The sequence below is a fragment of the Ixodes scapularis genome, unplaced genomic scaffold, assembly GCF_016920785.2.
Source record: "Ixodes scapularis isolate PalLabHiFi unplaced genomic scaffold, ASM1692078v2 PGA_scaffold13__105_contigs__length_92229423, whole genome shotgun sequence".
Taxonomy (NCBI): Eukaryota; Metazoa; Arthropoda; class Arachnida; order Ixodida; family Ixodidae; genus Ixodes; species Ixodes scapularis.
Window position 1 is genome coordinate 51,459,313 of NW_024609839.1, and position 72,089 is coordinate 51,531,401.

Below are 72,089 nucleotides of genomic sequence, written 5' to 3' on the forward strand. Positions count from 1 at the left end.
CACATGTGAAACTTTTGTTTAGCGCTGACAAGGTATCTGTAGTCACACGGGCATGGGCTCTTAGTACTCGAGCCAGTATATAAATTTGAACTCGAAGGCTTTTAATATCAATGAGTTTCGACGCGTATACTTTGTTTGAACCCAGCGTAGCTTTCGCAGCTTGGCTAAAAGCTTTCGAGCGAAAAAACCGTAGCAAAGCTCGTAAAAAATACTTTACAGTCTTACGAAGGAAAGTAGAAGGAGAGATGACAAATTACTTTGAGAAAGTAACTAAATTACATTACTAATTCTTTTTTTTTTTGAAAACTGCGAAACTGTAATTAAAGTACATTACAAATTACCACACTCTACATGTAATGACAGTACATTACGATTACTTTTCAAACGTTACGAAATTACTTTGACATTACTTTTCAATACCTCGAGTCAGTAGTTGCTACTCATTTTATTTACAGTACGTATACCAGAACTCAGATGTTCCCGTTTACGCCGCAACGGCAGCTCAGCGTCTCAAAGTGAACCACACTCAAAAGTGGTTTGGCTCGCGCACACGAAATAAGTGTAACGTGTTAATTAAGACGAATAGCTTCTTCGTTAGATGTAACTCGACAGTCGATTCACCGGCCTCGCTGTTAATTCAGCGGTGGAGGTCATTAATTAAAGGGTGATATAATTCCGTCCTCCTGATCTCGAAAAAAAAAAAAGTATAGTCCCATTAGTAAGTTATGCAGGGCCATGGAAACTCGTTCTTACAAAAAGTCATCTTGTGAAATGTTTTCCTTCCGACTCGGACGCAGGCTAATAATTTTCGCTCAAGCTCACCAGTCGCCGCATTTCTCGGCACTCCTCTCGAGGAGTATTGTTCCAAAACACCCGAAGATCCCTAGTTATGGCGCATTGTCAGCAAGGGGGCTGAATGTTTGCTGGCGTTGCCGGTCGGGGAAAGGGACGGCGCGTGCTTCTTAAAGCGTCTACTTCCCAACAAACGGGTAGTGATATCTACCCGTTTGCTTATTCCCGAATAATCTCTCTAAGAAAGGGCAGAGATGCAGGCCGCGAGCGGCACCTACTGTTCTCGCTTCCCGTCTTTTTCGACTACAAGAAGCACCTTTCATTACCGAGGCCGCGAGGCTACGCACGAAACGCTTTTTGGTCCTTGAAAAAAGCATTTGGGATTCACTATTTAGACCAGTCGCTTATTGTTCACGACGGTCGAAGCTTCCGGTTTTACCCTGCACACTTAAAATTTTTACACCCTTATTCGTGTAAATGGCTCGTCCTCTGGCTAACGCCTTTATTCGTGTAAGGGTGTTAGCCGCCGGAGGTGGTGAAAATCGTGTTAACCGCTAACACCCTAAAAACAATATGGCGGCCAGTATGCGACAGGCGATACGAGCCTGGCGAGCCGTACGCGGCTTCTCGCCGGAGCAAGAGCATACGGCTCGCACGCTCGTTTGGTGTCATCTGTAGGCGCAAAACACTTTCCAAACATCTCTATGTCCAAGCGCCAACACCGCAAATAATACGAGTAAGGCCGAAACCGCTGGAGACTGAACAGCCGAGACTGTCGCCGAAGTCTCGCTCGGCCTGCTCAATGCCGGTCGCATTTTCATCGCATCAGAAGCGCTTATAAAGAAGGGATAGCTTTACAAAACACTGACAGGCTGGCTTTATTGAACAAAACGCCCACTTGCCGTGGACAAGTTGACAACGAATCGCTCCGACACCCTCTGTCGACAGCGGCTAGGAGGTATCGCACTCGCGCTCCGTGCGGCTCTCGATTAACTATTGCCTGTGCTCACCTCTGTTACGTGCGTTATCCACTCATGAACGTTTGTGCGTGAACAGCGGCATTCAGCACCTAGAACACGCGCTGGGGAAGCCGCCTAACCTCCTTTTGTTGCAATCAGGCAGCATAACACGGCGACACAGCTGCCAGCGGAACCGAACAACTCGGAGCGATCAACACGACGGATGGACTAATGGCATCCAGCCCTCTAATAGTTATAGATCACCAACCGCCACACTTTTCAAATTGGGCGGCGACAACCCCCATCTAGCGACGAAAAACAAAAGTGATAAACATTTGAAAAAAGAAAACAGCAGTTTTTCTGCTGCCCACCGCGCGGTTACATTCGCTCACGACAACGACATACACACAACACTGTACATACACACGAGCATACAAGCACTGATCAATTGCACAACACACAACAAATAGTACATACAACCTACTAATACAAACCAACAACTGCCCCGAGCGGTATATATGCCCTCCTATTTCGCGCATCGGTTAGACCAGTGACCACGCTAGTCTTAATCAAGATATGAAAAGATTACGCCAATTTTATTTTTCAATAATATTTTTTCTACATTTGTCTTAGGTAGGTACACATATCCCTTAATAACTTCTTACAGCATAATGTATTATAATGATACGCGCCTAACTTCTAGTAACTCAACGTGAGTGACGAGAAAAAAAAAATCGTGTGAATCCTGTCTGGCAACCACACTCGCGGCGTGGTTGCTATGGCGACGCTGTCGGTACGCGTGGTACGCGCGCCGGCAGCCGTCCAGCTGGTTCGGCCGTTCGGCTGGTTCGGCTACGGCCGAGTGCGCGAGTCCACGGTGAACGCCGCGAACGCAATCGAGAAAACAAAGCGTCGACTACTGAAGCTGTACGTAATCGAGTTTCCGCCCGTTCGCTGCCGAATTCTTCGTAGTCTTCTTCCGCCCGTTCGAAAGGGAACAGCCTAGCAGTACGATTACCGCCGTGGCTTCAGTGGCTTCATCTTCGGAGGGAACTGTCAACTGAATTAGTTCCAAAACGCGGGCGCATCAGGCAGCGCAACGTGGCGCGGTCCACGCACAAAGTCGGTAAGTAAACAAAACACTCAATGCCGTTCCATTCTTTTTTTTTTTTTTTTTTTTTTTTTTTTTTTACGGGGGCGCGCGGTGTTTCTGGGTGGCTCAAGGTATGGGAAAGCAACCGGAAAAATCGGCGCCTGATCGACCATGGGGTGAAAATTTCAAGGCGTATCGTACGCAAACGACAGCGTTTGCCAGCGGAAGACTCGGTCGTCCGTGGCGAACGCATTTTTAGTATTTTTAAGGATGTTCTAGCTGCAAAAGAAAGGAGCGCCTTAAAATTTCACAAGGTAAAATACACTGCTGAGGAAACGACGCCCCTTTGCGTGCGGGCGCCGATTTTTCCGGCAGAGTTTAGCGCGCTGTGAAATGCAGTGTGCATTTAGGGAGAGTTTTGGCATAATATAATGTTGCTTATTGGAAATAAAAAAAAGAAATGCTGGCATCATATGTTTATGGAGAATGGTGTCGGGCGGGAGCGGAGTGGATGGCCACCAGCGGTCCGGCGCAGACCGAGGAGGACCACGCGACAAACTGTCGCAGTGAACGTAGTCATTTTTGGAATCTTAAGTACCCTTTTTGTGGCAGGTATTGGACGCCAGCTCATTTTACGTAGGAACGAAGAGTGGAGTCCGGCCAATTCCCTTCCACATTAACATCAAATGAGTGCTGTGAAAGCAAAGAAGAAAGTGAGGGTGAAACAGTTCCTGCAGTAGTAAGTGCCAGAAACAAGAAAAGTGCCCCGAAGTGGAAAATATACTCCCTTGAAAAGGATCCAAAAGAAATAGAGGTTATCAGGTATACCGCCGAGCGTCACAGACCTGGACACTCCATTTCAGTTTTTTAAATGCCCATGCCCTGATGAGCTGTTGACAGCGATATTTGAGGGGACCATCCTGTATTGAACTCAATGCCACCATGAACACCATTTTCGGGTTCTGGTCACACCTCCACGCAGGATGTCCTGCTTCAGATCAAGGAGGATATCCTTGACAGAATCTCCTGTACGACAATGCGGGCGGTCCTGGCCCTGGATATAAAGGGCGCCTTTGACAACGTCAGTCACACGCTGGTGTTCGAGAACTTGGCCTCAACTGGGTGCGGGCCCCGGATGTATGATTATGTGCGGGACTTCCTGAGCAACTGGATGGCCACCATCGGAATCGAGTCCATCCGCACGAGCACCATCCCGATACCGAGCAAGGGCAACCGGCAAGGCTCGGTCCTGTCACCCACCTTGTTACCTGGCGATGTGCAAGCCGCCTCCTCTACTGGAACGGATTCCCCGGATGAAGCATACACTCTATGCCACTCTATGTGGACGACCTGACGATTTGGGCTACGTCGGGATCGGACAGCGGGAGGCAAGACTTCCTCGAAGAAGTCATTGAGACGGTGCAGAACTACCTCGAGGCCGGCAACCTCCAGCGCGCCCCCGATAAGTCTCAGCTGTTGCTCCTCCGCGCGGGCAAGCCAATTCCCGAAGAAGAAGGCGGACATCCGCCTCACGTTAAAGGATGGTACCCCCGTGCCGGTGGTGAAGCGGGTTCGGATTCTGGGGCCTTCACCTCCAGCGGGACGGCGGAGCCAAGTACACGGTCGACCGACTCGTCAAGACAACCACGCAAGTCATGCGCATGGTGAGAAGGATAACGAGTCACAGACACGGGCTCGAGGAGTCGGACCTGATCCGGCTGACCCAACCACTCGTCGTGAGCCACATCGCCTGCGCGAATCCGTATCTCAACCTGACCTGCTGTCGAGAGGTAAGGGCAAGATGGACGTGATTATTCGCAAGGGGTACTAGCTGGCACTGGGGGTGCCGCCGTACGCGTCGAACGCCAAGCTCCGGTTGCTAAGTGTAAACAACACCTTCCAGGAACTCATCAACATGCACCTAGCCAGTCAGTGGGAGCACCTGGCCCTCACACTGAGTGGGCGGCATGCCCCGAGCTCGCTCGGCATCCCCATCCCCGCATCGCAATGCGAGGCTATCCAGCTGCTGCTGGCCCTTTGGGACAAGATCCAGGTGGCACCAATCCCGTGAAAGCTGAACCCATCTTTGCATCCAGGTCGCTGGATGGCTCCCGGTCCCTTGATTCCGCTTGGTCCCGTCGTGTAGCATAGGGCCCCTGGTAGCAATCGGTTGCTAGCCCAGCATATAAGCATACTCCAGCCTTTTTGTATGTAAAGCAAAACAATTACTGCAACTGAATGCTTCTTACCTGACAATAATCGTAGTTTGCACTGCTCAATGCCCTTCTGTTTTATCTAAAATACCGCAACTAAGTGCTCCGAGTACTGGTCGGAGCACTGCGGTGCAGGTGAAGTTTCTACTTCACCTGTTGCCCTTCTGTTTTATCTAAAGTACCGCAACTAAGTACTCCGAGTACCGGTCGGAGCTCTGCGGTGCCAGGTGAAGTTTCTGCTTATAAAAAAGTGTCTGCCCAAAAGCTTGCTTCGGTACCACGAGCTGCAACAGGAAGCCTGATGCAGAGGCTTTAAGAGCAAGCTCCATGCTTTGAATGTTGCTAAGCATGCGCGCTTGTGCAGTGCAACTGTCGTTCAGGACAACGTGCTCATTCTTGGCATTTCAGTTTCACTTGCACTTAAAGGGATGTTGAACCGAAATCTGGATTCCATAAAACACGGCGGCAAAAGCGTGTAACAAGATGCTACAAACACCAAAACATCACTCATACAGCGATATTTCGAATGGATGACCTTATTTTTAAAAATAGGAGGCGCATTTGACAGATTTGTTTGTCTTGTTTCTCCAAGAAGGAAAGGGAACGACCTCGCGTCTTCTCCACCTCGCCGCCTTGAGGGGGGGAAGCAGAGAGAGGAGAAAACGAGATATCTTGACGTCACGCGCCTCATCGGCCTCGTTCAATCTCAACCTCTTTCTCCAAAAATACGGCCGTCCATTCGAGATATCGCCTTGTGACTACGAGTAGTGTTTTAGGGATTGTAGCGTCCCGCCTACGGCTTCTGCATCGTTTTCTGAAATCCAAATTTCGGTTCACCAGCCCTTTAAAGGGAAACGGAGTGTGGCAGCGATTGGATGATTTCTTGTGTCAGCCGGAGTTGCCTACCATTACCACTGTAGGGCAGCAAAGGCTACAGGCATGCAAGAGCGGCTTTGAGAAGCGCTTTCGCAGAACAAGAGCTTGTGATAGAGCGTGTACTAGCTCGCACTTGTCGCCTTCGACCGCGCTGTCACCCTGGCAAGCCTTCGGCAACACCTTCAGAATGCCCGCATTCTTCAAGAAAGCCACAATGTTATGAATATACCACAACAATGCCTGGCTTTTATTTTTTTCTAAAAAAGAGCATTTATGAAACTTTGAAAATGCAGCAGTGCACGCTCATTACCTTCGGTACTGCTTAGTACGTGCTCACTGACGCTCACCTTATCTAGGCTGAAAAGCTTGTGCTCGGACGGGGCGTATTGAACACTGGTGGTGTCTTTTGACTGAAGTAATATACAAAGTATGAACAGGAGTGATAAAGAAACACAACATTTAATGCCGGTCATCTCCACTTTTAAAAAGTATCTCAACGTGAGATTAATTTGACATTTCGTAGTAAGGGTGATGAATTCCAGACAGGGTGACACAAACCGTTTTGATAAAAACGTAAAAACAAAATGTAACTACTCCATACAGGTGCCTAATAGTTTGATGACTAGGAAACAACACGGAGGACTAGAGAAATGTGATGAATATAAATGAATAAAGCTGGTCATGAATTGAAGCATACTTAGGTGTGTGAGCCACACAACTTGCAGCTGCCATCTCAAGAAAAACAAACAAAGCCTTTAATGATTTCGAAAATCGGAACAATCCTGGCAGGAGTTTCACAGACTTTGGCGATTGCACTATGTGATCAGCAATCAGGCTACAGGTGTTTTCTTGATTGTATTAATCACCTTGATTGCAACTGGCCATAGCTGTGAGTAGATTAGAATAAGACAAAGCCTCTCAAGAAGGCAGCTCGTATTGTACGTCTTCTGGCCATGGGCGAAGCCGAAAAGCCAGTAGGCCGCCATGACCACAGTAAAGCCTTCGAAAAGCCAAATGGTTCCCTCCTGCATATAAAAGCAGAATTGATTCAGTCAGAGGATAATAAAGGCCGCACTGATGAGTATGATTTTAAGCATGAAATGCTTTTAGCTCCCGGCCACCAAACTGATGACATATCTTTTCGGGAACTAATGCCAAAAATCACTTCAAAACATCCCAGGTTTCGAAGTTGACTTTTGCGTTGGTTTTCTTATTTGAAACCGGCTTTGAAACCTACTGGGTCTCGAAGTCAGTTTTGGATCAGAAACGTGTGCACTAGCAGGGTTCAAAATTTGCTGTCAAAATTTTGTTTCCTTGAGACAAGGAAACAAAAAGGAACATACACACCACCGTCTCAAAACCAGCACAGCATACAGCTGTCATTTATTTCCACAAGTCATCTTCCTTGTCATCCCACACGCTACACATGCTATGGAACCTATTCCTATACACACTATGAAACCTATTAATTCCGAACTACAGCTTTAAAAAAATTATCCAACATTCAAATTACTTTTTTGTATGACATCTCACTACCGAATTCTAAACCAAGAGCGCATCATTCGTTTAAACCGTTTGAAGCAATCGCCTGACGAGGAGCCCGTTGTCGTCACGCTTTGACGGCGCACTTTAGTTCACCTTTCTGCCGCCGTCTTGGGGGGGGGTCTCAGGCATTGTCCCCGCGCAAATATTACCACAACTGTTTAATTGATTGGTGCGGCACACAAACTTCTGTTCGGGCTGGAACTAGGTCAACAGTGTCTGAGATGAGCCCGACGCCCATTTCAGACATCAAATAAAATTTCGAAATTGCTTTTATAATCTCTTTAAGAGTTTGAATGCAGGAGTCTATAATTCGCAAAATTTAGTGGCCGCGATTATGTCCTCTGTGACCGATTTGCAAAAATAAATGGTTTTACAGTAATGATCCAGATTGTGATTTATTGGGAATTAACCAGTGCTGTTAATAACATGCTCTGTATTGTCCGCTCTGCTGGTGTTTTTTCTGCCGTCATTGCATCCACGCAGCTTGAAAGTGCACTGCTTTATGCGACAGGTGGCACGCACACACCGTGGCACTCCACTTCATAGCGTGGCATGTGGTGGCAGCAAAAGGCTCTGCCAAAAACATGCTAAGCACAGCATTTGTGGCGGCAGAAAAGATACAAGGCTATTATCTTGTTCCCGAGAGTATAGTATGTTGCAGGTTAAGACGGTACGGTGAGGGGAAGAAGCTCCGTCTACACTCTTTCCACTTTAGCAGAAAGGATGCTATAGAGAAAAGAAGGAAACCGCCAATCGTGGCAAGCAAACCCTTTTTGGACTGGCAGAAGTGATGGAAGACGCCAGGCAGTGTAAAAAAAGGGGAAGGGGTGGACTGCAAACGTGTTTACCAGGAATAAAAAGGGGGAAGAGTGAAAGGAGGTATTCTTCTGTAGATTCCTCTTTCTCCCGGAGCTGTGAATGTGCCATGGCCAGACTGGGCTCAACTCAATGCCCCAAATCATATTTAAAAAAAAAATTATTCCCGGCAGAGTTTTGCGGACTCCTAAAATGCCTTTACGGAGAGGTTCCACAAACCCTCTTTCCAGAACCGTTGGCTTAGATTGCGGGCATGGGCATCTGCAGTACGTTTTGCAGGAAAAGGAGGGGGAGGGGGGCAAACCTTGTTTTCTTTCAAAGTTATAGGTTTGAAAGCTACACCCCTTCAGAATAATCCCCCCCCCCCCCCCCCCTTTTCCGCCACTTTGCTGACGCCCATGATTGTGGGCACCTCATCACTTACAAAATGTTTCCTAGGACCCATGTGTAGAAAGTAGGAGCCACCATTCAAGCCCCTGTCATGACTACAGTGCAGACATATCACAATAGCAGGGAAGAACAATAAATAATAATGGACAGTCTGACCGGAAACAATATTGGTACAGTTTCAGACTCGCCACTCAGCTTGCCAGCTGAGCCAGGCTAGAAAAACGAAATTGGCAAAGTGAATGAGTTGCGAGTATAAAGATGCAACAACAAAACCCTACTGGAGTTCTTAGAAAATGTTGGGGCCTTCTTGTCAATGGAAAAGGCACTCTGTAATTAAATCCAATACTCTTTCGGATAGTGAGATTGATATCGTGGTAAGGTGGGTGCTTGTCCCAAGCTCTTGTTTTAGCACCAGTAGGTGTCAAGTTACACACAGCCAGAAAACAAATCAGCATAGCCAAACGAAGCACAGGACAATTGCATCCGTAAAATAGCCGATGTTCCATATTTCAATTAGTTTTTGGTCTCACTCTGCGCAGCACACAATTCATAGCAGACGATTGTCCCTTTTTGGCTCTGTTCGCAGAGCCAAAAAGGGACAATCGACGAACAAGTCTGTTCGTCGTTTTGTTTCTGTCAGAGAATGATACCTACCTAGTAGCAAACAAACTCATTATTATTCCCTCATGTTAACAGACGATGCGTCTGGTAGCGGTATTTTATAGCGAGTTCGCTTCACACGCACTAGCACCGTTCGAGTTCTCTCCCAGAATGCATCGCACTCGCGGAGTGTTGCACTGAGAACTGGACTCAAACGAATTCGCCAAATGCACCAAGTGCGGAAGACTGATGCTGCCGCCATCTATGTTGTAGAAAGAATACCGACCTCAAACCGAAACTGGCGCCTTTCTGTTCGGAGTGATGGGTGGGAATGCGAGAGTACAGTCGCTACCAACGTTTATCTACAAACGTTGGTCGCTGCAGCCTGTAATTTATAGTTGCGATGACTTCAAGCAACTCGGCTGTCATAGGGATAGTTACAGACGGCGTAAATTTCCGCAACCAGCTGTCTACAAAGCAGCTGGTTGCGATCTTTCAATTCTCATAACCGTTTACACTGAAGAAAATGGATGATGCTGTCCGAGCAGAAGCTTGATCCATTTCAGCATGGCATTATGCGTGGACCACTGAAAGGGTACGCCTTAAAACTAGTCTGCTGGAATACCCAGCAAAACTTTTCGATTTCAATCGTCATTACAGGTGGATCAGATATTAGCTTTGGTGAGGGCGTCGAGAACGAGAGCTTTCTCGAACAAAATATGACGGGGCAAGTTAGCTGAAGTAGGTAAATGTTAAACATGATGATGTTGCCCAAGCCTCGGGTAAAATCACTAAATTTAGCTTTCTCTGATGCTTATTGGGCAGTCAAAGTTTCTGCTGGGGCAGTTTTGTCGACAAATGTTCAATTTTTCACCCGCACAAGTTGGTGATAAACATCTCGGGGGCCGCTGATGCATTTGTTCTGAGCATTTCTTTACACACTGGTATATTTCAGTGTTTTTATGGCAACAGAGCGACTTAAAACCTCCAAATAAAGCACGGTTTGTCAACTGCTTCCTTCATGAAATAGGAGACGCTCACAGTTCAAGCTCGCGTTTGATTCCGTTGCCCGCGGGACGCAATTTCTATCAGAAAATCTACTTTTTTTCCTTTCAGTTCTGCGACACATCGTAGCAGACAAACTTTCGTCATCTGCTCCAGCACCTTGCCGGCCTAGCCGGAGCGAGGCACGATGGGATTGCATTTTGGCGCAATCTCGATTTTTCTCGGTGCAGCGAGTGCATGCACGCATGGGGTGTCAGCAATGAAACGAACTCGGAGAGTGCAACCACTTGTGGAGTGCCGGCTGAAACGAACCCGCTCCACGCTGCGGGTGCCGTGAAACGAACTCGCTAATACTTCTTCAGTGCAAGCCGGTTGAGACCTCAATGACCAAAATCGGGCTCTCGGTGAGATGGAATGGCAAACTGAGAATGATTTCATGACCAGGGGCCAAACAAATAACAGGTGCATTGTATGGTGAGAGTATTAGCACCGAGAAGTTTGGGAGGCGACCTTTTACAGCGAGCCGGGGTGACGTCCTGCTGAGGACAAAATTTACCCCCTCACTCGCCCTACAAAGGCCGAGACGGCGTTAGCTGTCAACATATTACTTTCGTTTTTTTTTTTTTTTGTGCGCATTTTACGTAGGAAATGCGAATTATTATATGCGGTCTTATTGAGGTATGGTCTGTAGCTGCAGGCGAAACTTCAACCAACATTCCGAGCATGGTTTCCAGGGCAGACAGTGCATGAATCACAGATGGTATATGAAAAGGAAGAAATGCCACCACACTTGCAGGAGCATTGCAGTATATTTACATCTCGCACAATCAACGCTGCTGATGATTTGAATAAATTAAGAGGTTTTTTTCAACTTTGTTTCTAAACAAAAACGTCTCAGCGAAAAAGCTGCACTCTGCTCGAGCAACATGTTAAATATATTCTGGGCCATGGGGAGAAAATTACAAGTGAGACCGCCCAAAGGCCTTTGACTTAAATGCCATTTGTATGTCCGCAAAGCGGCAAAGCGGGGTCTGATGTTCTCCTAAAGCGCGAGACAAATGGACGGCAGAATCGTCCGATCCGACAGTCCGAACGCCGCTCCGAATTGAGACACATGCACACGCTTCCGACCTTGCAAGCGACACAACAATCTGTTCGGCTCCGCCCAGGAGATCCAACTTCCAAGCACTCCAGCGGAGGTCCGCGTTCATAGATCTCTGGTCCCAGATTGATGGTTTAGCTCGCACGAGCGAAGCTAGGAGCTCGTTCTTGTTAGCGCGTGCATTCTTTGCCGGGGCCATCTTTCTCGAATGGATCAGCGGGATCTACACGTCCGGCTTCCCGTCGCCCGTCCCGTTTTCTTATTCGTCCCGACAGACCAAGTATGTCATCATGACGTTCGCGCTAGCTGTGCTGTCATTGGCTGGACGCATCCGACAATCCGTCCGCCGTGCGAAACTATCTGGCGCGTTTGACGCATGTCGGATCGCCGATCTGACACCTGAAGCGACCAAATTTTTCGGATCAGGCAGTCGTACTGTCGGATCGGACGTCGGATCGGATGGATTTTTCGCGCATGTGTCTCGTGCTTAACTCATGAATCTGCAAAGAACAGAATTTCAGTGTCTGAAACACTTACACCGCCGCTTCCACAACCCCTCGCACAACCGCCTTATATCGTGTGGAGGGGGCGGGGGGGTTCATCGACGGAGTTGCCTCCACCGATAGCTTTCCATACTTATAACCCAATTATAAGGGTAAACGTGACAAACACGGTTGGAAAAGCTATGAAAATTCTGCCGGCATAAGTCTCACCCAGCGCCTTGTACACTGGGTAAACGAAGCCCCGCTTCTCAACGTGCTTACAGCTCACAACGGCCGATGTTGACGGTGCCTTTCCCATCCTTAGTCTGACTGTCCATGCTCTTTTTAATCTCGAAGTTTTCGGGTGGTAGAATATGATACCAGCTTCTTTTTGGAAATTGCATTGCAGCGCTGAACAGTAGGTCAGCATGATCACAAACCTCCGATCGTGAGGAAACGGGCGCAGGGAAGCCAGCTAGATGCCAGAACGCGAAGCGGAGTCCATCACCAGACGTCACGGTACACCTCACCCAATCAAGACGTGGCGACCGCAGCGACACTTGTGTTTGCTCTGAAGACTAATAGTACGCCGTGCAAGCAATACCATTGATCTCCACGACAATTTGCTGGATCGCGTGTCTCCGCTTGGTCGTTGCAGCTCAGGTGCAACCACCGGATGGCCACCTTGGGACAAAGATTATCAGTCAACCTTTTGGAGCGTCGCGGAGGCTGGGCGGCAGTAAGCTGAAGACATGTTTTCTGCTCGTTCGTTGTCCTTTACCGAAGAAGTTTGTTAAAACCCCGAACGGTGAAAATTTCGTTTGAGAACACGTGGAAATTTTTACGAAAGCTCAGCACCGCAAGAAAAAGGGGCAACTCGTCTAACGCAAGTCTTACCGTTCTGGCGGCATGATCAAAGCTTCCTTGGCATGCCAAAGTGCTGCATCCTTGTCTTCGCACGCTTGAATACCGATCAAGAATTAACGCCGTGTGGATTTGTTTCGTGAGTGCAAAGAGCATGAAGATGCATGTGCCTCTGGAGCAGCATTTTACTTCACTCTTACGACTGTATTTGTAACTTGCGGCACTTGCAGTCCAGAAGCGGGCATGATCCAGTGGCGAAAAAGGAGGGGTAGGAGGCTATGGCGACGGCGACAGATTGCACACAACTATATGGACGGGCCACGTTTGAAAAACTTCAGATATCGCCGCTTCATACTTTTGCCTTCGAAAACCTACCTTCTTCCACAGCATTGCTCTATTTGTGCTGTCATGTGATCCATTTGAGTAGATTTGGAACATAGGCATGGTTAATCCATAATAGCAACCACCGATTTCGTTTCCTATTGATAGCAACTCGCTGGAACAGCTGGGTGATAGAGAAGACGCCTATGTGCGACATACCTTCAAAGCTCTGCCATGGCATTGATTCTTGATAAGTATCCAAGCGTGAAAAGGCACAGAGACGCAGCAGTTTGGCAGGCCAAGGAAGCTTTGATCACGCCGCAAGACCGGCGAGACTCGACGTTCGACAAGTTGTGCCTTTTTCCTGCGGTGCCGCGCTGTTGCAAAAAATTATATGCGTTTTCAAAGGAAATTCTTATTGTTTACGCATTGCGAGCGTTTGGCGCTCCTTTCACTAAACAGAGGGGACCGCCGCCGGAGACTGACACTCGAGCGTGCTCTTCGTGCTCCGAGCATTTCTTGGAGCACAAGTGACTTCTTTGCGCTCCGTGATGTCACGTCCACAAACAAGATGGCTGTGCCATTGTTGAGATTGTTGAAACAAAAGGCGTAGCCGGACAGCTGCTCCTTTTCAGTCCATTAGTGGTTAATCCAGCAGGTAAAAACAATTTGATTTGAAAGCCAAGACAGCAATTAGCATTCCGGAAAAGGTTTGTTCATGTGCCTTGCCTGAGAACAAAGTGATCTATCGAACGAGCGTGCTGATAGCTCGGCGACAGAAAAGTTGCCGAGAAGACAGTGGGACGGCTGCCCTTTTTAAACTGCTTAGTCCAGCTGCAGCGAATAAAGATACTTAGATTGGAAAGCCGAAGCATCAGTTAGCATTGCGGGAAAGGTTTGTTCGTGCATCTCGCCTGAAAACAGCTTGCACGGTCAAATATAAACAGCTTGCACGGTCAATAAATAGATCAGCCAAGGTGCCTTTCCCCGCACGTGCTCGAAGCGAGTCTCCAAACCTCTCAGAAATACTTAAACGTTAGTAGAAACTTCATAACGTCGCCGTCTCTTTTACTTTGTACCCTGCCGCTCTACACTGGCTTTAATTAATTTACCACCGAAATAATTTTGGCTTCTCCCACCCGTATCCACGGGATGCCAGGTTCGTCATAACCGTGCGGTGGGAAGGAGCTTGTGCGGCTCGTCAATAGATTTGGTGTGTACGCCATGCGCCGTTTAGTTGCTGTGCCTGGAGTATGAAACTCGGAGCGTCAGAGTAGGAGTAAAGGAGTGTGGACTTAAAGGGGAGCTGCAATCATACTTAAGCGTCTACCTCTTTTGCGGTTTCCACGTCTCTTTGGGTTCGGGTAAGCCAGCGGGCACGGAGAGAATAACTAAATATCAGTGAGTCATATTTTAACCGGACGACGCGGAAACCTCCTCCACCTACGAGGGCGACCCGCGTTGCCGAAAGCGCGGAATATGTGACGTCTTTGGTCCTGGGCTTACTACTACTGGTCAGAGCCGCTAAAAGCATTTTTTTTAGTCGATACAAAATATAAGTGTCGCGAACCGTTTCAATTTTGTATGAAAGTAGTTTTTGTTCAGTATTTTAGATCAGAAAAGAAACAAATGCAGTTTATAAAGTACGGAAACAAGAAAAGACCCGTAGACAAACCCGCCACCAAGCGGTGAAAAAAACGGCGCATACTAGAAAGGCGTAGTGGGATGAGGCTCCGACGAACAATGGGCTTAGAAAGGTCCCGGATGGACGCGGTGGCGCTGCGGTCGTATACCGGCTCGAGGATCCGACCGGTTCCGAGCGTTCCCAAGGCTTTCGGCGCGGGCTTGGCTGGCGATTTGACCCTTTGGCGGTATGGCAGCGCGAAGTGGCTCCCGTTCTGAACTGATCTTTACCCCGTGTTTGCCGTCGTTTGTGGCCAATGAAGTGTTATGCCGAATTAGTCTTTAATCGCGCGGCAAATGCAATGCGAGCTGCCCTGGCCGCCCGCTTCATACAGCCTAGTCAACACGTGCTTTAGTGGCACCCTCTCGAGCCGTTGACACTGAGTGCGGCAGCCGTGAGCGCTCGATGAGCTCACTACTTCACGGCCACTCAAACCAGGACCTACGACGTCATGAAGGATGTTATTTTTTGCTTGTTTCTGTAAGTCTAATTTGCCTATAACTTTTAAAATAAAGCGAAATTTGAGAAAAGAAAAGTTTCTTTAAATTACTACGTTCAATGCGCTCAGGTTCGGTCCAAATTAAAAACCAGTCAAAAAGTTATTGCAGGGCCACTTTAACGCTCCCAATGACGACAAACGAGCAAAAAACATGTCTTCAGCACGCTGCCGGCCAGCCTCTGCAACGCTCCAAAAGGTTAATTTTCCGTGTCCCAAGATGGTCGTCCGGCAGCCGCAATCACGGAACGGGGAAGCGCAATTTAGCAATTGTCGCAGAGATCAGTAAAAAAATATGGAACGCATACCCTCCTAGCATCCATCAGGTAGGGATAAGCATTCTGTGCAGTCTATATGCCCATCAATGTCAACGCATGTAGCCATTTGCAGGCAGTCGCATCCTTTCGAAGATCAATCTGGCCTTCGTCAGGCACCAGCTTTCGCTCTCAGCACACAGCCACTGTTGGTGGGCTTCGAGGCTGCTCGCATCTTCACCCTCCACAGGCGGGGCAGCCCCGGTCTGTAAATGTAGAATATGAATATGGCAGGTATTATTTGATAACACTTTATGTTTTGGCCGTGTAAAGAAAATCTGCATTCCATTTTCTAACATATCTGTTATGAAATAACAAGGTCAGGTGGAACGGCTCGAGTTTGCTGACTGAAAGACAGAGGGCTTAGCCTGAACCAATATCCTAGCAGCCTTCGATATTGGTGTGGGGGGAGAGAAGGCTGAACCTCTAAAGATGTCTTCAAATGATTCTCTAATTGCTTAACTCCAAAGTTTCAGGCTGCTGCACTTTAATGTTCTGAACTTTTTCCAACATATATTTGCGCTGTCGCTAACCATGTTCCATTTGCCAATTTTTTACACGCCCCTTCTCCTCCAATCAGAACAGCACGAGAGTCCGCCGTGAACAGACTTGGCATCATCGTGTGTCATATATCCCCGATGATTGCCCATTAAAGCCAAGGTTCGAGCACAAGCTCATAGCATCGCTAGATGGTCGCACTGCACGAACCCTCGTGCAGCCTGAGTATCTACTAGTACTGTTAAAAGCGAGCGAGTTGAAAATGAATACTTAAAATCGAAAGAATAAAGCGCGAGGGACAAGCACAGGACAACCACGTAAAGCCTGGTTCAAACAGTTGCGTTTGACCGCGTTGCGGCTGCAAGAAACCAAGACATCCCTGCTGCTTCTATCGCGTGCCAAGATGATTCTTTGAATTGGAATCCACGCTTCATACGAAGCACAGATGTGCCGGTGACTCGTTTTCGGTTCTAAACGCAACGCAAACAAACACACTCAAACGCAAGTGTCGGAACCGACCTTTACGGTACAGGCTCACAGTAAAGCTGTGAGCCCGAACCGTCTCGCACGTCTAGCCTTCGCTTTAGTACATCTCAGGATAAGACGGAATGTATCATAATAGAACCGATGTGGTCTCACCATTCTGAGCAGAAGTGCGTGAGTAACCGATGCTATTTTCGTGGTCGCTTGCACGTAAACAACCAAGGAGCTTGTACACAACGCCGGCATTCATCTGGCTTGAAAACAACTTGAGCGTTGGCTTGGCTTGGATGTCAGCTGCCCATTGTGCTTACTTGAACTTCACGAAATCCTCTAAATTGAGCAGGCTGCTTCTTGACTTCTGCTGTCGGCGCGTATGTCTGCAATTCGGCGGTTTCCGAGTTCGACGATTCGGAAATCATGGGTGTACCACCGCAACACCCTCTTAACACGATTTCGGTAGCCGTAGGGTGTAAAAAGGATGTACGAAGGGTGTAGGCCTTTCCGTACACCCTTGAATATTCAAAAATCACGTAAAAATGGTGTAGGAAGGGTGTGAGCTCGGAAAAACACCCTTTTAACACGAACATGGGTGTTGAAATTTTTAGTGTGTGCTTGACGAAAGAGCAAGAAGGCTGCAGAACCGAGTCTCCAGTCCTCTCGTGTTTTAATGGTGACGTGCCCCTTCACATCGTAGCCTATAAGCCGTTTACCACCAAGCTGACAGTGGGGTGGAAGCTGCTTGCTCCTTGGACCAGTCACAAGTGTATCTTTCGCTGCGTAACCACGCTTTCGTTCATACTCGCGCGCAGAGAAGGGGTCAGGTGATGAAAGGGAGGCGGCTCATTGGTACGGCGGGTATGTAACACCCACCGCAGTATCGGCTGAGGGATGATCGGAGTACATTACCGTCATGGTGACGTGGCTTCGTGACTCTGTCTTGCCTGATGTCTGTGAGCCGTCGTGGCCTTCCAGCGATGTCTTGAAAAGAAAGCTTCTCTCCATCTTCGTCGCATTTCAAGCCCGCCTTTGTGCGTCTGTCGTATTTTTCGCACGAGGCTTTGCGCTAAGATGGCCGTCGTGCGTTTGCTCCGATGTCTCCTTTCAGGACATTTCACCTTGCAACGAACTGTCTAATTTAGGAAAAAAAAGTAATTTCAAATGTAATGAGTAATTTTCTCAAAATTACTGCCCCAAAGTGATTTATTACATTACTTCTTTACCAGCTTAGAAAAGTAATTCGTTACGTTACTCGTTACCACAAGAAGTCATTTGGTTACTATAATTTCATTACAGCAATGTAATTACTGCTATCTCTAAATAATTTCCGCCCGCAAAAACGCAAAAAAAAAAAAAATCGCCGAAGAGGAATAACATTTTTTGGAACACAATAACACACATCGAATTCGATGTTTTCCGTTAATCGTAGAGTCATTTTTCCCTGGCGTGCAAGTGGCATCTCGTGTAAATAAGCTGAAACGGGTTTCCCCAAAACATGAAATAAAACATGATAAAAGAAGGCAGCTTTGTTAGCATTTCAAGGTTGCTCTCGGGTGACATTTCTCACGCAGGACCAAAAGAAGCCTTGTGACTATGTAATTTTCACAGATAACTTTTTTGATTCCTTCACCTTGAATCTAAACCAACAGAACAGACAGACAGACAGACAGACAGACAGACAGACAGACAGACAGACAGACAGACACACACACACACACACACACACACACACACACACACACACAGACACAGACACACACACACACACACACACACACGCGCGCACACACACACACACACACACACACACACACACACACACACACACACACACACACACGCACGCACGCACGCACGCACGCACGCACACTTACAAACCGTAAAATTATTTATTCATTTTTTTTTGCGCTTAGGCGTTAAGGACAGAACCTTTGAGATGATTACAATGGTTTTCCCAGGAAAAGCTATACATTGCTGTCCGCGCGTCAGGGTTAATTCCCTCAAACAAAGGACGGGTTCCCGGGCGGTTTCCCTAAAGTCGCATTATCGCGGCCGCTCTCCCCAAAATCCCATTTGGGGAACGGGCAGAAAACGCTTCCCCAGTGCACTTAATGCGGCGCGGTCCAGTGTCCCAAGCATTTTCCACGCTCAAATGTAATATTGGCGATTAATTGCGACTATAGAATGCTGCTTTAAATAGAAAACTGCCCTAATTAAGTGGTAATAGACGCTGAAACGTCGTAACAAAAGAACCTTTGACTTGTTTGAAGTATAATAAAAGTAAATTATTGTATGCAACGTTGGTGGCGTTATTTGGAAAAGACAAGGTAACTGGATGGAGGGATGATAGATAATTTTATCAGAAATACATTTTTATTATCAGTCAAGAACATTGAAGTACCGAGTAGGCATTTTTCAACTTTTGTAGTAAAGGTTCCTTAGGTTGGTGGGGTCGTTATTTCATTCGATCGAAGATTCGTGGTAACCACGGGTATATCAGCGTACCAACAAAAATTAGGCATACCAGTCGTTTTTCCAAAACTACGTCATAAGATTGCGCACGAGACGTATTTACCTAGCACTCGAGACCATTATTTTTGTCAATGTTGGTTTCATTGGTGTCATTTCTTTTTTTTTTTTTTTTTTTCGTGGTTAGCTGAACAGCATAGACAGAAGCCTAAGGTAAGAAATGGTTGAATGCAGGTGTTTTTGTCTATTTCTAGACCTTCATGTTTTGTCTAAAGTTTTCAGTTGTTCGCATTAACAAAGCATGAACTAACCTGTTCAACATCTCTGTTGGAGCATTTCATCTAGATATGTTACAGTACGAGATAATGTATGCATTCATATAAGGGACGTGTAGTTTTATTACCCTGATACGAAAACATACTGCCAAAACCGCAATAAAGGAAAACGCGAAGATTTGTTTTAAAAATGTCTGCCGATGGGGGCGCGAAACGTTAGCAGCTGCATCTTTTAAGCATTTTTTTTTTGGTTTCCTAAGGTGTAAAATTTGTTCTCCGTTTCCTTGTGAATCTATTTTGCACAACTCCGCGTGTTCACAATTATGCCCGCGTCTTCCGGAATTATAACTTTTCGTGTAACTAAGACAAATTAAAGCGTATGCCGAGCTTCTAAACTATCCCGATTTCATGATTATATTTTTTTCTAGTTTCATTCATAGTTTTATTTTGTGCAATGCAAATCCGATATATATATAAATATATTGAAAAAACGGAGCGCAGAATGACGAAAAGTATATACGGAAGAAAACGCACCTGAGACGGTTGTTGGAGTTTTTTAAAACATTTGTTGGAGTTTTTTAAAAATATTATTGGTAAGGTTGGTCGACGTTTCGGCCTGAGCCAGACCTTTTTCGAGACTTTACTTTACTTTATGAGACTTTACCACAAACCAAGAGTGGCAATAGACAGCTGTTTTTGTAACTATACACAAAGCTAAACTATAAAGTAGGAGGAAGGAGGAAAAAGAAAAGGTTCTTGCCGGTTCCTGTCGTTGTCACTGATTTATTATTTTTTTTTTTTTAATTCGAAATGATCCAGTGAAGCGAAGCTAACGAAGTTTGCTCTTCCTGGTTTGTGTGCTCGGGAGGGCTGTTCGCCGAAACGAATCAGTGTCACGCGACGTTATCAAATTAGAAGATGGAGGAGGCACTGTTATCTTTGTTTATGCATAAAAAGGCGGATATATTCCCAGATATTTTTTTGCCAAACGTAACAGGAAAAAAAAGTAAAGATAAAAACGCCTGCTGCAGCACAATTAGTAAATTCGAAAGACTAAAAACATTTTAAATTTTTGCCGATTTATTTGCGACAGGTTTTCTAGACTGCAATCGCTTCCGTGCGAAAGAAGGCAATTAGGCAATGAACAATAACTTGCTCCAATTGGAAAAAAAAAAACGAAAAAAAAGAGGGGGGGGGGGGGATGGAATGGCATTTGTTGCCTTGTCGCTTTGGAAGTAAAAATGTAAGTATTACGTCAGTTGTAGTACTTATTTCCTTTAAATTTATCAATTTTTTTTTTATATAGACGAGCTGGTGAAGAACCGTAAAATAATATATTTATTAGTACCACTTCAAAGTTAGAATACACTGTAAATCCAAGTTAGGTTAAGTGAAAATATTGCCCATTAATGACATGTAAAAATGTTCTCCCGAATTGTACAACAGAATTTTTCTAATTTTTTTAGTCGCAAAACCACAGCCCTTTACAGCGGTAAATCAGCGGCATGCACCGGAAAAAAAAAAAAAAAAAAAAAAAAAAAAATTGCAAAGTTGCATTAACGAGCAATTCCAAACTTTTTTTTCCCGAAAACGTTTGAACACGCCGGACATTTTGCATGTCAAGCAAGTAAATTAATCAATAATAAAACCTAAAAAACGGTAGTTTTTACCACAATTCATGCCTCGTCACATGTCCTATTTTAAAGAGTAAAGCGCGAAACACATGTACGACGAAACCTTCCCATCCGACGCGCGGACTGCCAGAATGACCTTAGGGGGCGAGGGTTTTCGTAGCATCGGAGAGCGTTGAAATACCTCGCCTCCGACCGTCGTATTGCCTGGTCGGACGTCGGAATAGACGGTTTCGTCGTACGTGTGTTTCGCGCTTAACTCGAAGGCCAATTTAGTCTAAAAAAAATTATTGTGCCTGCCAGGGATCGAACCTGGGACCTTCCGCGTGTTAAGCGGATGTGATAACCACTACATTTTTTTTTTCTTTATTGCCGCATTGAGACACACAACACTGAGAATGCAAACAGCGACAGACATTAAAACACCAGCCCGGCTTCGGCTAGTAGTGCTAGATTAAAACCTTTTCATGCTTAAAAGAGGTTCCACGCGTGGAATCCACTCGGGCACGCTCTTCTGTGCCTTATATACATTTTCTTTAGCGGCGCCGCCATCTTGAGAATTGCGGCGCCGACGACGCCGTCTAGCGGCTTAGAAAAAGAAATACCGACTAGTTCTGGCAGCACAGCTATCTGGGTAGGCAACAGTGTGGGTATGGGGGGAACTTGGCTAGACTTGGCTATGGTGGGCTGCAATAACTTGTCCGGTTGAATCCAGCTGGCTACTCCCAGGCCATCACCTTGCCTCCTCGAGAGAACGAGGACGAAGACGGTGGGGTGCTCTTATTGAGTTTTCACAGCGAAGTATATATGAGCAGTTTAATGTAGTCTATGCAGGTAAGCTCTCGACATTTGATAGCTCCATCTTGAGTGGTGGCATGTAAACTTTTTCATACCTTTCACATACCATGGGGCTTGCAGTGATAACCTAATTGGACCACCTGCACCGGGAATTAAAATCGGTCCTCTTGTCGTGCACGAAGTGGTCGTGAGCTTAAACGTGACGTTGATTCTGATACGAATCTCTCGCGATTGAAGCTCGCAATCGACTGACTTCATAAATAAGGATTCTTGGGGAAAATGCGAAGCTCGATTACATTGCAGCCACACTCGCGCTGCAGCTTCTTGTGCTCATGGCACACTTGCTGCTATTGTTCTTATGCTTTTTTAAATTATTTATCCATCGACCACGCAGTGGTAGCCAGACAACCGTAGATTTTCGGAAATCGCAGCACGGTAAAAAGGAGCACTCGGAACTAACTCATGCACGACGTCCGTTTTTAAGCCTTTTCGTCCATACCCTTGGGGGTTGCATACCCTGTGTCAGCGGGAAATCCAAAAGTGCACCAGGTCGAGGGTACGTCAGTTACTGGCTGGTTTGAGGTTATGCGAAAAAGGTCTATACACCTCGAGCAAAGATGCAATACTCTCCCGGAAATATTTCTGCGCCTCGCGGGCGTCAACATCTGCGTGGCGCATAGCCATCCGAGACCTCCAAATGCTGTGCAGGCCCCTGGCCCAGTAACATCATCGTATCAAACGGCACACCGGCCTCATTTTCGATGGGGAGGTACCTTATCCCGTGCACGTCCAGAGGTAAATCGTTCTTCAGGGCCCGTTGAAGAACGTCCCAGAAAAAGACGCCATCCCAATATTAAAAAAAAAAAAAAAAACGTGTTCGATGGTTTCCGGTTTTTTACACAAAAAAACAATGGTCGCCCCACGGGACGAACAGTCGTTTAGACGCCATCCATGTCTTTACAGATAACGTGCCTGTGTGCAAGTAGAAAAAGAATGTTTTAACCCCGGATGGAACCAGCATTCTCTTAACTCGTTTTAAAACCTCTTGACCCGGGCTTGCAGAGTACTGTGCTCGATACAAATGTATGGGAAAAACAACATCACAGAGATCCTTATACAACTTTTTGCCAGACACTTTGCTTAAATATTCGAACGAAAAACGAGCTGTCAGGAATTGACATGAAACGACGACCTCCTTCATATAGCCGTGAATGCGCCCTGGCACCCATGCCGAAGAAACCACGAACTTGGGCAGAGCGCTACTCAGCCTCACTTGGCATACTGTACGCAAAAAAGGGTCACCTACATCCTGCCAGAAAGATAAAACGTAATAACCACTACACAACAAGTACCGCGGGAATCCGCTAATACAAAGCCTCAACATATGACCCATTGATAGAGTAGCAATTAAAAAAGCACATCGCACATCAATTCAGCTAAAAAACAAACAAAAACAGAAACACTGTGCCTGCCAGGGATCGAACCTGGGACCTTCCGCGTGTTAGGCGGATGTGATAACCACTACACAAGAAGCACCGCTGGAATCTGTTAAAACGAAGCCTCATCATATGACCTATTATGGAGTAGCAATTGAAAAGAACGTCACATACGAATTCTGTTCAAAAAGAAAATCACTGTGCCTGCCAGGGATCGAACCTGGGACCTTCCGCGTGTTAGGCGGATGTGATAACCACTACACAACAAGCACCGCTCGAGTCCGCTAAAACGAAGCCCTATCATACGACCTATTATGGAGTAGCAATTGAAAAGCACGTTACATACGAATTCTGTTCAAAAGAAAATCACTGTGCCTGCCAGGGATCGAACCTGGGACCTTCCGCGTGTTAGGCGGATGTGATAACCACTACACAACAAGCACGCCCTGGAAAGTTGCCCAGTCGGCGTCCGAGCGAAGGGCAATCTGGGGCAGTTTCGCAATCTTCCCGCCGGGCTAGTTGGTCCAGATTAGAATTCAAAGCGCAGCACAAGACGCACACACCTCTCGTCCCGACACGCGTGTCTTGAACAATCAACCCTCGTGTTTCGTTTTACTCCTTGTTTTGTAATGGTTGCATTTTTTTTTTTGGGGGGGGGGGGGGGGGGTTTGGAGGGGGGTGGAGGGGGGGAGGGTGGAAATAGAAGATTGTCAGGTTTTATTAGATAACGCAACGTTTCGATGGCTGCATTCTATTTTTCTTCTTGTAGAATCTTGCTTTGTTAAAGCCATAGCTGAAAATGATTCTCCACAGAAAATAATCAATTTGCTGATCTCAGCCTTAATGTCCAAATAACACCTCAAAACCTCACACACACAAAAAAAAAAGGGGGGGGGGGGGGCGCAACTACGCTGTGGTATTTCAAAGCAAGAGCTGCCTCAAGCCGAAACGCGAAATGAGTTTAACCTGCATCCGTTGGAACAGTATCGTTTTTATTTATTTCCACAGTACCCGATGCAAACAGCTTAACTAGTGTGTATGGGGGCCCTATACTCCTTTACACAAATCACTCAGAAAGCCAGAGTGCCTCAAGGTCGACAACGATGACTCCAACTCAAGTGTTCAAGGAAAACCAAAAAAGTGACTTATTCATTCATTAATTAGTAACTTATTTACAGCAATGACTCATTAGTCACTCATTTTACTTCCTAACTCAGTAAAATCTTTTATTAGCTTATTAATTAGATAGCGACTTACAATAAACTTATTAACTTAGTACTGACTTAGTAGCGAAGTTGTCGAACTGATTACCCATCGACCATCTCAGCTCCCACCATACTTACATAATAAATATAATAATAATAATAATAATTATTGTTACTATTACTCTAATATTGACTAAGTAATAGCTAATTACAAACTTAATAAACTGACTGACTAACACCCAGTTACATGGGCACACTTAACTGCAGTTACACTTTACCACAGTTACCACACTACTATACACCAACATAAGGCCCTGAAGTTACGCAGCGTGCGGTGACGCTGTATGTTGTCTGCGCGGCGCATGGGCAGAAGCTTCACTTCACACGAATTTGGTTTGTGCGCACGCGCATGTGCCCACCACGCATGGGCGTGTGGCCAAACGCCGACTTGGACAACCTGCTCTGGCTACGCAGTCAACGGCGCGTCCGCTTGCTCATCTGGAGCGTCCGTCAAAGTTGTGCACGAACACTCCCTTCGTCACTTCTTCCGAAATAACTGTCCGAGAGTGTATAGTGTGGCCACTGCGGTAAAGCGTAAATGCAGTTAAGGGGGACTTAACTGCGGTTTAGAGATGTGCCGGTGTAACTATAGGGTATTAGCGATGAATATGTTAAACTATTCATTGACGTATTTTGAGCTCGATTAATTTCGAGTGTGGGTTTTCTTGATTTTTGACGCTTTTTCCTATACTTACGAGTGGTTTCTAGTCCTTATAATGTGGAAAAGTGTGTGCAAGTCACTTTTGGGAGGAAACGTAACCCTGTCCCATCATGATATTTCATTGATGATCATAGATTAAGTAATAACACGGATGTTAAATATTTAGGGATTACTTTGTCAAGCACCCTTTCTTTTAATGTTCATGTCACTGAAACTGCGAAGAAAGCCAGCTGCACATTAAATTTTCTTATTCAAGATTTACGCGGTGCTCCACAGATAATAAAAGAGACTGCTTATTGCTGTTTGGTAAGACTTACACTGAAATATGCATGTGTTTTGTGGGATCCGCATCATAAGTACCCTGCAGATAAGTTAGAAAAACTTCAAAACCGTGCGGCGAGATTTGAAACGGGAAATTATAGTAGAAACAAGAGCGTAAGAGAGACTAAAATTGTACTATGTTGGGAAACTTTATTGTCAAGGCACAAAGATTTTCGATTGGGGTTCTTGCTCGCAATTTTTAATGATATGACTGGTATTGATAAAAGCAACTACATAAAATTACCTAACTACATTTCAAATCGTGTGGATCATACCAGAAAAATAAGGGAAATTTCTCTTAGAACAGATTCTAAGAAGTTTTCATATTTTTTTTTACGCACGATCGCTCAGTGGAACCTGTTACCATAGTCTTTTTTTATTTGTGAAGACGTGGCACCATTTATCTCAGGAAATGGTCTCGATTTTTGATGTTGTTTATGTTCAATGTTTATATATTTTCTTTATTGACTTCCCAGGTTGTATATTTAAGTGTTCTGTTTTTATTTTATTGAGCGTATTAATCTATGGGCTGTACCTGGCTATAATGCCGAAGTTTTCGACGCTGCAGGTTTGTTTCTGCAAATAAATCAAAGAAATATAAGTTTTAAAAAAAACGTAATGGCGGCCTGTTTGTTGTAAGTTGGTTCGTGGACTTCATATACCTTTCAAACACGTTTTTTTAGCAACCATTTTTTTTTCAACGTGTTGTCATTTTTTTTTTTTACGACTACCGTTCTTGCATAAACCTCTACCCGAAACAGAAAAAAAAAAAATCTTCTTCCGCCATATCTTTCGACGCACAAAGCGGTGCATACATCACTCCCTTCCGCTGTCACGAGGCCGTCGGCAAAGTTCTCGGGAACAGAGTTGTACCACAGCGTCACAAACACCGAACAAATCGGCACGACTCCTGTTTCTTGGCTGAGAACCCGCCCATGCCTCGCGCTCGGTGTGCTCTTCCTTGCGTTTCTGATTTTGTCTTTCTTTTATGCCGCGTCGTCGCTCAGTCGGATCATTGCCAACGTGGGGTCGGCTTTCGCCACGAGCAGCAACCACGGGAAGTCGAGAGCCCGAACAGAGAACAATGCACACGTACATCTGCAGACAGGCCTTTGGAGCTATGGGGGCCACTCTATCGAGCCGTTTGTCCCAGCGAGATTCTTTCTCGTTCTGCAGGAGACCTCACGAGACCCGTCCTCCAGAACCGTCCCCCCGTCGCAATTTCTCTCTCTCTCTTTTTTATGTTGGCACGGTACCGTTTAACTTGACACGAATAATAATTATTCAGCGTGTTGCCATTTTAACTATCACTAGGATTCCGAGTTTTCGGTATATACCGATAAACACCGAAAAATAACCCCCGAGCCGATTTGATCAAAATTTATGAAAACCGAAGAACCCCCGAATAAGAGCAAATCCAAAATCCACGAGAATAATCCCTTTTCTTTTTTTGTTTACAGCTTTGTTTTGTGTATGTCTGAAACTAATTAAACGCTATGTTGAAGCAGCCCAAGGAGTTGCTTTATTTCTGGGGAACATACAACAGGCTTGTTCGAGACGCACGCGTGCTTCACAAAGCTTGGGGAATCCCGTGCCATGATCCTCGATACCAAACGATTTCTTGACGGACGCCAAAAATCGACACCGAAAAACACCGAATTTGTAATAAAGAAAAGATAAAAAATAACACCGAATTTGAAGAAAATAAACCCCGAAAACACGGAACTGCAAGCAACCACATCCTGAAAGCTAGTCTGGCCACCATCGATGAAAACTACTTTCTTTCGCACCAGTTTGTTCACCTTCGGCAAGCCTTGGTAAGGCTTCACTAGCAGACGATCTACGACACGCCAACACCAAGATGGCGGCTCCCAGAGACCGCACTGGCACACGTCCTATAATCTGACAGTTTAAAGATTTGCATATATAATTGCCCTCCTCTTCTCTCCGACGTTCGTCACCGGTCGATTGAAGCGCCACCGAATTTGCACGCTTCGGTTGCTCTCCGAACTATCGTGGCGGACGTGCGCACCTAAAGTGTGAATGGGGTGGCGCTTTAATCAACCGGTGACGAACAAGGGGTGGTAGTCGGGGAAAGGGGGGGGGGGGGGGGGGGGGGGGAGGTGCCTATATATTGTTGAAAGTTTTCCAATTGCGCTAACTCCGGCGCCTGGTTGAGTTTCCAACTATCTGACGTTTATATATATATATATACTTCTGATATGTCAGGGGTTGAAAGTTATACTAAGCGCATCTCTCTCAAAAACCGTTGTCTCTAAAACAAATCTTGTACATGTGCCTAGCTTGAACTAAAGTAAATCGAGGTGCTGGTTTGGAGGACACGTCGTATCCTAACACGCTCATATTATAATTAGGGCATTTGTTTTAGGGTATTACATATTTTTGTCTAAATTGAGGGGGTAAAAACCTGGCGATATTTTCAAGGCTTGCAATAGGGCAGAAATCGGGATTCTTTTAGAACCTATTACGGAATTCAGGTTTTTCGGGGTTGTATATAAATCAAAAACTCTAATTGCGTTATTCACACATACATGCCATTAATTTTCAGGTAATGGAGTTAAAACGTTGGGATTAAAAGGTAACATAAAAGCTTACTCAATCATTCCAATTATCAACAAGCTTTTGTTGGCTGCTGCGCTGTCCTCGCGCAACGCAGCAGAGGCTGGTTGCACTATTTCTCCACAGGGTGCGGTGCCGTCGGTGCCGAGAAGCGCTCCGATTGTAAACCGGAACTTAAAAGCCCGACGAAATTGTGCGTTTTTTCAGAACGCCGTAAAATACCGCGCGCGCCTTCTATCGCTCTGCAATTTGTTGATTTAGTGTTTTTCGATGATGCTCAGCAAGATTCTAATTGAAACCATGCCCTTAAACTGAATATTTAGAAAATTAATGACACGAAAATAATTAACAACTTAATTATCGAAAACTTTTATAATTTTTTTAAATAGGCCCCTGGCCTAGGACCAAAACGACACAAGCCTTTTTTTTTTGGCGCGATGCGTAGTTTTCGCAATATCGAATATGTCCACCTTTCGTGAAACACCCTATATATATATATATATATATATATATATATATATATATATATATATATATATATATATGATGATGATGATGATGAAGAGCGGTCCCCGCTCAAAACGTCGTAATAAACTTCGAATTAGTAACTCCGAGAGTACGTATCTTCGACTTAACTTTTCCCGGTCCATTGTTTTTATATTTACCTTACTTAGCATATATTGTCACGGGTGGTGACTAATAAACAAGAAATAAACAGGAATAAATAAACGTTTAATGTGGCGAACTTGTGCCAAAAATAAAAGGGTACAAAAGAAAGATAACAACAGAGCGTCGCGGGCGTCGAAGGCGGCGAAGCAGCACGATCAAACGCTGAGGCGAGACTGACTCGACAATGTAGCGAGCGGCGTCTTATCTAGAGTGAGTCACTATCTCGAAGATTCGGCGGAGAAGGTTCGAGCGTAGCGCGCTCGGGGCGAGAATGAACACACACTTTCTAGAACAACATAAGCAGGGATAAACGACAGAAGTTATGTACGGAGCAAGAATAAACAAGAAAGTTCTAGAAGTCCGTGACCCTGCGCGCGGCATTATCCCCCCCTTTAAAAGCGCATCGTCCCGATGCAGCACAAAACAAAACAAAACAAAAAAAAAACCAAAACAAAACGACAGCAGAATCGCGAGCCGCAGTTCACAGTTCACAGTTCAGAGTTCAGAGTTCAGAGTTCAGAGTTCAGAGTTCACAGTTCACTCGTCGACAAGAGTAAAAAGTTCTATCGTTCGTAATACGGCTTCAGCCGGACGACGTGTACCACCTCGGGTCGCGGCTGACGTCTTGCAGATGGGCGCGTTCCGTCGGGTAGAACTTCGTAGTTCAGATCGCCGAGGCGCCGGATGATCTTGTAGGGTCCGAAATAGCGTTTCAGAAGTTTTTCGCTGAGACCGCGACGACGTATTGGTGTCCAGACCCATACCCGGTCTCCGGGTTGAAAGTGGACGTCCCGGCGACGAAGGTTATACCGGCGTGCGTCGACTCGCTGTTGGTCTTGAATCTTGACTCTTGCCAGTTGACGAGCTTCCTCCGCGCGCTGGGAGATGAGTTGAGCGTCGTCGTTGACATCACCGGTTGGCACGTGAGGCAGCATGGCGTCGAGCGTCGTGGTAACCGTTCGGCCGTGTACCAGTTGGAACGGTGTCATTCCCGTGGTTTCTTGAACCGCTGTGTTGTACGCAAACGTGACGTACGGCAGCACCTCGTCCCATGTCTTGTGCTCTACGTCGACGTACATGGAAATCATGTCGGCGATGGTTTTGTTGAGTCTCTCCGTCAGCCCGTTGGTCTGCGGGTGGTACGCCGTGGTGCGACGATGGCTGGTGTGGCTGAGACGAAGGACTTCTTGCGTCAGCTGGGCCATGAAGGATGACCCGCGATCTGTAATCAGTACTTCAGGTGCGCCGTGTCGAAGGAGAATGGACTCGACGAAAAATTTGGCGACTTCCACGGCTGTTCCCGATGGCAGGGCTTTCGTCTCGGCGTATCGTGTAAGATAATCGGTGGCGACGATTATCCAGCGGTTCCCCATCGTCGACGGTGGAAAAGGACCCAGCAAATCCATTCCAATTTGCTGGAAGGGCTTGGTTGGCGGGGTAATCGGCTGGAGGAGACCTGCTGGCTTTGACGGCGGTTTCTTGCGTCGCTGGCACTCATGGCACGATCGTGTGTAGAGATGGACGGTCTTCGGAAGCTTTGGCCAGTAGTACTTGTCACGAATCCGGGCAAGGGTCCTGCTGTAGCCGAGATGTCCGGCTGTTGGGTCGTCGTGGCACGCTTGAAAAATTTCTTCTCGGAGGTTGGCGGGGACAACCAGTAGCCAAGGAGTTTCGCTGGTTCCGAAATTCTTTCTGAAGAGCACGCCTCCCCGTAGGACAAAGCTCGGTAGGTCCCGAGAAAAGACCCGTGGGACAGAGCTTCCTCGACCTTCGAGGTGGTCGATCACGGAGCTAAGTTCTGCGTCGTCGCGTTGCAGTGCCCTCATGTCGGTAGCGTTAACTGCGCCTAGAAAAAAGGAGTCGTCATCGTCGTCGGCGCCGGAGATTGGAGGTTCGACTGGAGCCCTAGACAAACAGTCAGCGTCATTATGCTTGCGGCCGGACTTATGCACAACGGTTACGTCGAATTCCTGCAGTCGAAGGCTCCAGCGGGCGAGGCGTCCGGACGGATCCTTGAGGTTTGCGAGCCAGCAGAGGGCGTGGTGGTCTGTGACCACGCGAAACGGGATCCCATACAAGTACGGGCGGAACTTGGTTATCGCCCAGACAACAGCAAGACATTCTTTGTCGGTCGTTGAATAATTTTGTTCTGCCTTAGACAGCGCCCGGCTTGCGTAAGCGATTACTCTCTCTGCCCCTTCTTGTCGCTGAACGAGTACCGCACCGAGACCGGTATTGCTGGCGTCCGTGTGGATTTCAGTCTCCGCCGACTGGTCAAAATGTCCGAGGATAGGGGGCGACTGGAGCCTTCGCTTGAGTTCGCCGAACGCTTGCTCTTGCTCCTCTCCCCACTGGAACTGCACGTCGTCTTTCGTCAGATGCGTCAGCGGTGCAGAAATTTGTGCAAAGTCACGAACGAAACGTCTGTAATAGGCGCACAGCCCAAGAAATCTTCGAACGGTCTTCTTGTCTGATGGCTTCGGGAACTCGGCGACAGCGGACGTTTTTGCGGGATCAGGGCTTACACCCTGCGCACTCACGACGTGGCCCAAGAATTTCAGCTCACCATAGGCGAACCGACACTTGGAAGGCTTGAGGGTCAGCCCAGCAGCCTTGAAGGCCTGTAGCACGGCTCGCAGTCGTCTCAGATGCTCGTCAAATTCGCTTGCGAACACCACAACATCGTCGAGGTAGACGAGACAGCTTTGCCATTTCAAGCCGGCAAGGACGGTGTCCATAACGCGCTGGAAGGTTGCCGGCGCTGTGCACAGCCCGAACGGCATTACTTTAAACTCATACAGTCCATCCGGCGTGACGAAGGCTGTCTTCTCACGATCTCGTTCGTCGACCTCAATCTGCCAGTACCCGCTCTTTAAGTCCATCGACGAAAAGTATCGGGCGTGGCGCAGCCGGTCCAGGGTGTCGTCGATCCGTGGCAGCGGGTAGACGTCCTTTTTTGTTACGGCGTTCAGTCGGCGATAGTCCACGCAGAACCGAAGAGTCCCGTCTTTCTTTTTCACCAGGACTACCGGTGAAGCCCACGGACTGCTTGAGGGCTGGACAATGTCGTCGTTGAGCATTTCTTGTACCTGCTGCTGGATGGCTTCCCTTTCTTTCACGGAGACCCTGTACGGCGGCCGATGCACAGGGAGTGCGTCGTCATCAGTAATTATCCGATGTTTCGCAACCGTCGTTTGGCGCACCTTCGACGACGCGGAGAAGCACTCACTGAACTCGGCGAGAAGGTCACGAAGTTGTCGTCGTTGTGGGGCTGGGAGGGACGGGTCGATGTCGAGCTCTGAGGACGTGATTGTCTTGTTCTGCGTCGGAGAGGCGTCTCCTGAGATCACGGCGATCGCGGCTGAGTCTTGAATTTCCTCGACGTAGCCCACGGCTGTACCCTTCGTAAGGTGCTGCGACTCTTGCCGGAAGTTGGTGACAAGGGCTACGGTACGCCCGTCCTGGAGCTCTGTTACGCCTCTTGCAATGCCAATCCCTCGTCCGAGGAGAAGTTGGACGCTTCCTTCCAGCAGTGCTACACCGCAGGTGGCTCCTTCGGTCCCGACGGGCACAAAGACACTCGACAGCGGCGGCAGGTTTACGTGGCTGACGAGGACTCGCGCTGCAGCTAACGTAGGTTTGGGATTTTCCACCGATGGCACAGGCTTCCGAAGCGTCAGCTTGTTCTCCGCAAGGTCGATGATGGCGCCGTATTCACACAGGAAGTCCATTCCGAGAATGACGTCCCTCGAGCAGTCTTGCAGAACGACGAACTTCACAGGGCATGTTTCGCCGTGAATCTCGACGCGAGCGGTGCATCTCCCGACTGGTGTAATCAGGTGTCCTCCGGCGGTTCTTATTTGTGGTCCATCCCACGGCGTCATGACTTTTCGAAGGCGGCGGGAGAGCCTCCCACTCAAGACTGAGTAGTCTGCTCCGGTGTCCACGAGTGCCGATTCGTCGAGGCCGTCGATCACAACGTTCAGGTTGTTGGACACCGATGCAGGAGCGTCGTTGTGATGCGTGGCGTCGGGAGAGTGGGAGCGCTCCGTCGTTCTTGGAGGCTCTTTACATCGGTCGTCTTCGGCAACTCCACCTCCAGGGGTTGCCGCGCCTAGTTTCCCCGGCGAGGAGCGAGGGGTGATAGGCTTTCACGTCGGGGTCGGTGCATCGGCGAAGCCGGACGTCGTGGCGATGGCGACCGGAACTCTCGGCGGGAGGCAGGCTCGGGGGACTGAGGTCGTCGAAGGTACTCGTCGATCTCCCGAGGGCGTTCACCGTAACGGGGGCGTGGGTCATTTGGGTGGAACCCCCGCAGTCCGAGTCGCCGGTATGGGCATTGGCGGTAGGTGTGGTTCGCTTCCCCGCAGTGGAAACACAAAGGACGTCGGTCGGGTGTTCGCCACACGTCGGTCTTCCGAGGTGCGCGGGGCTCTTGGCCGGCGTACTGAGCCTGGTCGTCGCGGCGGCGGTCGTGCTGCAGCGCAGGAGAACGACGTCGGGGCGGCGCAACATAGGCTGGAGGAGGAGGCGGTGGCCGTCGGGCCACTGCGGCGTAGGTCAGGGCGGGCTCTTCGGGTGGTGCTACGCTGGCAGGAGCCTCCGGTTGAATTGCCCGCTGGACTTCTTCGCGCACCACTTCGGCTATCGACAGCTCAGCCGGCTGGTTGGCAGCAGGCAGCAGTTTCCGGAGCTCCTCCCGGACGATGTCGCGGACAATTGCACGAATATTGTCAGCACGGGCGCCGCCTTCGTCGAATCGGGAAGGTGTCAGCGTCGACGCAACAGGCGTGCCGGCGAGTCGGTTGTAGTGGCTGGCTCGGATTGACAGGGCACGCTCGATGTTGGTTGCCTCGGTAACGAATTCCCCGACAGTTGTTGGTGGGTTGCGAACAAGGCCGCCGAAGATGTCACTCCTCACTCCTCTCATCAGCACGCGCAGCTTCTTCTCCTCGGTGGACTGAGGGTCGGCGCGGTTGCTCAGGCGGAGGACGTCTTCAACGAAGCTGGTGACCGTTTCGTTGGGCCCTTGGGTTCGTACTTGCAGAAGGTCTTCCGCTCGCTGTCGTCGTGTCTGGTTCGTAAATGTGTCTTTCAGGCCGGCGATGCAGGTGTCCCACGACGTAAGCGACGCCTCGTGGTTCTCGAGCCACTGCCTCGCGGTACCCTCCAAAGAGAAGTAGAGGTTTTGGAGGCGCTGCTCAGTGGTTCATCCATTATGGCGTGCTACACGTTCGTAGTGCTGCAGCCAGTCTTCTACATCCTCATAAATTTCACCGTGGAACGGCGTCGGCACACGGGGAACCACAGGCAGGAAGACGTAGGACGGTGCTGCTTGGGGGATTTCCGTCGGCTGCGCCGTGGAGTCCATTGTCGGCTTGGGTGGCTTCTTGGCGTTGTCCGGCAGTGGACCAAACTCTGGTGGTTGTCCTCGGAGACGCTGGCTTGCCCGGGGCCCTGTCTCTTCTTCAAAAGGTCGTCTTGGAGTGGGGCTTGCCGAACGGGTCCTCGGAGGGGTACGGCGAAGAGGCATAAGGTGTTACCCAGCACCTCCACCAAAAATGTCACGGGTGGTGACTAATAAACAAGAAATAAACAGGAATAAATAAACGTTTAATGTGGCGAACTTGTGCCAAAAATAAAAGGGTACAAAAGAAAGATAACAACAGAGCGTCGCGGGCGTCGAAGGCGGCGAAGCAGCACGATCAAACGCTGAGGCGAGACTGACTCGACAATGTAGCGAGCGGCGTCTTATCTAGAGTGAGTCACTATCTCGAAGATTCGGCGGAGAAGGTTCGAGCGTAGCGCGCTCGGGGCGAGAATGAACACACACTTTCTAGAACAACATAAGCAGGGATAAACGACAGAAGTTATGTACGGAGCAAGAATAAACAAGAAAGTTCTAGAAGTCCGTGACCCTGCGCGCGGCATTATATATATATATATATATAGAGAGAGAGAGAGAGAGAGAAAAAAAAAACGAAGCGCAGGATGACGAAAAGTATATACGGAAAAAAACGCTCCTGAGACGGTTGTTGGAGTTTTTAAAACATATTATTGGTAAAGTTGGTCGACGTTTCGGCCCGAGACAGGCCTTTTTCAAGACGGTCTTGAAAAAGGTCTGTCTCGGGCAGAAACGTCGACCAACTTTACCAATAATATGTTTTAAAAACTCCAACAACCGTCTCAGGTGCGTTTTTTTCCGTGTATATATATATATATATATATATATATATATATATATATATATATATATATATATATATTGGAACTGTGCGCTATTTGCAACGCTACTAGAACCCTCAGTTGGGAAACTCACGATTGAAACTTGGGCCACTGACGTCCACCGAGACCGAGCTAAATACAACAGCGCACTCGTTATCATTTGTCTGTGCTGTGGTCACCTTGAGCTTTTAGAAAGCATGTTTTTGTGTAAAAACCAACACAAAAAACTCGTTTTGTAGTAACTTTTATTGGAGTTTAGTACAAAATGAGGGGCGCCTGATGTTTTCTAAAAACTTTAGTTTGCAAGGTTTTGCGGCACAATTAATATTGTTTTTATACAACGATGCCTCAGCGGTGATTTCAGGTAGCGCATCCCGACCGCGCAGCTTAACTTCGGCCGTAATTAGCGACGCGTCCGCTTGGGAGGCGGCGGTGGCATCCCTGAAACCCGTTGCACCATATCTGTTTCGGGGCCAAAATGGCCGATAAAAACCGAAATAGAAGTCACGTGAAGTTCCTCGTGTGGCCGCTGCGGGAGAAATGGCGGCGTTGTGATCACCATTACCTCGGTTCTTGAGTACTGATCGGTACTACTTTCTCAGGGCGGTCTCTATTATCAGTTCCCCAACGTTGGTTATTTTTCTTCCTCACATAAAATTAGAAGAACGTCCTGGAAGATATCTCTTTCTCGGTGCCTCATCTTTCGCGCTGGCTGTCGCAACTTGGAGAAGGCACTACACGGTATCGAGGGTCAGTTAAGTGACAGTTCGGCCGCGCCTCCAGTCCGATGACGCCATCATTAGCCGTCCACGCTGTCCTGAAAGGCGCTTCGGTCTCGCAACAACGCCGTCGCCGACAAGGGTCTTTTGACGAGAAAACGAAACCCATTCGGAGGCGGTCAGGAATCCCGACTCGAGCTGACACGTGCAAGCACCGGCTTCCATGTGATGACCCGAGGTTGCGACGCCTCAATGCCCGTCCGAAAAGAGCGGGAGAAAAGCGGGCGCATAGAAGAAGGGAGCCGTGCTGCCCCGTAATCAGGATCCGCTTGTACACCGTGTCAGACGGGAGGCTGGAGCAACAGTCTGACAGCTGTTTCTATGCTCCTGTCTGACTTCTTGTTTTCCTTTGCTTCATTTCATTTATTTGTTTAGGGGGGAGGGGGGGGGGGGGCGTGCTTGTCGACGCCGGTTAGTGCTCGTGTGCCGAGGTGAGGAATAGGGAGGTTTCATTATATGGGGTTTCGTTGCAGGAATTTCCTTTTATGTGACGGTTTCGTTGCAGGAGTTTTGTTATATGAGACGGTTTCGTACATAGAGTAGTTTCGTTTTATGGCACCGTTTCGTCGTAGGAGGTACATTATATATGCAACAGCTTAGTTGTAAAAGTTTCGCCATATGTGAGGTTTACGTTATGTCCGAGAGCTTCATTGTATAAGGAGTATTCACTGGGCGCCATATTTGTGGGTGATGTCTAGAGCGCATGCTCTAAACGAGCCCACATTAATAGGCTGCTAAGACTGGCAATCTTGAGGGTGCGGAATGCACGTTACAAAAGAACTGTGGAAGCTCGCCATCAGCACGCGCTCAGCAGTCGTACACACAGCTATGGCCGCCAGTGAATACTTCGTATAGAGATTTTGTTATATCTGACGATTTCGTTGTGGGAGTTTCGTTATATGCGACTGTATAGTTGTGCAGTATTGGGCGATTTTACCTTGGGGAAGGGGCCGGCGAAACACCCGTTTAAGGGTCCTGCGGAAACTTCACTGATCTTTTCTTTCCTGTAGTTGGAAGTAATAAATAACTTTTCACTGCAATTCAGGCTGGTGTGTGTGACCTTAACTTCTACTAATCGCTTGTAAGATGCATACCTAACTTTTTCTTTCTTTTTTTTCTGTCAACTTAGCACACACTTTTGCATCGCATCGCTATGAGTTTAGTTGTATATTTTGGTGTCGGTATTGTTAATGAGATAAGGTAGAAAATTATATTGACTAAAATGCCAAGAAATTGAGGCAGCAGCTAAAGCTTTACTTCTGTTCTATATTTGTTTTTCTTTGTTAACTCCAAAAGAACGTTGTTGAAACTCGCAGCTGTGTAGGAAATCTATATATTCTGATTTTTCAGTTAAAAAACTATACATTAGAGACATAGTCCAATGGATTCATATGGTGGAAAATTGTATCGACACCCATTTACTTTCGTCTTTAAAGCATCGGCTGTATTTATTACCATTACTATTATACTATTTAAGAGTATTTCGAGATTCTAAAGCCGGGGTCACACTGCTCACACACCACACAAAAAGCAGACAGAAAACTTGAGTAACCGTTGGGCCTCCTGCGTTGCCCAGGAGGTGCTGCGAAAAGGGACTTGTTAGGCCTTGTTTTGGGTAGTACAAACTTTAGCGTCTCAAACTTTCATGCATGCAGAAGCGTGCCTGCTCTGGTGCGGTGCGCGAGATCACGATAAAAATACAAAGAAATAAAAAAATTCGAACGCCGTCAAAGCTGAGACGCTAAGAGCGTGAGCCAACTACCGTTTCACGCGTTCCAAAGTAGACACGAGAAAGAAAAAGAAAAATGAAAGCGTCGCGACACAGGTATCTTGACGTCACCAGAAAGAGGTAAAAGACGCGTACCCTAGCGGTGGTGTCATGAATTTGGCACTTCTGATTGTCTTGCGGCGTTGAGTCTGGCCAATGGACCTTTTCCGAGAAGCGTTCTGCGCACGCGCGAGCGCCCGATGCCAAGCGGTGGAAGTCGGCACGAAAAAATCGAGGAAATTCGGAATGAGGCTGTAAATCGACGAGTAGAACACGTAATTGCAGCATATATATAATTGTGTTACACAAAAAAAGAAAGTGGACGGAAAGAAAAACACGACGTTTGGGTGGACGCTACGGATTTCCTTCTTTAAAGTCGCGCTAGGCCAACGTTGCGCTAGGCCTACCTCGTTGCATTGGGCACGCGACGCTGCTCAGAGAGCGAAGCAACTGGTAACGTAGCTCCCATTATTGATTGGTAGCGCAGGTCACTTCCTCGATTTTTTAGTTCGCGCAGCCACCGCCTGGTGCCGTCGGTATATGGAAAAGGTCCATTTGAGGCGTCCGAAGGTGTTTTTTCGTTCTTCAGCACCAGACAGAATTAAAAAAGCTCAACCACCATGCCAGAAGTAGTGCGAGGCTCAATCAAGTGAGCTTGTACTACCCAATATGAGGGCGCTACAGTTTGTTCAAAGCTTCAGCGCAGGAGGCCTATATTCGAATGCCGCGTGCATTCGAAGCTCGGATCTCGCGGTGACTCGCGTTCCAATTTCATAGCTGTGTGCGCGACTAGAGCCACTAAATGAGCTATGCGCGACTGTCGAGGGCGTGCTGACGGCGAGCTTCAACAGTTCTTTTGCAACGTGCCTTCCACACCCTCAAGATTGCCGGTCATAGCAGCCTAATAATGTGAGCTCGTTCCGAGCATGCGCTCTAAACAGCGTCCTCAAATATGGCGTCCATTGAATACCCGTGGTGTGAACCCCGGCTTTAGTAAACGTTTTTCGATGAAAACGTTTAGGTATAGGTATAATAATCTTGTTTAAATGTAGCGGACGGAGTTGATGTAACACTTTGACGTTACGTTACGTGGTAACGTGACACCGTTACGTCGGATGAGGTAGTCACACGAAGTCATGGTGTGACGTGACATTCGATTCTCGCTTATTTTAGCCGAGACACTGCGTCGTCGTCACGGGCCATGGCGTGACGTCACACGACGTCGCGTGTCATTGCGACACCGCACGACGTGATCACGTGGCACCTTTGCGTCACGAGACATCATGACGTCACGTGGCACAAATTCCCGCTAAATTTAGCGGAAAAATTGCGTGACGTCACGCGACGCTGTGACGTCACACGACATGAGGTCACGTGACGCTGTAACGTCGCGAGACATCGTGATGTTACGTGACACTGAACTCGAGTTACAAGGGATAGCCCTTCCCCGACGGACATGGAAACGCACCCTGGGAGCAGCTGCGAAAAAAACCCGTTCGATAACGACCGCCGCCGTAAAGTGGAACTCGACCGACGGCGCAGTGACTGGTTGGCCGCGAGGGAACTTGGATCGCCTCGGGGGCTGCGATCGAATTTATGCGGGGCATGCACCCGAGGATCTCTAATTCGTTTTGTTCGACTTGCGATCAACTGGCTCTCGTCTGGGGGTGTAGCTCAGATGGTAGAGCGCTCGCTTAGCATGCGAGAGGTACGGGGATCGATACCCCGCACCTGCAATGACGTTTTTTTTTTTTTTCTTGTTCTAAATTAATTGCCTCGGTAATCGCTTGACCGATTGCCTCTGGTCCAGACGCAGCCGACGCTACGAGATTATGGGACCAAACGTCAAAAGAGCACCATCACGTGTTAGTCATGCTTCTTTACGTCTTCTATCATCGCTGAACAAGTCATGAACAGAAAAGGCCTAGTGACTTAAACTTTTGACGCTCCTTGATTGTTTGCATTAGCTTGTGGCGTCGGCCGCGTCTGGAAATAAGCTGAAACGAATTTTAGGTGCCCCTGGGTCTTTAAAGGCCAATAACTATCAATAGAGGTTCCTAAAATGACTGTCTTGGTTGTAAATTCTTTTTTCGTTTTTTTACAGCGGAGCTGTTAAGGGCTAGTTTCCCTAGTTTCGTGTCCGTAAACAAATAAATCTCGACAGAATCCTCTGGACAGCTACCGCCATCTATGAGCGACGGCGGCAACCAGACAACCGGCTTAACGGTTGTTTGGTTGCCGCCGTCGGTCATAGATGGCTGCACATAGTACCAGCTCCGCTGCTCCTTCCTTCTTCACGAAAGTAAAATTAGGCTAAAAGTTCTTTTCTTTTTGCTTTCTTTTTTCTTTTGCTGAGCGCAAGTTTGTTTTTTCTTCCAATGATGTCAGAACGCCGAGCTCGTATCGTCTGATTGAAAGAAAAAAAAAAAAAAAAAATAGTGGGTAGACCAGGCCGACTTACGAAACAATTTTCCGCAGGGTAGGAAAGTGCTCCCCAACGACCTTCAATCCCTCCCCTCTCGCACTCCTTCCTCCTCCTCCCCTGAAAAGGGCGGGTCCGGAAGCTAGTCTCCGTGGAAAGGAGAAGGGGTTTCCTTCTTTCTGGGTGGCAAGGAGGAAAACTCTTCTCCCGCGGAAAATGGTTTTGTAGGTCGGCCTTTAAGGCATATCTAGTATTGAGGTCTACCCACTATTTTGTTTCAACCAAAGCCAATCAAAGCCTGGCGTCGTTCTGACGTCACCGCAAATCCTGCGCGCAAGAAGCAGACGACTTGCTCTCCGCGTTGCCTTTTTTAAGGGTGGGGCATGTAACTTATCTATTCTTTAGTCACTGGAAGCGGATAAGTGACAGCTGCTGTTGCTCGAACACTTGTGCAGCGGAAACGTCAAGATCAAAACTACTGGCTCACGCTAGTTTTTTTGTTTTCCCTGCTGACAACGTTACGGTGAGACGGAATCGAGTAACGCGTGAAGGCACAAACAAAAGCTTTATTGTGTTTTTCTTTTGTCTTCCACATTAGTAGGTTGTTTGCGTTCAGCGCTATAGGGTCTATTCACCTGCTGAGTCATCACCCACACACATGGCCGCCGAGCGATAAAGGGGAACTTTTATTCGTGAGCTTGGTGAAAAATAAAAGAAGGCAAAGCAAAGTCGCCTGTCGGCAAACCGCTATGGCCTTCGGCGGCCATGCTTGTGTGTAGTGACTCGACATTAAAAGGCGGTCTGACGTCACGTAAATAGACTCTATATGCACTTGTCTTCGTTATGTGCACACGTTTCTATATTCCTTTTCATCTTAGGTCCGAGCGGGGCAAAAAGCTAGTCGAACCACGCGCACAAATGCAAAACCTGAAAACGCAATGTCCCGACGCCTTCTTCGCGTAGGTCGGACATCTATAAGCTATTTTGGGAGCACTGAAGCTATCTGCCTACATGACCTCGCGTTCGTTGAAGATGACTTTTAAAGATGGTCAACCATATTCCCAAGTTGTGATATTGAAACGAGACGAGTAAGACATTACTATCAGTGTATACTAATATGTTAATGAACAATTTACACTAAACTATCAGTGAAATGTAACGCGTTAACTATATGACCCTTTCGAATGAGTGACGTATGTTCACTATCTATTCAGGCCTGAAACACACTATAATGGTAGGCCGCAATGTTAGGAAAACGTTGCTAGGCAATTGTGTTACCTACGTGAGACATTCTAGCAGTCTGAGTTTCCAGACGCCAGACGCCTACGTTCACTCCGCTCTTCATCGGATAGTTTAACGCGTACCATGTGTACACTCGATAGTAGTTCCTAGAATGGAGCAATCTACACTATATACCTCTAATCGGACTGACAAACCTGGCGATCTTCCAGAGCCTTCCATACTTTCGAGCTTCTCTCCCTCTGTGCGCACAGATGGTCGAACTCCTCCTCGCCTACCCTTCCGGTCACATGACCTCCACGTTAACAAATCAGCGTCCAAGTACCTCACTCCTCCTCTCCCACCCTTCAACCAATCAGTGTCGAGCCTCGCGGCCACGCTTTTATCCAAGCTTCACGTTCAGGCTTCACAAAATGCCGAACACCAATACAAATAACGTTTTTAAAATGTTTTGTTCCTTGGCGTGCACCCTGCTGTGACGGGCAGAGAGGAGCCGAGACGCGGCACACTCTTCTGCACGCAGACTGCACACTCATCCTCCTCACCGCAATCCAAATTTTGACAAATGTTCAAAATAATATTACATTTCTTCGCTAAATTTAGCGGCGATTTTTCTCCGCTAAAGCTAAGGGCGGAACGCGTTGTCACCATGCCACGCGACACTGCGATTTTCCGCTGAATTTAGCGGGTCACACCGACGATACAAACACCGGGATCCGCAGGGAAACCTGGTCACTAGGGAGTTTTAGTAGACCGTTCCGATGCCTCCGATAACGACACCCGATAACGATACGGCGCGTGCGTAAAGGTGTCACCAGAGTCTCGGGTATACCGTTATCGCTGTTGTCGGAACAATCTACTCAAACTCTCTAGTAACGGTTGTCGAGGTAAAATGGGCTGAATGGATAGAGACGTTGTTACGGCTTCCCCTGATGCACACCGAACCCCAGATGCAGGATTTGGACAGCATTCGGCGATGATAATCGCGTCCACTGATTTTTTTTTCTCCTCGTAGAAATGAATGCGAACCGTTATAAAAGAACGAGTAGGGGGTAACGCGCAACGCAGAAGTGGAAACTGTATTTCAAGTGTGCTCTGGCCTTTTTTGAGGCTGGTCTAGTGTTACGCCATACGAATATTCCGGACGAGAAAGCGGAACTGCTACCATTATGTCATCATCGTCTTCGGAGTTCGTCACCGAGAATTCCGTCCGGGGGTGTAGCTCAGATGGTAGAGCGCTCGCTTAGCATGCGAGAGGTACGGGGATCGATACCCCGCACCTCCAATGACCTTTTCTTTTTTTTTTAATATGGACACCTCCGTTTTTCCCCAAAATTGTCTATAATGATTTTTTTTTACAGTGGAAAAGATTTAATTGAAGCACAGTCACCAAAAATTATCTTGAAATTGAATTGCTAATAATTCAATTGAAACGCACTTGCCTTTATTCTGTAAACACTCAATATGCGCACAAGAAAAATATATTGAGTTTTATTTGAGGCTCAACACGGTGCATTGAGTGAGTTCTTTACCATTTCAATTGAAGCTCATTTCACATTTTATTTTGTAAGGAAACAAAATCCCCAATACTAAAGCATCGCTCACATTTTGAAAAAAATATTTAAAAAAGTTGTATATTGCACCAAACAAACCAGTTATCAAACTGTTGACAGTTATCGTTACTTCCCAGCCTAGTATTGCGCTAACACAATCAAGCACTATATATATGCAGAAAGATACATCGTCGATACACCATTCATAACCTATATGCCGAGTCTGCACGCTCGCGCTCTCAATGAAAGCGCACCAAAGCACAAAGACGTTCGAGCAAACTGATGTTTGCATAATAAATAGAGCGAGACCGTTTTCCCTCGAGCGAACTATAGGAAACGCCAAAGCGACGCCAAGATTTGGAAGGCGACCGTTTATTTTTCTAAAGAAGGAGGAACTTTCATACTTGCCACGCTTTAGTTTCGACAGCCCATGCCGTGACGTGAGAAATAAATTGGACTCGATTCGGGTATGTATTTGTGTGTGTTTGCGTGTGTGCGTGTGTGTGTGTGTGTGTGTCGTCTGGATTTGCATATTTGTAAAACGAAGGAATTGATGTTGCCTTCGGTGCGAAAGACGTTTAGCTTTTAGAGTTGTGTCTGTGTTGCCAACAACGGTTTTGAAGCTTAACATTTTTGTAAAACATTTGAAGCGAAAATTTCTTCTTTTTTTTTCAGTTTAGCGGTAGTTTCTTGCTTCCTTTTGTGTCCGCGCAGAGTAATAGATTTTTGAATTTGAAACGAAGCCTGAGCACCGTAAAATGGGTCGAATGTGACGGCCGGTTTTAGCGTGTCTTTGCCTCCACAAACACGCGCGCGTGCGCTTGTGCACGGGCTTGCGACTTTGTGTTCGTGCGTGTGCGCGCCCATGAATGTGCAAGCAGGTACTCGCGCACACGTTTACATGTACGCTCGTGTTTTTATGGTAAGCTTGTGTGTATGCCTGCCTGTTAGCGCGTTTTTTTGCGTCTCAGGTTTTTTCTCAAAAACCTGAGACGCGCCTGTTAGCGCGTCTCAGGTTTTTTTCCCCGCTCAAATTCTAAAGGCTGTAATTCAAACTGTTCTGTCAGTAGAACGTGCTCACGTAGTGCACTTACTTACCTAGCTGGTAAAACTTGCTGCCTGACAATTCTTTTTCAAAGTAAACTAAAAAAAAAGAAAGCAAACCCGATCTTGTGTTTGCGCTAACAGTGTTGCGCAGCGTGCATCTTCATCCAAGTCCAGCTAAGAAGAACAATACCATTTTTCATGGGCATTAAAAAAAAAAAAAAAAACATTCTCGGAGGCGTATTCCCTACCTTTAAGACAGAAAAGAAAACAAAAACGCTAATGGTGATTCCAACAGATCGAATCCCCGGCCATCATCCATGGTACGATTTGTAAAGAGGCAGCGCGCGCCGAAGACATTTTGAGAACCATATCTCTCTCACTTTGAAGGACATTCTTGAAAACCTTTTTTCCAAGAGCAGCGTCTCCTTTTCACAGTCGGCCCTTTCTTCCCGTTACCCTCAATACATCGTTGCGCTAGATTGATGGATGGATGGATAGACAAATACGGCTGAAACCTTTTAATCGGGCGTTGGCTTCAGCCCCCTAGCCAAACCTTTTAGTTGCAACAATTTACTAATCTCTGGCTGAGAACAGAAAGCAGTAAGGTTAAGCCTTTACACAGTGTATTTCTAAACCCATGCCGCGTTACGTATCGACCCAATGCCCTCTCGAATCGAGTGAGCTGGAACGTCGCGACGGCTCCGAACCTAACCATTGTGTCCTGGAATCTTTCTGTCACACGAGAAAGGGACGAGAAATATAGAAACCCTTTTCGTGCGAAAAACAAAAATGAATAAAATAAAATAAAAATAGTTCTTGAAAGGTTTACATCATCGCGCAAAGAAGCAGGTTTTTTTTTTTTTTTTTTTTTTATTTATTTATTCCGAACGCGTCTGTGTCATTCTTTCCTGTTTGTATCTTGTTACTTTTAGTCTGAGTGGAAAGCAATTGTTGGATTTCTTTTCTCCATTTTATGAATATATCGGCGTGTAAAGTTCAGAGGACTTGGAGAACTTTAAAGGACCTCTTGTGGAAAAAACGTATGTACGCTGAAGTGGACGGTTGTTTTTGTGATCTGATCCGTTCGTGGGTGACGCTTGGATCGGGGCAAAGACGCTCGATCAGAGTGCTTCCAATCAAACTGGCATTTGTCACATTTTGAAAGGACGAATGTATCTGACTGAATAGGCTGGACGTCGCTTCTCCAAATGCATTAGGCCGTCAAAAATTAAAAGTTAAAAAAGTGAATTAAACTTTTCTACTTATGTAGCTAACTAATTAACTAATTTCGCCTCTATTCTTATGGTCGCCATGGCCAAAAATGTAGCCCAAGGTATTTAAAAAATTCAACCTTAACTCGACTTTTGTTATTATCAAATTCTAAATATATTGCAAAAAAAAAAAAAAAACACACGAAAGAGGTTAAAGAAACACAGGGGACTGGACTTCTAGGGTAATAAAACGACATTAAATTTTGTCATTTCACATTTTTACAGTAACCTACTGTAGTCTAGTCCTTCATCAGAAAAAAAAAAAAAAGATGCGTCTTATTATCCACTTTTAACCGTAAAAAAAAAGAAAAAAATTGTTGGTCATCGCAACGCGGCCATACAAAAATACTATAGTTACCGAGAGTTTAAGAAACAGAGGGCGTCGCGAATCCCAGACATCTTACAACTTCCCAGCCAATAAGACGTTCATATCGGCCAATATTGGTGATAAGAACGCCAAAGACCAATCACGAAGACGAATGCGTTGACTGACAATGTAAGAACTGCAGGGCGTTTCTCAAGCTTTCAGTTGCTATAGTAGAGACAGGTTGGTAGCATCCATCGAACTCCACCAAAGAGAACGCGGATCTAAACTGACAAACCCTCTATTACCGGCACGAGTAATCGTCCCAGAAGGAGCTGTAAAGGGTCAGGGTTCCCATTATAGGCTGCAGGCGACAACCTTCCCTCTCGGAGGCCAAGAATGGCAGGCACTTAGCGCGATCCTGGTGGCACGAGAAGGAAACTTGACTTGGAAGAGAGGCTCTCGGAAGCGGGCTCTCCAGACCACGATGGAGAAAGCCGACGACGAAGATTGATGATGGACATGCGTCGAGATGCGGGGGAAAAGGGGAGCGAGGAGGCCTTAAGCCTTGTGGTGTCGGGCCGCAAACCTTATACATCTGGGTTTAAGGTCAGCGGCCCGACACCACGAGGTCCCATATAATCACATAACCACACGCAGAAGTATAACCACGTTGAGTTGTGTAACTGGGGAGAGGGGGGAGGAGAGGAGGGGGAGGAGGCCTTAAGTTTTGTAATGTAAGACGGCTATCCTTAAACTTACGGGTTTAAGGTTAGCGGCCCTACACCACATGGGATCGTATAACCCCATGAAGTCACATAAACATATGGGCGCAGATAATCAAACGGACAAGCGCAATCGCGTTGAACTGCATAACCACATAGGTCTAATATTCGACATTATCGACAGACTTCTATCATTTATGCTTACGTTGAAGTCCACACAGCCACAATAGATTTACATAACCACATGGGACAACCAAACAACCATATCGACCTAATTACCACGAGGATATATATAACCACGCGTTCCCACATAATGCAACTCTGCCCGTCTCGTCACCTGGGGTGACAGAAAAACGATGCGGGCACAAGGGGTAGCTGTCACGCAACACCGAGCACCGCATAAAATTAAGCGTCTCTATTCTTACTCAGTGGTGCGATAGCTTTCTTCCTGGTCTCGATCAAAGATAAAACGACGAGAAACACACATGAGACGCTGAAACCTAAACACAGGTTACGCCGTCGTTGACGGGTCTCCTGGACATTTGATAACCACTCTGTTTCGTGTTCCGGTCACGTGGTAAGGACGCCAGCTGGGATTTTTTCCCACGGGGCCATTACAGGGCGTAGAAGACGGATATCGGGCTTCTGTCGACACCCACCGACAACCTCCGCTTTGCACACCGCCCTCCCGCAGAGATCCCGAAGACGTGGACCTTACAGTCGCTCGATGGCTGCTACGCTCCAAGCCAAATTTGTGCGAAAAAAAACGAAGTATTTAAGTAAACTTATTGAATAACAGGTAAAATAGAGATTGTGCAATGTATATACTGTTCCTCGAAAAACCAAATCGTTAATTATTTTTAATGCACTCTCGAGTTATCATTCTTATTCACAACTGGGAAGAACTACACGTTAACTAATCTCAAGATACTATCAAGTTATCTTTTCTACATTCAGTCAATGATTACTTAATTTCTTTCGAGATACTGCAGGTTCGTACTGTACGCGGTTCTAGCAATCGAATTCCTGGCAGCTGATATTGCTATTGCGAACAAGTGTAAAGCGGTTTGACTAGTTTTAAGGGTCATTGAATCATTCATTTGTACTTACAGAAATTAACCGTTTCAATATAAAAATAAATATTATTAATTAAAATTTACTTTTTAGAATGGCTGATTGCACTGCAACAAATCAAACATGTTTTTGTTTTTTTCGGGCACAAAGCTTTGCTTGTTTCGTCTCGGTCAATAAATAATTCGCCGAAAAATTATAGACTTCCAAGCACAACCAAAGGCCGATTGATGCATTCTCAGAAAGGACACTTCATATCGATTTCGAATAACCATTTGAATTTGCCATAGAAGTTCTGGACGGAAACTATGCAATCTCCTAGCAGAATTACCGAACGCGGAAGCGTCTCGAAGACAATCTTGGAAGAAATTGAAGCAAAATGCGCTAGTTCCAGATGTTCCCACTTGCATATATTTATGTTTTTGTTGTGTTTCTTTTTTTTTTTTTTTTTGTAATCCAATAAGGGTCTATGCTCCCTTGTAGTGCCGGCCGCGCAAAAGCTGTGCCTGTTTTTTTTTAGTTTTTTTTTTACTTGTATGGTTTGTTTGTTTATTGATGATGTCCACCAACAGCTACATGAGATTCTCCCTTTCCAGAAAAAAAAAAGGACCGGTAACGGCGAAAACAAAATTTTGGTCCCACTTGGATTCCCAATTCGTTCGTTCATGGTGACAACGCCGTAAAGAAAAACAGCAACAAAAAAAAATAAAAACAAGGTTTTAGTAGGAAGAGAGTCGGGGTTTAAGCTATGTGTGATATTGAAGCACACACAAACAAAAACGAGACTTCACACACACACAAAAAAAAAAAAGCTTGTCAGGAATGGTAGACACCTCTTCTGCAGTCGATGCACGGATATGTCGTATCGAACTTTCTGAGAACCGAGGCCACTAAACCGCTTTCGGAAGATGATGGACGCACGGCCCACAACTTTCGGTATCGATCAGTCTTGCACATGCTATTCGGCAAAAAAAAAAATGTAATCGATTACAATTACAATTATTTTTGCTTAGAAAAGTATTCAATTAGATGCCGTGATTACTCCAGAGAAAAAAGTAATTAACCTTTTACTTAAAAAAAATGTCTTTGAAAAAAGTGGAAACACGCTTCAGACCCTGGGGAGTTTTAGGGAACCACACTTGCACATCCGATATGGTGCGATGTGCCCTCCGGTACGCACCGCGCGTATGCGAGTCTTCTCTGGTGACGCATGCGCAGTTCGTACCGGAGGGCCAATCGTACCACATCGGATGCGAGAAAAAAAACAAAAACAGTTCGCTAAACCTTTCTATTATCAACTACTTTTATCCTCTTAATCTATCAATTTTGGTAAACCCTCCGCCTGTCGGAGGTTTGGTTCGGGGATTCTTTAGTAGGAAACGTGTACGAACAAAAGGCGTCAGTAGAAAGGGGAAGGGAAGCAGTAGCGGTTACAAGTAATTTTAGTACTTCCAAAAATAATCAGATCACTGTTGCGATTACTTCCTAATAAACGTGCTCAGCCCATACAAAATGACTTTAAAAAGTAATCTCTTCCAAGTAATTTGATTACTTATAATGACTACCTATATCGATGCAGCCATTGAAGGGACCGATAACGACCTTCTGGTTGGCTCCGTTACGCGTGCTTTTATGGTCACCGTCAACTTAAGAAACAAGGTGCGGGCTTTTTATGTCCGCACCTTGTTTTTCGCATTTCGTTCATCGATGTAATTTGTTCACCGGCTAATTCCTTTCATCGGTTAATTCGTTAATCGGCTAATCGGTTTCATCGGTTAATTTGTTAATCGGCTAATTCGATTCGTCGGTTAATTCACTCATCGGCTAATTAATTTCATCGGTTAATCGGCTAATTCGTTGAATCGTCTAATGGGTTCATCGGTTAATTCGTTTCATCGGTTAATTCGTTCGTCGGCTAATGCCGGAATCTCATTGACTGTGAAGTGATCATAAGATGCTCGGGCTCGCCATGCTCTGCATTTCTTATAATGTCTGTCAGTATGGCGCTTTCACGCTGCTCTTGTGGAAGTTTTCTTCAGCCTCTGACGATGTGTGCTCACTGTATGGGATTCACTTGTTCAGCGATAGTCATGAGATGGACATTTAAAAATGAAAGTGATAATAACCAATTCAAAAACCAATCAATCAACCAACCAACCAATCAATCAGAAATCCAAGTGATAATAAGCAAAGTAGTGATAGCCAATGCTTTATACAGTATTTGGAAAAGGGAAAATTTGCGCATATGGCTGGAGAGGAATTCCCCTCGCAATATAGTTTCGTTATAACTAGGGTTCAGCGTTTTCGGTTTCTATTTTTTCAAAATTCGGCGTACTTTTTTTGGTGTTTATTTTAAAATTTAATTTTCGTTTTTTTTTTCGGCGTATATTTCTGTCCACAAAAGTTTGTCGGCTTTTTCGGTGAATACAAAATAAACACCAACGGACACCGGATCAGATTACCCTTGTAGCTCTGATATTTGTGATCACTCAAAGAATAACGGCGCAGATACGTTGAAAAAGAAATGGACACTTTATTTGGCAAATGTGTGCAACCTGTAAAGGAAACAAGAAAAAAAAAATACAAGTACAAACAAGTCACATATGAAGCTTATGCCCAAAATCATTTAACTTCACCTTCTGTATATTAGGATTACGTGATCTTATTTTAGTACACCCACACATGTGCTTTCCCAGGTTCTCCTCGTAGATCCACACTCTTTCTTTTTAGTTAATATGACACTGAGCTTCGAGAATGCCCTCTCAACGCTAACACTGGACACTGGCAGGCTGAGGAGGTGAAGCACTGCCTGAGCCAAAATCGACCAATCAACCAAATGTGACCGCCAAAAGAGACACGATGCGACGTTTTGACGCACAACAGAACATGCAGAGCTTGCATCAAGTCAGTCTTCCTTACAACGAGTTTGAAAACACGCTCGTACATAGCGAAGTCATGGGGCATTTCGGACTTCACGTTCCGATCGATGATGCGCACATTAAACCAAAACGTCATGATGGCACCCGTGCATCCTATACATTCGGACACGTTTCGATAGACACTGTCGTTCCACTTTTTCTCCACGGCTCTGCGGCACGACTGGAAGGTCAAAGTGACCTTTTTTCGGTTAAAACCGAATTTTAGAAAATGGATTGGACATACGTTTATCAGTTTTTATTGGTTTAAATAAAAAATGCCGAACCTAAAAACTGACCTTTTTCGGTTAAAACCGAATTTCTGATAATGAATTCGGCGTACTTTTATCGGAGAGAGAGAGAGAGATAAATTCTTTATTATGGAGATGTTGGTATTCTTTAAATGACACCGGCTACTCCATAACGAGAAAGAGAGAGAAAATATATATGAATAAAAGGGAGAACATAAAAGGAAAAGAATAAAGATAAAACACATGAAGTAAAACCGTAAAAAAACATACAAACACATTTAATTACAATTGCGAATAAGACGACCGTTTGGGAGTCGTGCACCGATTTGCTAAATTACATACATAGTCATTCCCGTTGAAATTGATGCACGTTCGCACTTAATAATCATACACGATTCTAGTGTCCTTTAGAAAGTCATGAATGATATTCATTGCTCTGTCTTGTTTTTTACGCGTCGGCCAGGGCCCCAACAACTTGGTCAGAGACAGGGGTCTATCATCTAATATTTGAAGGCGAATCTCCATCCGGCGCCTTTCATGTTGAAAGCGTTCACAGTCAAGGAGGATATGTTGTACATCCTGATATGGTTCTCCACAGTCACATCTTGGCGAATCTCGGCGTTTAATCCGAAATAAAAAGCTGTTAGTAAAGGCCACTTCAAGTCTGAGTCGATGGATTAATGCGTCGTATTTTCTTTTCATCCCGGTGTGCGGTGGAAGCTCAAAGTCCGGGTCGATATATGGTAGGAGAGTCTCTGCTGAAGTGTCCTTTAGCCAGCACTGCCGACAACGTAGATGGCGTAAGTGACGAAGGATGAATTTTGCATCTCCAGGGGTAAAGGATGTCGCTTCCATTGCGTCACCATCGTGAGCTTGAGCTGCCAGGTGATCAGCCTCTTCATTTCCGGCGATTGGGCAGTGGCTCGGTATCCATTGTAGCCTGACGTTATGTCCGTGGAGTCGAGCTTGTGCTAACGTGAGTTGCACCCGATATATAATGGTCGCCTGTGAAGTACGAAGGTGCATGCCTTGTAATAACTCTAGGGATGCTTTTGAGTCCGTTAGAATAACCCAGTTTGATGGTGTACCGAATGCTTCAACGAATGATGCTGCTGAAAGTATTGCATGTAATTCCGCTGACGTCGAGCATGTATGATGGGACAATCGAAAACATTTAAATGTGTCTAACATCGGGATTGAGTAAGCAGATGTTGACCCCTTGTTAGATGTTGACCCGTCTGTGTAAATATGAATGTTGTCTTTGTAGCGTGCCTCTAAATGGGAAAGGGACATTGTCTTTGCCACCAGGGGGGCCACCGAAGATTTTGATCCAAGACCAGGAATTTCGGTCTGTATCTCCAGTGGCGGAATTGTCCACGGAGGGTTGATTAGACTTGGAAGCCAATGCGCATGATGGGGTGCTGCGACGGGTAGTGCGACGAGAAGTCGGTGAAAGCTAGACTCCGTCCGTCGAAGTATCTTTTGGCACAAGGGTCGGGCATGTGAGTGCGAAGTCAGTCGAAGATAATGGCGGCATGTTTCTTGTTCCCGGAGAACAGGTACTGGAGGTTCCTTGGCCTCAGCAATGACGAGGTCACTAGATGTTGCGCGGGGAAGTCCAAGGCATACGCGCAAACTTCGCGCAATCATGTATGTCAAGCGTTTTTCCAGTGTTGGTGAGAGGCCATGTAAAACAGGAGTGGAGTATGCGATAGTCTGGCGTACTAGAGCTGTATGCGATAGCAGTAGTCCATCAGTCGAGCCTCCCCATCTGGCACCGGCCACATATCTAAGAACGTTAATGACTCTGTTAATTTTTTTTCCTCAAGCATGTTAATATGTCTTGACCATGTGAGGGAGAAGTCCAGCGTAACTCCAAGAAAACGATGCCACTTCACCTTTTCAATCTGTTGTCCTTGAAGTGTCAATTTAAAATTCTTAAGGTGCTTTCTAGTAAATGGGAGAAATGCAGATTTTTTTAACTAAAATGTCCATGCCCCTTTCACGAAGATAACTCTATGTGTCATTAAGGCCATACTGCAATTGTTCTTGTAGTTTGGTCTCAGAAGACCCAGATACCCATATACAAATATCATCAGCGTAGATGGACACATTCAGTGGTGAAGGAAGTTTACTTGGCAGTTCTGCCATGACTACATTAAATAAACTGGGGCTTAACACGCTGCCTTGTGGCACACCATGATGGAGTTCATGTTGTTTGCTATTTCCCTCACTCGTGCTTACAAATATCTTCCTGTGCATGAGAAAGTTGCGTATACAGCGGATCATACGGCCTCGTATCTTAAGCCGTAGAAGTCCACGGAGAACATGTTCGTGACTAACGGTGTCAAAAGCGCGATGCACGTCTAGAAATACAGCGATCGTCATATTTCCGGATGCCCGTTCATGTTCAATAGTTGTTACAAGATCTAAGACTGAGTCTATAGTGCATCGTCGAGGTCGAAATCCGGTTAATTGTTCCGGTAATACATCGGTTGTTTCCATCCACCATTGTAGACGTGATTGTATCATTTTTTCGAAGATTTTTCCTACACAGCTTGTCAGACTGACTGGGCGAAATGATCCCAGTTCTTTCGGTGTTTTTCCCGACTTCAGTATTGGAATTATCTTCGCTAGTTTCCATGAAGCTGGGAAGGTTTCTCTGTTCCACACATCATTGTAAATATCAAGTAGGCTGCGCAGTGTTCCCGGCCCGACATTTGTAAGTGCTTCATAACGAATGTGATCATGCCCAGGGGCTGTATGCTTACGAATCGTTCGTGACGCCTCATTAAGTTCATGAATGGTGAAATTATAGTCGAGTTGCCAGTGTTGGGAATGAATTTCGTGAGCAACGTCTTTCAGTGCAGCTTCACGAGAGGCACAATATTCTGGCGATAACATTGCCAAACCTGGTTGAGATAGAGAAACACAAAACTCAACAGCCACTATCACTTCGGATGTTCCTCGTGAAAGTGCCAGTGCCCGAAATGGACGTTGTTGCGTAACAGGGGACCTGAGCGAACGCAATATGTTCCATACCATCTTAACTTGGGTGAAAGGAGAAAATCTGGCACAAAGCTTTCTCCAATAACGCTTAGCCAGCTTTTGTAGCTGTCGGCGCATTTGAGTATGGAGGTGTTGAGCGTCACGATAGTCTTCAATTCTCCCAGATCTCCGATATCTTCTTTCAGCTTTGCGTCTTATAGCCCGCACTCTTTCATATTCGCCATTCACACAACCACGGTCTTTTGGAACGGGCACCTTACGTGTAGCCTTTTCAAAATTTCTGCTAATGATGTTTTCAAAGTCTTCGAGAGACTGAATTTCTTCCACCTCTTTGCTATTTAAAAAGCGGAACATTTTCCAGTTGGTAAAGTGTACCCGGTGCGGAACACGATTACCAACAATCCGGGGATGGTGTATCAGTATGGGAAAATGATCACTGCCACGCGTGTCCAAGTCTGTGCGCCAGTCAAACTCATGTGGATGATCGGAGGAGCACAAGGTCAGGTCAAGGCAACTTGAATAGTTTACACCTTTCAAGTATGTTGGAGAGCCGTCATTCAGAATGCACATATCATACTGGTCTACCAGGCTTTCTATAAGGCTTCCTCGAGGATCGCAGTGGGATCCGCCCCATAGGGTATGATGGGCGTTAAAATCTCCGCAAACAACGTAGGGACGTTCAAGTCTTGTAAATAATGCCTCGAATTCTGTTCTTGTCACAGTCTTCTGCGGTTCTATATATACGCCTACTACAGTAAGTAAGGTCGTGCCATAACTGACTTTGCAGACGACATACTCCAATGCACTTGAATCTGAAGTAAATAACAGAATCGAGCCAAATTCTTTACGCACCCCGACTAAGCATCGACTTGTTCCTTTTGGCCTCTTTGATTGGTACATAACATAGTTAGCAAGTCGAAATTGATTATTTACACGCGCCTCTGATATTACCAGAATGGGAGAAGAGTATTGTGCAACAAATTGTCGAAAGTCCCCTAATTTTCCTTGCAAGCTGTTGGCATTCCACTGGAGGATAGATGTGCGCTTATAGACCTCAGCCATGGAGGTATCCACTCACCAATGGGCATGTTGTCCTGATGAGTGGTTCCATGGCCAGTATTGCCCTAACTTCCGGAAGGTCGCTAGAACCGGGCAGCGTTCTGATTATTGCTCTAAGCGCAGCAAAAAGCATGGGAACAATAACTTGTCCAAGGTCGTTTTGTTGTTCCTGAGGTATTCTACCTGGAATTGCAGCAGCTGGTGGGTTGCGTTCATTGTTCTTTCCTCTACGAGGTGCTGCTACCGGCGGCCGTGTCGTAGGATCCGAGGTATTTCTTGACAGAGGAATGTCTTGCTGTAACATTGCTTTTGATCTGCTCCTATCTTCTTTTGGTGCCCCTTGTACGACGTCAGAGTACGTTATCTTCGTTGATTTCTTTAGATTTGCAGATGGTGGTGGCCTTGAAAAACGTACAATGTCTGGGTTCGGGTTCGGTTTCTTTGCTCGGTAATCCCTACCGTTCACGAGTTTCTTCTTGTGTATGTTTGTCGCGGACTTCTTGCATGGGCATCTAGCAAACGTTGAGGGATGTGGACCTTCACAGTTGGCACACTTTGGGTCTTGCAAAGATGTACACGCCTTGTGATTGTGTGGCCCAGCGCACACTTTACAACGTTGTGGACCACGACAGAATTTTGAAATGTGCCCATATCTTTGACAGTGAAAGCATTGGATGGGTGGGCCAAAGTATTCCTCTACAGGGTGAGATGTGAAACCCATTAAAAATGCTCTGTGACATTGGGCGATCCGGGCGGAAACGAAGAATGACACTCTCAGTCTTGTGTTCTTCGGCTTTGCCGTCATCCTGTCGTCTGTAAGCAATCTGGCGCTGAACATAGAGGACGCCGAAATCTTTTAAATATTCGAGTAGCTCACCGTCCGAGTATTCAAGAGGGACTCCTTTGATTTTCCCGAGGTTCCGTGAGTACGACTCGGGGACACTCGTGGTCACCTCGATGGTACAAAGCGATGTAACAGCAAGAAGCCTGTTTGCCGCCAGGAGAGATTCCACGCTAACAGCAAGGCTGCCATCCTTGTTGATGCGGTGCGAGAGTAGTTTCTCTTTGGCGATGCCAATCACTTCGTTGGCAACAACATTGGGATTGATGCGCCAGAAAGATTTTTCGCTGTTGACTGTTTTGAAGACTACTGGTATCCCTGCAGGGCGGTTTTTCTTGTATCGGACTTCAGTGAAAGGGTTCTCGTAATCGTCCAGGTCGACGTCTTGCATGTGATCATGACTGCCTCCCTCCGATGGGGCGACTGTGCCGTGAACGGTGTAGGTAGAGGTTCGGTCGTCGTCGGATAGTGGATCGTTATCAAAGTCCGGGCATCGTCGCTTGGTTGGGATTTTTATAGTACTGGTAGCCATGACAACTGGTGACATGGCTATGGCGTTCTGAGTTGGCTGCTGAGCACTTGCATGTGATGGTCCGGGTGTCCCGCCCTCGGAGATCCCTGGCGCCAGCGATGGAGCTTGTTCAGACATCCCTGAGGTCTTCGGCCCGGGGCTACTGGTGAAGTACCACCCTGGGCCGGGACCGGGAACTTGCTGCTTGGTGCCGGAAATTAAATTTCACGGCGTACCACCCGTAAAATAAAAACAGATGACGTTTTCGAGGGAGCAGATGCAAAAGGCTTCCAATCTCTCTAAACTTCGTCGTCTTTTTGTTTTTTACTTTTATCGGTTTTTATCGGTTTAAACCGAAAACTCCGAACCCTAGTTATAACCCATAGTTTCTCTGAAGCCTTCGGCGATCACCCCTTTTGAATATGACACTCGTGTTTCCAGTGTTTGAGGTGTGATGAAATTTTCTTTATCTGTGCGTTCTAGTGCTACGAGTTTTTGTATTATTTTCTAGCTGTAGCAAAACGTTATTCATAATGTATATTCAGACCCCGTGATTCAAGCTATCCGCAAATTATTATTTTTTGTTTTTGTTTTGTGTGTGAGTATGGCCAATTAACAAAAGTTCTGATTTTTGTTGAGAAAAAAAGAACATTTGTTCATACTCCCACCTACCTAGGCCTAGTAAAAAAAAAGTATCTATCGAAACCCATCTATAAAGAGTATCCGCAGGAATATAGAAATCTCAGACACGAGCTAGACGAATTGCCGGTGGTCTAGTGGACCCTGAGCCTGACGGTACCCAAACACCGGGTAACCTATGAGCGGGCTCTTCATCAGCAGGATACACAAGTTTGCTTCTGCGCTAAAGACCAGCCATAAATCAACGCCCTCCCCAACGTACCCCGGGGGGGGGGGGGGGGGGGGGGGCGCCCCTGCAACGGCTGGGAACCCACTTGAGCACAATGGTCGTCCCCAAACGGTGCCACGTATACTCCTCCTTTTTCGGCCTCTCCTTGCGCAAAAAGGAAGAAAACGGTCGCTACGAGAAGCCATCAGTGAGTCCGAGCTGCTTCATCGATCCTGGCGCAGAAACGTCCGCGCCAAGGGCACGCGTTGATGAGCGAGTTGCTTGTGCTGCTGACTGGAGAAATATCTGCTGGCAGGGTCGCCACTGGGACCGACTCTGGGAGTGTTTGCTGCGCTCAGTGGATGCCAGAGCAGCGCTGAATCATCTGTGCCTTAGTGCTATCGGAGGTTGCACGGATCTTTCTTATTATTATTGTTTTTGCTTTCTAGACTTGCTTGATTAACTGTCCGCTGAACGCGGTTCGCGATACTTTTATAATGAGAGTAGTAATAATTTGCGCACTTCAGAGCTGAGTAACGGGCTTCAGATTAGCAAGGGGTTTCGCTTGTGGACAACTTGTCTTTGTGTTGTCGTCTAAACCGCTCAAACTTATAAAAATTTGTTTTCTCGGTTTTTTTGGAGATAATATTTGCAAAATTTATTCTTAGGCGATCCTTTATCCGTCCCATAGATCTATACGAGCGACACGTACTGTACAGTTTGCAAAACAAAAAGTATTGTTCGTTAAAGTTTCAGTGGGTACTTGTGTTAGAATACCTCAGCTCGAAATTAGGGGTGGAATGATTGACGCGTGATGATGTGCAATTTAACGGGTCTTAGACTTTTTTTTTTAAAAGATTTATGGTAATTTCTTATCATCCTATACCACAAATCAAAACTCCGTTTAATTTAAGCTCAGCTTCGTCAATCTGAGCGTTTAGACGCGGGCTTCAGTCTACAGCTGATGCTCACACTCGGGTTGCTGGGCGAAGGGATCAAAATTGCAGTTGAATGGGTCTTTTTGAATATGTTTTTTTTGTTATTTGTTAGTCGGAGAGCAGCCCATAGCACTGAAACAACTACGCGCATAGACTTACTAGCAATTGGTGACAACATGGCGAAGTATTCGCGCTTGATCGTGTAAGCAGGTCACAGGAATGGTAGAAGCGCGGTATGGTGTTTTGTTTTCTTTTCTGCCTGATTGGTCTTTAAATAGCACTTCCCTGAAAGAAGTTTGCCTGATGCAGGTTTCATTGGCTCGAGCAGGCCGCGAGATCCTTCCGTGCACGAGAAAAAGAAAAGGAAAAAAAAAAAAAGAAGAGGGGGGGGGGGGGGGAGAGAATGTTATAAAACAAACGCACCGATACATGTGTCAATATTTTTATAGGGGTCCCTCTAGTATGCTCTTCTTGCTGATGTCGATAACTCATGTGACAATACTATTTGTTCCCTGCTACAAGGACGGCGATGCGGGTCAGCAAACATGACGGTGCGGGTGACACTAAACATGGCGACTTCTTTGATAAACGGCCATATATCTGTCGTAGATACGGAACCGGGCTGCCTCAATAGTGCATCTTACTCTCTCCATGCGTACCTGAAAATGTATTTCGCGTATATTTCTTTTACGCAGTGACCATGGTTGAAATGAGGGCTGTTGCGGAGCCGCCGATGTCGGAGTTCGACCAGGGTCGAATTTATTCGAACTTTCCACTCGAAGTTCGACCGAAAGGTCGATTGAATTTCGACTATTATATGTGCATGCGCGCAAGTTAGAAATAACCTGGTGCCACCTAACGAAGCAGGTGAGCAGAATTTTAAGAAAGCAACTAAATCAATAAAAGTTTGCGCGCTTTTATGTCGTCTAAGCGATTATTATCTAAAGTTAAAAACTATCTATCTTGTATTCCTTTTCCACGAACTAGAAACTTTTGTGTAGAAGTTGGCTTGCGCTGTCCAAGAAGTCGAACTTTGCCCAACTTTGCCAAAGTTTAGAAGGTTCGCCGAATTAGTCGAGTTTAAAGTTCTACTAAAATTCGCGGCATCCCTAGTTTAAACGCATGCAACGCGTTATTGAAATTGGAAATTTTGGAAATTTATGCAAAGAACCATCCGGAATTGGGCCACAAACACGTTTATAGACCAGATTGCGAGGAAAAGACCCGGTGCAAAGACATCGCGGGTAAGAAGATAGAACACTTTGCAAACATTTTGTTTATATCCTAAAGACCAAGGGCACTACATGATCAAAAACGTGTATGTCCAGCCCAGCCACTGATAAGAAAACAACAAAACAGGTCCAATAGACGCAGAAAGTGATCCCCGCGGTACCATTACCTTCGAGAAAGTTTGATAAATGATTTACAACTTTGTTTCGGGACGCTGTAAAGAGCCATTGGGATGAAATACTGCTTGACTGTATTTCATCGAACGTCAGAGGGCGTCCTAGGCTGTCTTTGTCTTTGAGTTAAGTTGTGCTTTTTCTCATTTTTTTTTACATCCAAAGAAGCCTTTACGTAAAACTGCTTTTTTTCTTCTTCTTCTCGTTGCTTCGTCGGACAGATTTTGGAAGCTGCGACAGCGTCTCGGCGTTGTCCCAGCGCTATGTTTTCTCGGCCGCTTTTGTTTCAAGCAGGCGCAAGGTTCGTTCGATACGACGCCATACGCTGTTGTATAGCAGCGACATGTCATCGTCTTTTCTCTTTGTCTTGCTTTACTTTTTGGACACTTACCGCTTGCTGCTGCTGAGACGCGGACCACGCACCGAGCAGGTTTTGTTTCATATACAGTTTCGCAAGTGTTAAGATTATTTGGAGTCGAAACTGGGGGGGAGGGGGGAGGAGGAGGGGGGACTGAGAGAGAGAGAAACTGATCAAACCAATCAGAGAGCGGCGCACAGACGTCCCCTTGCGCTCTCGTTTCCCAGCTGCTCTCCCTCGATTTCTTACTGTATAGCGCTATCCAAGCGAACAGGTCGCCTCTTGTGGAGCCAAAGTGAAATTCAGTACAGTCGCTCCTCACCAGTGCCTTCTCAAGACAAATACACCGGCCTGCTGCCGGTTGGCAGCAGGCCCGTGTATTCATCATCGACGAGGCTTTTTCCACGAGTCTTTGTGATGTTTGCCCTTTGTATACTCTTCTTTTTTTTGATGGTGGTGGTTGGGGGGGGGGGGGGGGGGGGGAGAGAGGTGGTTGTATTTGAGAAAAAGGGTCGTGTCACGAGACTAATCGAGTTTTTAACAGGAAAGAAAGGCCCCGTTTTAGAGCTATTATATAAACTACGCTTCAGAGTTAACGACACGAAAGCCACACTCTAAAAAAAAAAGGAGTCGACAAGTGTCGACTCGACTCTTTTTGGAGAGTATCTGGGTTGTCGCAAACCACACTCTCTATTGAGAGTAACGGTTACTCTTCAACGACGAGAGTCAGTTTAACTCTCCCATGCGAGTGTTCACTTAACTCTTCTATAAAGAGTCATGCCAATACTTTTGGCAGAGTCAGCACTACTCTTTTGATGTGTAAGTGTGAGAGTTAATTTCACTCTTTTGTGTAGAGTAACTATAACTCCATAAAAAGTGTTGTCTAAACTCTTTGACGAGAATTAATATCAGTCCTTTGTGTAGTGACTATAACTCTATCAAAAGTATTGCCTAAACTCCTTGTTAACGAGTTAAGGAGGCTCTCCAGGCAGAGTTACCGTCACTGCTTCATGTAGAGTAACTTCAACTCTGTATTCAAGAGTTACGCGTACTCACCAGGAAGGGTTACCTTCACTCCATCGTGTAGAGTAACTACAGCTCCATTAGAAGTGTGGCCTAAACTCTGTACTTAAGAGTTAAACATACTCTCCATGAAGAGTTGATTTCACTTTTTTGTGTAGAGTAATGAGAACTCCATTAAAAGTGTTGTCTAAACTTTTGTGTAAAGAGTTAAAAAAACTCTCCAGGAGGAGTTGATTTCACTTGTTTGTGCAGAGTAACTACAACTCCATTAGAAGTGTTGCTTAAACTCTGTATTAAAGAATTAAGCATGCTCTCTAGGAAGAGTTGTGATGACCATTTTGAGGAGAGTAAATAAAACTCCATTAGAAGTGTTGCCTACACTTCATACTAAAGAGTTAAGTATGCTCTCTAGCGAGAGTTAATGTCAAATAACAGCACACTTGAGCAGTTTGTGTGACCCCTTTTCGAAGAGTGCTTAACTCTTTAATAGAGTCAATTACTCTCCACAAAGAATTGTGTAAAGTACACCCCCGTGTGCCTAAACTCTGTATAAAAGAATTAAACACACTCTCCAGGAAGGGGTCACACAAACTCCACTCAATTATACTCTTATATGTTGTTTTTGTTGTGTTGTTGAGTGCAAGTTAACCCAGTAAAAAGTAACAGAAACGCCTGAAAAGAAAATTAGAAGAACAGAAGTGTAAATTTGGCTGTTTTGTTAATAAAAAGTTTGCTGGAAAAAAAGTAAAAAAAAAGAAAAAAAAAACTCTACTGGCAATCAGCATTTCTAGCCAGTTAAAGTGCGACCACTGTACTTTTCTTATTGCAATTATTTTATGAATGTCAATACCTCTCTTGATTTCACTGTAATGTGGAATGCTTTTGGCCTCATTGCAGGAGTTGTTGCATACAACTAGGGACAACTCAAGTATTTTGCAATTAACAGTAGCCCTAAAATCTAAAATCGGCTATGTACATGTTTACAAGATGGTTGCATAGGAAATGTGGAACCGCACATAGATAATGAGCCTGTACAGAGGCTACAGGTCTTCATGAAAAGTCAGCATGGAAAGAATAAAAACAGTAGAAAAAAGCTTAATAAACCAAGACTTTAATTTCAGCACATGGCAAAAAAACCAAAACTGGCACCTAAATTCCCTCTGGCTAAAAGTTTCTAACTTTGATATCAGATCCAAAGCCAGGACGGACTTTATCTTGTACTTCAAACCAATGAAGTGCCCAATCACTGCGAGTGACCGGCTTGCTTTTTGACGGTAAGATATGTCGTGGACCCAGTGCAGTGCAAGAACGAGCACAGCACGAGCCACAATATCCGTCACCTCAAAGAAGTGGTCCTCCGACACCAGAGTTATGGCACTTGAGTCCTCTTCATCACTGCGCATCACCGGGCAGGTCGATCCGTCGTGCCACTCCTCCTGTGAAGAATGAATGCATAAATGTAAAGTCAGAAATATTAAAAAAGAGTAAGCTTGCTAAGTGCCCTTAGTTAATACCAGTGCACTCATTTGCAAGACAATAGACCATTTTCGAAAATCCCAGGAGCCATTCATAGAATATACTTGAATAGTTGGCTGGGACTTGCATTTTTGCCGATTGAACAAGAGTCCGAACCAAACACTTAGGCAGCACTCATGGCTAGCTCACTCAGCCGCAACCATCCAAAACCATTAGTACCCCTTCTGACATGAACACCTAAAAGAAAAATAATCCAGATCTCTCTCCCTCTCTCTCTATTTTTTCCTTTGTATGCAATGGCAGCCGTAAGTGGTTGCATTTATTTATGGCATCCCCAAGCTAGCACCCCCTGCCAGTGGCATCGGGACAAGGGTGCAAGGGGAGGGGGCAGTTGCCCCCCCCCCTTTTTCCTGACATTTGAAACAATTATAGCAAACAATATGGGAGAGGGGGACAGGGTTTAGCTTCCCTGCACATCACCCCTCCACCTTCCAAACGGTAGCAATTCAGCTGGCCTCTGCCCACAGTGGCAAAAGACATAGCTCTATATTTATACAGACTTTCCCGAAGGGTAGGATGAATGCAATTTCTTAACATCTGGATTTGTCCAAGTAGACTCGTCCAAGTTTTTATAGATTAGTTAGTGTGAACAATCTATTGTGGTGGTTCAGTGCTGACTGCCGTATATTATAGTTTATTTTACAACTTTACAAAAAAAAAAAAGCTAGCGAATGCATGTAACATCTCAGTTTGGGGAGACCATTAATTAAAAGTAGTTTCAACTCTACAAGGAGCTAATTTGCCATAAAGTATATTTTAACCTTAAAAAAAAAACAATTATACATACTAAAATGTACAAATTCTAAATATATATATATAAAAGTACCCCAACCCAAGAACACACAGGTTTTGATTCGCAAGAGTTAAAATAATTGATAAATGTGCCACATGTCAAAACAAAGAATGCATCGTGGCATGCCTAAGCTCCGCCACAACCGACACTACTACATAGTCGGCAAGCTGTTCATGTGTGCCACTTCATCATGCAGCTAGCTGCACAATAGATGTGGGCTCTAAATTTCTCGTTGCATGTGAATGAACTGGTTGCACCACTCTGAATGCATTGCATTGCAAGGTCGAATTTAGAGCTCTTTTTTTCTTTTTTTCAAATAGTAGGAAGGTGAATCTATAAATTGCTTAGGCCTAACCTTGCACCATCATAGTGACCCTCAACCCTTCATCTAACCTTGAAGAGGCTTTGAAAAAAAAATATATATATATATTTTAAGCAGTTTGGTTGGGACACGCGTGTCAAAAAATAAATTTTATGCGAAAAAAAATAAAAATAATTTTTAGAGCAATATTGACGGCAAAAGATTGATTTGAAATTATGCGGGCAAAGTCCATGACATCACAGAATGGTCATTTGCTCTTTCCACCTCAACGTGATGGTCATTCTTTCTTTCCACCTCAACGTGAAGGCGAAGCCGATCCACCTCTCCTCCACACGCCCAAATGCTAAGAGAAAAGCGGTTGAAAGGAGGTGACTATTGACTTAGTTGCAAGGCACCTCGTGCCATCAATATTTCTCTAAAATAAAAAAATTTTTTCACTTCAATTTTTTTTGACACGCGTGCCCCAACCAGATTAAAAAAAAAAAAAAAAACGTTTTTTTTTCCTTTTACCGGTTTTTAAGAACTGATAATTACAACCTCGCCATTTAAGTTCACACCTATATTTCTATGTTGATATGAAAACAAACAAAAAAATGTTTTAAGGCTTACGGTATTTGGGGCACAGAAATATGTAGTCATAAATGTACCCATATTGCCTCCATATCATTTACAAGTTAAAAATCAAACCGCTGGCCTTCATCTTCAGCTCACTAGCGTCAAATGTACTACTAAATTAAGTTGAATAAATACCCTGTTAGAGGAAAGGACATGACATTTGAATGAATCAAGAATTTAAAATAAATCAGTCATATAAAAAGAAATCGTCGACTAAAGACAATTACTGGCAAATACATTCACATATCGCAGTGACGTAACTGACACTCCACTCGCACCCAACAAGCCGAATCTTGGCAAATAAGGACTAACTCAACGCTCTGTGGCATTCGGCTTTGGACCTACTGGGAGGACTTTACTACAGCACACATCTACCACCAAGAAGACAGCCATATTTTAACAGCAAAAATGAAATAAACATGACTTCGAACACAAAAGTAACCAATCATAACGTCTTTCATGAGCTATTAGAATAAAAAGCACTTACAAATAGCGCTGTACAGGGCCTTTCGCCGTGGATTACACGCTGGACTTGTCAGAGATTCCCGGTCCAGAGTTAGACACAATCCAAGCTCATCGGGATCCTGACAAAAAGTACATTCACTGTAAAAACAAATTCCGTCAAATTAATAGAAATTGCCAGCTAATTTTTGATGCCGGTACAATTACTGTTGTCTTCCATCATGGTCACAGCATTAACTATGTCTTACGTGCATGAGAGTAATGAGGCCCTACGGTTTTCCCCGTAACTTGACCCGTAGAAGCATGGCAGAAAACTGTAACTCTCAGTCACTGTACCGCACGTGATGCACGGATACGGGAATTGTTCCGGCATCAAAAATTAGCTGCCATGTTTTCCGTAACTTGCGACGGCGGGAATCGTTTAAATTAGCTGGCGTGTTGTTCACACCTTGAAGCAACGGCCAGAGCCTGTTGAACTGCTAGCTGCAGTGACTTAACAAAATGGACGCCTCAGTGAACAATAAATATGGCATTTTACTAATATAATTATTGTTCACTGAGACGTTCGTTTTATTAGATCATTGCAGCTAGCAGTTCAACAGGCTCTAGCCGTTGCTGCAAGGTGTGGACAACACGGCAGCTAATTTTTAATGTGTGAATGATTCCCGTTGTCACGCCTGACGTGCAGCTCAGTGATTGAGAGTTGCAGTTTTCTGGTGCCGCAAATTACGGAGAACACGCCAACTAATTTTTGATGCCGGAACAATTCAAATTAAATATCTAGCGCCCATAAAATGTGATTAGGTTGTGGGCCCAAGTTACTTTCAAGAGTTAACGCCAACTGCCCATCCCAGCGGTTAGCAGGTGCTTAAACAGTTAGAAATTTGAAGCAAGTGCACACAAGATACAGTACTAGGTAAAACATGTTCATACCTTTTTTTCTCAAGAAATAATTAGTGGGCCATTTCCAGCTTTCATGTAGAAGGCAATCTCTGATTTTCAGAGCAATAAAGTCCATATGAAGAACTACAGATCCTGGAAAAGCAAAACAGAAAATATGGAATGTGATTAGATTATTAACAGAGTGCAATGACAGAATAAATTTCCCAATTTGTGCAAACTATGAGTTACACGTAAGCGCATTGCAAGAGCCTCAGCTTAACTCCTCGCAAGAACTAGACAGCAAAACCAACTTGAGACTTATGCTACGAACTAACAAGGGAAGTCCGAAAATGCCTTCGAAGACAAAATTGCTGCAATCAATGAGTTTCTTCAAGCATGCTGTCACGAGTTACTTTCAAAAGTTACTGCCAACTGTGTCTCTCAGAGATAATTACACACTACGTTAGTAAGAAATTTCAAGCAAGTGCACATAAGATGCAATACGGAGTAAAACCTGTTCATACCTTTATTCTTGGGAAAAAATTTGTGGGCCATGTCCAGCTTTTATGTGGAAGGTAATCTCTAACTTCCAGAGCAACCAAGTCCATACGGAAAACTACAGGACCTGGAAAAAAAAAAGTGGAATGTGATTAGGTTCTGAACAGAATGCAATGACAAACTAAACCTCCCGATTTCAGCAAACTATGAGTTATACATAAGCGCAGTGCAGGTAACTCAGATTCATTCTGGCAGGCACTAAGCAGTGAAACCAACTTGTGACTTATGCTATGAAACCACTTTAACAAGGCAAGTTCGAAAAATACCTTTCAAAATAAAATTTCCACATTCAATGAGTTTCATCAAGCCTGCTGTCACAAGTTAATTTCAGAGGTTACTGCCAAGTGCACCTCCCAGAGATAGGTGTTTGAACACCGTGTTAGTAAGAAATTTCAAGCAAGTGCACACAAGATGCAGCACTGAGTAAAACATGTTCGTATCTTTTTTCTTGAAAAATAATTAGTGGGTTACGTCCAGCTTTCAAGTGGAAGGCAATGTTCGTAACTTGCACAGCAATCAAGTCTATATGAACAACTATAGAACTTCGAAAACAAAGAAAAACAAAAAAATGTGCAATGTGGTTAGGTTCTGAACAGAATGCAATGACGAACTAAACCACCCGATACCTGCAAACTATGAGTTACACGTAAGAGCACTGCAGGTGCCAGTGTGATTCAAGAAAGCTGTAAACCCAAATGAAATTACTTGAAAGGGGCCAGGACACAGAAATTAGGCAAGTAAGAGTATTCATTACATGACAGCCCCATAGGTTACTGGACATACAGAAAACATTTCAGAATATTTAAAGTTCTAATAATTACAAAAATATATCTTTTAATGTTTCTGATTTCTATCTGGTGACCAGGATACCTGGGTGACCGGGCGATGCCTGAACATCGAACTCTGAGAACACCAAAGCTCATTGCAAGGGACCTAATACTAGTATTTAGCGGTGCACTGTCGCGATTGCGGGTGCAAACCGCAGTTCTCCAACACCATTGTATTGTTTAAACACCAAGACCAAATGTGTAAGGAAATGAAGGAAACCTATTATATAATAAAAAACAGACCATCTTGAGTGAGCCAACCTTCACTGACTCCAACGAACAGTGAGATTCATTTTCTGGATCTTGGTTAGCATGTGGAGTGTGCAATGAAGAAGAAAGAAGTGCATAATCCACAGTGCGCCCTATGCCCGTGCGAACATAGTGCCATCTACACATTCCAATGAAAAATCAGTTGTTATTCAGCACTTATCCTATGTAGTCCTTCCTTTTTGTCCTTTTCCCTTTTGAGCTGTTTTTCACAAAGAAAATTTTTAATCCATGATAAAGTGAGAGAATCAAGGTTCAGTGAGGAAAGTTTTGATATTAAATGACAGAGAGATACATGATCGAAAGCCTTAGAGTAATAAAAAAATATGGCATCATATTTGGGAGTTAGTGTTCATATTAACATGAATATCATGGGTGAACTCCGGCAACTGCCTCTAGCATGAATATCTTTTACGAAACCTGTACTGATCTTGGTAGAAAAAGTTGTTAGTAGATTCCAAATGCGATACTACATGAGAAAATATTGGGTTCTAACAACTTGCATACAACGCTGGTTAATGATATAAGACGGTAGTTTCCCGCAGAGTGACGGTCGCCACTTTTGTAGATTGGAACGACCTTCCCAACCTTCCGCTCGTGTGGGATGCAGCCAGTGGACGAATGCTGGAAAAGTAGACTGCATATTACGGCGTGCTTAGGGGTAGCCCAGTGGGCACCGCGCCCGACTGTCATGCAGAGGTCCCGGGTTTGAATTTTGGGACCGGCAGATGTTTTTATTTACTCCTAAGACGATGCTTCTGGAAAATTTGAGAAGGCCGTGGTTAATTCTATATTTTAGTACGGAATGTTCGAGTACAAAATGTTCTAGAAAGGAAAGTGCTATAAAAGAAGCCCCGCGTGGCCTTATGCAACCAGTTATCGCTTGTGCTCGACCCTGTTGCATTGAAGACACTCGACGCCTCCGACGTGCTGTTATTTCCCTTTAATTTGGGCAAAGTTCGCCCCATTAAACGTTCATTTTGTTCAGTTTTACTTTGCCTCATCACCTATTTTTGGTGACAATATTTCGCTGGTTACACCCTTGGTATTTTTTAGAATTTTTGTATTAATTGAGTCGACACCAGCCAAGCTGAAAATTTTGAGGTTATCATCAATATCGCAATTTCAGACGGTGTTATAGAAATAGTGTTCATATACCTAAAATCGACATCTGGTACAAAAGGTAAGAAGGAACTATCTCCATCAGTAAAAGTAGACTAAAAGCAATTGTTCAAAACCGTTGGACATTCAGCGTCCAAAATAACACTGCCATCATTGTTCATCAAGAGTATTGAACAGGATGACTGATATGAGAAAATAAGTTTCCAAAACGTTTTTTGGTTATTCTATAATATTAAAGGCAGGTCACAGTTATAAAATTTGTCTTCGAAGAAATGCATACGTTCGATACAGAGTTTGGTCCAAGAGTTATATTTGGTCCAGGCTGCCTCGACATTCGAGTTTTTGGCTATCTTTAATAGTCTTTTCTTTCTGTTGCCCTAGTTTTCAAAATCTTCCTTGTACCGGGGTTTAGTGCTGTCTAACCAAATACGAAAGCATAGAACAAAGGCAAGAATAAATTCTAGCAACTTCTGTTTGGAAAGTAACTAGTTGTCATTAACTGTACAATTTAAAAAAAAAAAATTGACAACATAATTGTCAGAAAATTTCGAGAGAGCTATGTTAAATTTGGCAATCACTGGGCCACAATACCACTAGCAGACATTAGTTGCTAAAATGACAGCAAGCTGAAGTTTTCAAATAACCAACCTGCAGCAAAAAGATGTTTGAGTGCTCCATCACGGCTGTGGTAGCGTGCCCCGAATGACCGGCATGGGATAACGGCTTTTGTAGAGGCATCGCAGCTGACGACCAATGTTGGCAGGCTCCTAATGCTCCTAACTTGAAATCCACCAGGACGGGTTTTGGGAGCCGGTTTCCCGTGCTTGGCTCGAAAATGATCGGTTCAGTGGCGTCCCATGGTCCGTCCAGCACATGGGCCCCGTCATTGCTGGCGATGCTCAGAAGTATAGTCTGCAACAAAAATATGTGTGAGTGCTCCATCATGGCTGTGGTAGTGTGACCCCCCCCCCCCCCCCCCCCTCTGAATTCAGCTTTTGGAGCAGGTGGTTCCGGTTCATCACCTTGTAAAAAGCGATGCAAGCACTATAGAAAACCCCGCAGTTCCTCAAAGTGCCATAAAAACTATTTTAACTGTGATTAAACACAGACAAATATTTGCAGCAAAAAGATTGTTGTTGGAAGTGTTGTAATAGAAGGGGATAGAAAGTAAAAACGCAAAACGCCTTTAAATCTCGATCCATTTACTAAATCAGTTCAGCCTTCGACAACTGCAGGGCAATAAAACTATTTCAACAGAGCGAATAAACCACACGTTGCATGCAACATGCATTTTTCCTTAAAGGGATGGTGAACCGAAATTTGGATTTCAGAAAACAATGCAGGAGCTGTAGGTGGGACCTAGAATCCCTACGAGACTACTCGTAAGACGATATTTTGAATTGACGGCCAAATTTTTGGAAAAAGAGGTCAAGATTGAACGAGGCCCACGAGGGACGTGGCGTCAACGTATCTGATTTTCTCCTCTCTTCGCTTCGCCCTATCAAGGCGGCGAGGCGGGGAAGACGCGAGACCGTTCCCTTTCCTTCTCGACTCTTTTCGGAGAAACAAGACGTCAACATATCTGTCAAATGCACCTCCTTTTTTAGAAAATATGGTCGAGATATCGCTATACGGGTGATGTTTTGGTGTTTGTAGCATCCCGTTGCACGCTTTTGCCGCCGTGTTTTGTGGAATCCAGATTTCGGTTCAGCATCCCTTTAAAATGCAAATACAGCGAGGAAGAATCGTACGAGTGTTCCTCAAGTAATTGGGGCCACTGAAACAATGATTGACACCTCACTTCCCCCCATGCAAGGCATCAATAATCGTTCCAGCCAAAGGGAAGCAACCATAAAGGAAAAGTAAAAGTTGAAAACTTTTCTCGGAAAGTAGCTACTTTTCGCTCAAGCACATATTTTAATGGTTGCTTTTACGTAGAGAAATATAAGCGAGTAACTTGGGGTTCCTTAATTTCATGAAAGGACAAAATTGTTTCCGTCTATGGCAGAGTGCTTGCTCAGCTCACCGTGGGACAGAAGTGGTTCGTGTACCTCAGTCCTATTTATTATCAAGCGGTAACATATCATATCCGCTGAAAGTATTTAATAAATCATAGTGGCAAAAGCAGGTGGCACGTCTTCGTCTGCTTCCAGCCAGCATCTAATGATGTCGGTGGCGCCATCCTGCGGTATGTTATGCAAGCACGGTCGTCGTTCGCCTCGGTAGGCCTACCGCGAAACGAGCGAACCACTGATCTCTATGACAATTGCCGGATCACGCATTCCCACTTCCTCGCTGTAGCGCGAGTGCGGCCACCGAACAACCATCTTGCACGTCGAAAAATTGTTTTTGGAACGTGGCGGAGGCTGGCGGCAGCGAGCTGAAGACGTTTTCTACTTGTTTGTCGTCATTTGCCAAAGAAGTTCTTTAAAAGCCTGTGTAAGCCGTGAAACTTGCCGTTGAGAAAACGTGGACATTTTTACGGCAGCAGAGTGCCACAGGAAAAAGGCATAACTGGTCGAAAGCAAGTTTCACCGGTCTAGCGGCGTGATCAAAGCTTCCCTGGCCCAAAAAAGTGCTGTGTCTCTGTGCCTTCCCATGCTCAGATAACTATCAGGAATCAATGTGTAAATGTGCTTTGCGAGTGCAATGTACATGAAGCCATATGTGCTTCTGGAGCAGCGTTTTACTTTACTCTGACGGCTGTATTTGTAACTTCCGGCACTAGCGGTCCAGAAAGAGCTTGATCCAGTGTCCAGTGGCAACGAACGAGGAGAGGAAGGTACACATCACGACATTGTTAGCGCGAACACGACATCGGCACATTTTACTTCCAAATAGTATTAGCGAACACAAAATGTTTTTGCTTACATTATATGAGCTCTTTCCGTAGCAATAATAACTTGGATGACATCCCTTGGTTTCAAAGAGAAAAACTGGAAAAACCAGCGATCACTTGTTCGCACAAATTGTGTCGTACTCAGCACGTCTTTTTTTCGTCGTTAGACGGTTTACAGAATATTGTGCACAACAGCTCCTCAGTAGGTTTATAATGATCAGTGCTGACTCATCATAAACCTACTTTATTGCACTTGACGTTTGAGCGCGACTCGCCTAATTGGAATTGGCCAAGGGACTGCACATTTACACATTGATTCCTGATAGTTATCTGAGCATGGGAAGGCACAGAGACACAGTATGGGTCGCGCTTCAAAAATTTTAATTCTCGCTGTCTTGTAGGTTTGCCTTCAAAAACCAAACTTGCTCCGCAGCGTTGCTCTATTTGTGCTGCCATGTGATTCATTAGAGCAGATATGGAACTTGGTTAATAGCCATGGTTAATAGTGCATAAGAGCAACCGTCCCAATATTGTTTTCCCCCCTTTATTCATAGCAACTCGCCGGAACAGCTGGACGACCCAGAACTCCGTGCCCGATATATGATGCAATGACATATACGCGCGACACACCTTAAAACTTTGCCGCGGCGCCGATTCTTGATCGGTATCCAAGCGCGCGAAGGCAGAGAGACGCAGCGCTTCGGCGTGCCAAGGAAGCTTTGATCACGCCGCGGTAAACTTGATCTCGACGAGTTGCGTCTTTTCCCTTCGGCACAGCGCTTCCGTAAAACTTTTCACGTGTTCTCAACGGCAAGTCTCACGGCTCACACAGGGTTTTAAATAACTTCTTCGGCGAATACCGACGAACGAGTTGAACACGTATCTTCAGCACGCTGCCGCCAGCATCCGCAACGCTCCAAATAGGCAATTTTTCGACATGTAACATGGCCGTCCGGTGGCCGCACTCGCGGAGCGGGGATGCGCGATGTGAAACGAACACACCACTGCCTAAGACAAAAACTTTAAAAAAAAAAAAAAAATATATATATAGACTAAAGAAAAGATGACATGCTCTCTTATATTTCAGCACGCGAGAGCGCCCATTATAATTATTCAACGAGCGCGGTTCAGTGTTTTTAATTTCTCCTGTTCTTCTTACGGCGCCGGAAAGCGAAAAGGTACGAACAGGAAGTGTTCGGAAGAAACCAGAACAAACCAAACTCCCATGGCAATGAGCCCTTGTCCTGCACACGTCAATCGAGTCGAGTCTGATGCGAGGAAGCGTTGACCTCGTGCGACTGAGTGGGGAAAGCGGAAGCAACAAGGTTGAGCGCGTTTCCTGACACAACACGCGCTATCGCGTTAAGTTACGCGTCTTTCATTCCTTCTGCACTTCGATTACCTCTAAAAGGCGCATGCGAAAATGATCTACTTACCTTTCAAGTGCGGTTGAATGGTGACAGGTGATAGCGGCAACAGCGAAGTCATGGAAGAGCTGTCATCCGGACCGCCTGTGGTGGTTCCCGCGCGAGCGAGCGCACGCAGCGGTGTCGATGTTGCGAACAGTAAACATCACGTGACGGACGTGTTCGTCCGCGAGCTGAGTGCACCGGCTTTCGTCTCCCTCCGCCGCTCCGATGGCGAAATGCCGCCAGAGCAAAGAGATCTCGCC

At 45.7% G+C, this 72,089-nt stretch overlaps 1 protein-coding gene and 5 non-coding genes across 6 annotated transcripts; 2 read left to right on the top strand and 4 right to left on the bottom strand.

Moving 5' to 3' along the window:
• Positions 1-23,166: 23,166 nt before the first annotated feature.
• On the bottom strand, positions 23,167-23,239 carry Trnav-aac. Its single transcript has one exon. It is a non-coding gene; the product is annotated as a tRNA-Val (tRNA).
• A 99-nt stretch (positions 23,240-23,338) lies between these two features.
• On the bottom strand, positions 23,339-23,411 carry Trnav-aac. Its single transcript has one exon. It is a non-coding gene; the product is annotated as a tRNA-Val (tRNA).
• A 98-nt stretch (positions 23,412-23,509) lies between these two features.
• Trnav-aac lies at positions 23,510-23,582 on the bottom strand. The gene has a single exon. It is a non-coding gene; the product is annotated as a tRNA-Val (tRNA).
• Positions 23,583-39,070: 15,488 nt separating this feature from the next.
• Positions 39,071-39,143, top strand: Trnaa-agc. The gene has a single exon. It is a non-coding gene; the product is annotated as a tRNA-Ala (tRNA).
• Positions 39,144-42,280: 3,137 nt separating this feature from the next.
• Trnaa-agc lies at positions 42,281-42,353 on the top strand. Its single transcript has one exon. It is a non-coding gene; the product is annotated as a tRNA-Ala (tRNA).
• An 8,230-nt stretch (positions 42,354-50,583) lies between these two features.
• Positions 50,584-55,763, bottom strand: LOC115324889. The gene is made up of 2 exons (XM_042289633.1): positions 55,151-55,763; positions 50,584-51,626 (listed from the first exon to the last, which is right to left on the bottom strand). Exons 1-2 carry the CDS (start codon positions 55,761-55,763, stop codon positions 50,584-50,586), a joined length of 1,656 nt encoding a protein of 551 aa, XP_042145567.1.
• Positions 55,764-72,089: the final 16,326 nt, after the last annotated feature.

Bases quoted from the DNA above. Each gene is read 5' to 3' on its own strand.
- LOC115324889 (XM_042289633.1), bottom strand. From the start codon at position 55,763: ATGTCTGAACAAGCTCCATCGCTGGCGCCAGGGATCTCCGAGGGCGGG. The intron at 51,627-55,150 runs GTGAGCTACTCG...TACCCGTCGCAG, and splicing joins CCCTCTTGAATACTCGGACG to CACCCCATCATGCGCATTGG.